We start from the raw sequence: 53,477 nt of genomic DNA, 5'->3' as shown, positions 1-53,477 counted from the left end.
GATTGCTGGATCATATGGTGGTTCTATATTTAGTTTTCTGAGGAATCACCATACTATTTTCCATAGTGGTTGTACTAATGTACATTCCCACCAAGAGTGTAAGAGGGTTCTCTTTTCTTCACACCCTCTCCAGCATTTGTTATTTGTAGACTTATTATTAATGACCTTTCTGACTAGTGTGAGTTGGTACCTCACTGCAGTTTTTATTTGCATTTCTATAATGATTAGTGATACTGAATGTCTTGTCCTGTTCCTGTTGGCCATCCCTGTGTCTTCTTTGAAAAAATGTCTATTCAGGTCTTCTGCCCAATTGTCAATTGGATTGTTTGTTTGTTTTTGTTATTTAGTTGTTTGAGCTACTTGTGTATTTTAGAAATTAAGTCCATGTCGGTCACATCATTTGCACCTACTTTCTCCCACTGTGTAGGTTGTCTTTTCATTCCATTTATGCTTTCCTTTGCTGTGCAAAAGCTTTAAGCTTGATTAGGTCCCATTTGTTTATTTCTGTTTTTATTTCTATTGCCTGGGAAGACTGACCTAATAAAACATTGCTATGATTTATATCAGAGAATGCTTTGCCCATGTTCTCATCTAAGAGTTTTATGGTAGCATGTCTTATGTTTAAGTCTTTAAGCCATTTTGAGTTTATTTTTGTGCCTGGTATGAGGGCGTGTTCCAGTTTCACTGATTTACATGCAGCTGTCAAATTTTCCCAGTACAACTTGCTGAAGAGACTGTTATTTTCCCATTTTACATTCTTTGTCAAAGATTAATTGACCTGTAAGTGTCTGGGTTTATTTCTGAGCTCTATATTCTGTTCCAATGAGCCATATGGAACAGATGGCTTTGTACAAATAACACACTGTTTTGATTACTGTGGCCCTGTAATATTGTCTGAGGTCTGGGAGAGTTACGCCTCTTGCCTTGTGGGTTTTTTGTTTTTTGATTTTTTTTTGGTTTGGTCACTGCATCCAAGGCATGTAGAAGTTCCTGGGCCAGGGATCAAGCCCACACCACAGCAGTGATCTGAGCTGCTGCAGTGACAAAGCTGGTTCGGTTAACCTGATGCAGCACAAAGGCACTCCCTCCTGCCTTGCCCCCCACACCCACCTCAGGATTGCTATGACAGTTCTGGGTCTTTTATGGTTCCATATAAATTTTCCAGTTGTTCTAATTCTGTGAAAAATGGTATGGGTAATTTGATAGGGATTGCATTAAATCTGAAGAGTGCTTTGGATAGTATGGCCATTTTAACAATATTGATTTTTCCAATCCAAGAGCATATCTTTGCATTTCTTTGAATCTTTAAATTCCTTTACTAATGCTTTATAGTTTTCAGTGTATATCTTTCACCTCCTTGGTCAGGTTTATTCCTAGGTATTTTTTTGGGGGGGGTGATTTTTTTTTTACATTCCTTTTTTGATATTTAATGGTTAGTATACAAAAATATAGCTGATTTCTGAACATTAATCTTGTATCCTGGTACTTTGCTGAATTAGTTTGTCAGATTGAGTAGTTTTTGTGTGGAATCCTTAGGGTTTCCTATATCATGTCATTTGCATATAGTTGAAGAAAACTGTTCTCACTTTCTAGTCACTTGCCTCAGTTTTGCAAGTTCCATTTCAGTATATGAAGCTTGAAATGTAAGGAAAAGTGAAGAAGAGATGTGATGGAGAAATTAAAAATAAGTTTCATTCTATTTTTTAAAGTCTTGGAACCCACTTTCATAAACCCTAAATATCCTACAATTTAAGTTGTTATTAAAATTTTAATTCAGAAGATTTCCCTAGTCCTCAGCCTTGCTTTTCCTGTGTAGACGAGAGATTCAGGATTTGGGACAAGAGATCCTAATCTTTGGGACCAAGGGAGACTCTCAAACTCTTCTTTCAGTTCTATTTTGCTTCAAGTGAAATCTGAAGTATTTAAAAATCCATCCATCTATAACAACACCCTAGGCTTTTTTCTTATCGTAAAGACTTGAGAAATTGAGTCTGACCACCAGAAACTGTGACACAGAAAAAGCCAGCTCTTTACCCTGTCCTTAAGTTTTCACATTACTAACATTGTTCTGAATTTTAACTTTTTTATCTTGCTCTTTTCAGTTATCTAACACAAGCATCTCCATGCCATTAAATTACCTTTAAACAGATAATGTTTAATGTCTACATAATATTCTATTATATGAAAATACACTTTTTTTAACATTTTCCCTTTTTTGGACATTTTGGTTTTCAATTCTTAGTTGTTATAAACCACTCTCTGAGCAAAATGTTTTCTTTCAGAGTATTTCCTGAGCAAAGATCTCCCTAGAAGGACAATCATTAGTTCCAAAAGCATAGAGCTGTTTTAAATTCTCAAAACATGGTATCAATTGACTTTCAGTAAAAGAGAGAACCTATTTCATTATACCCTTACCTGACCTGAGTCATCTTAAAATAAGGGGGAAATTTTTGATTAGGTGGAGAGAAGAAGTGATATCTAGTTTAAACTTGTATTTATTGGATCACCATGGGGTTCAATTCCCAGCCCTTTGTCTCCTCTCATCTGTGAATGTAATTGTTCACTTCTCTTTTAAGCTGTTAATGCTTTAATAATTTATACAGGCTCTTTATAAAAAGATAAATCTATCGTCTGTCATATTTATGGTAGGTGTTTTTGTCAATTTGATTTTTGCCCTCAGTGTCCATTCAGCACATGTTTATATGAATCTCCCCAAGGCACAGATCTAGTCGTCAGGAACAAAATAGACCCAGTCCCTGCCTTTAAGGATCTTGGGGTTTAAAAGGGGGAGGCAGGCGAATAAACAGTGCAGTAAAGCTTTCACATGCTCTGTTAGAAGTACAAATAGGCTAGAATGGCAGCACTAACAGAGGTGAGTGGTCAAATGAATATGTAGGGGCCAGGAATGGCTTCACAGAGGAGATGATTCTTAACCAAGCATAAAATGCTGAGTAAATTACTAAAGTGACAGGGGCAAGGTGGGAAAAAGCATTCCAGGCAGAACAGACACCTATAGGCAGGGCCAGAGAGCTGGTCAGCTAGGGTTGGGCTAGGGAGTAAAATGCCAGGCAGATCCAGAGGAAGAAGAGGCTGGAGAGACCTCAGAACCACATAATTTTTAAAAATTATATCCAACTTTTGATGTTCAGCTAAGTCAAAGTAAGCTTTGCCTTTTTCATCTCTTACATAATATTTAAGCTAAGAAAGACTTCTCACACGAAGCTTTAATGCTTCCCTTTATTTTCCTCTAGTTTCCATTTTTAATATTTTGTTTTTATTTTACTCTTTACATTTAACTATATAACCCATCTGTAATTGCCTTTGGTGTAAGTAAAGTAAGCCTCACTTGAATCTTTGTTGTTGTTGTTGGTTGCAATGTTCATCACACCAACATTATCCGTTAAGCTTCCCTTTGTGATCCTATTGTGTTAATGAGCAAAACAGGACATACCGAATATCTAATAAAATGTATTCTCGGCTGGGGGCCAATGCAAGGGGAAACAAAAGAGCTACTACTGGGCTTTGCTCTTTCACTGAGCTGTCTTAAACACTACAGGTACACCCTCAGCCATTTATAATTTTCGCTCTCAGGAGCAATACTGCTGCTTTGTATTTATAGATGGCATATTTTTTAAGGAGCCAGCCGTTTCCACAGACCGGACTCTACTCTCATGACCACTGAAGCGGAGAGCGGGTAGAGGGATATGTCATGGCTGCTGGATTTGTTTACTCTCGCAAGAAAGCAGGTGGCGTCAGGTTTCTTCCCCCTATGCCGGCTGTAAGTCCAGAGGGGTTGGCATCTCTGCATAACACAGGCCAGACCCTGGGTTGTGAGCTGAGAGCTCTGATTGGTCAGAAAGGCGAGCATAGCCTGACCACATTGGTTCTGGGCTCCCCTGTTGTTACTTCACAGCATTCTGCAGACCTGTCCACCAATCACAGGGGTCCTTACTGGGTGAAATGCTAAGGAGTGCCAGGAGCCCCTAGCAACGCTGTGGCTTTTGAAATCTGGAGAGGGGAACCGTGAGTAATCGGCCCGATAGTGCAGGATAGTACCTGCAGATGCCTCAGGAAGAGACAGCTCTCGGGATGGACGCCCCATCTGCTGAAAAACTATTAGAAAAGCAAAACAAAAAGCTCGAAAACCAGGAAGAGGAGGGACTGGAGTTTAAGGAACTGGATGGTCTGAGGGAAGCCTTGGCAAACCTCCGGGGACTGTCCGAGGAGGAGAAGGGTGAGAAGGCGATGCTTTGCTCCCGCATCCAGGAGCAATCCCAGCTCATCTGCATCCTGAAGCGGAGGTCAGACGAAGCCCTGGAGCGCTGCCAGGTCCTGGAGCTGCTCAACGCAGAACTGGAGGAGAAGAGGATGCTGGAGGCCGAGAAGCTGAAAGCCAAGAGTGAGCATGCCGAGAAGCTGGAGGAACGCTTTATGACCCTGGCAGCCAACCACGAGTTGATGATCCGCTTCAAGGATGAACACAAGAATCAGAACATCAAGCTGAGAGAGGAGAACGAGAAGCTGAGGCTGGAGAATGACCACCTCTTCAGCCAGGCTTTGAAGGACCAGGAGGTCAAAGTAGCTCAGCTCACCGCCCAGAGCGAGGCCCTGGCCAAGGAGCTGGAGACTCTGAAACAGCGGAGTGCTCAGGATGCTTGCCAGGCGCAGGCCCGAGAGAAGGAGCTGCTGAAGCTGCAGAGCCAGCAGGCCTGCGCCCACGCCAGGGAGACCGAGCAGCTGCGCAGCCAGCTGCAGAGCCTCAAGCAGCAGCACCAGCAGGCCACGGAGCAGATGGCCAAGGCCGAGCAGGCACACAGCCTACTGAACCAGGAGCTGCAGGCCAGGCTGCAGACCGTCAGTCGTGAGAAAGAGGAGCTATTGCAGTTGTCCATGGAGAGGGGCAAGGTGCTCCAGAACAAGCAAGCAGAGATACGCCAGCTTGAGGATAAGCTGGAGACAGCAGATGTGGCCAGGAGGCACGCAGTGGAGCGGTTTGAACAAGAGGCAGTGGCCGTGGACAGTAACTTGAGAGTTCGGGAGCTTCAGCGCAGGGTGGATGGGATCCAGAAGGCCTATGATGAACTCAGGCTGCAGTCTGAAGCCTTCAAAAGGCACAGCCTGGATCTCTTAAGCAAAGAGAGAGAGCTCAATGCCAAACTTCGCCATCTCTTTCCATAAGGAAGCTTCTGCTTCCTCTGGCCTCTCACTTAGACTTCAAGTATTTGTGCCTTAGCATAATGGCAAGAGTAAAGATGGTATTCCATTTATTATACTTTCAAGTACAAAAGACCCCTCAAAGAAAAGCTACTTTACTGTGATGTTGTTGCTATTGTAAGGATAACACTAATTTTAGTGCCACCACCTAGAATACACTATATTTACCAAATTTCTTTCTGTGTCTTTAAAATCTTCGTAAGTTTGCTGTCAATATCTCCACCTCCCCCATACATTTTTCATTCTCAACCTCAGATATCCTAAGTTTTTAAATTAGCAGTGCTTATGGATGTAAGTGAATCTTAAAAGTGCCTAGTTGGGATGTGCTATTGTGAGAATAAAAATAGCTTAATAAGCCCTTGTAAATAGATAAGCTTGGAGTCTCCCATAGTAGCATAGATAACCTGCAGAAAAGCGACTGATTTTGTAACTGGCCAAAGAGTTGCTCACTTTACCTGCTTTATGGCAATACCCTTTTGATTTTATTTGATTTATACTGGCTTGGAAGAGAAAGATTGAGTTCATTAAGTTCTAAACTAGGCAAACTTTATTATAATCATTCTACATGAGCAATAAGATTCAAATAAGTAAAATCAACCCATTTTAATTTTTCCAGAATGCTTAGACCACATGCCATTTTTTTGGTTTTTTTCCTTAATAAAAATTAGAATTTGAGGTGCAAAAAAGCAAATTATCAGTAGTTTCATTTAATATTGCACATATGCTAATAGAGGTCTCCAATATGGAATAACAAGTCATAGCAGACTGCATATGATATATATAGCAACACACAGCGATTGCTTTTTTTCTATGAGCATATTTTCTTGCAATTGTTTCTTTTTTAAAGAAAAACATCTAAGTGGAATGTGTATCTGTATACTTACAGCATTGTTGAGAAATACTTAAATAGTCGTTATAAAAACTTGTTTTATACAAAGTTCTTAAAGAGGTAGTTATAAAAATACACTTTATGCTTCCTTATTTCTCTGTATTTAGTTGATATAGAGGCATATGATGAATACTTCTCAAAATATATTGCAACATATTTTTTTCACCCACTTGGTGCCAAGAGTGCCCAGAGTTACCTAATGATTTGGATTTATTAAAAAATATTACTTGGTACTTTTTTAATACACAATTTTAAGCATTATCTAAGACAATTTGTAGAACCTGTTTTCTCATGGTTCTATTAAAATGGTGGTATTAAATACGGATGTCAAAGATCCACGTTGCTGGCTTGAAAGGACTACTTACTTCCTCTTACATGTTACCAAGAATCAGAATATAGGAGCTAATTTAATTATAGACCATTGAGTTCCTACTAGTTATCATTGTGCTGACGCACTTTGTTTCCCCGCCCCCCAACACCAGCACTTTGGATGTATTGTTTTGTCTAATTTTTAGGACCCCTGAAGAAAGTAATTGTGTTCATTTTTATTTAAAAGAAGAAACTGAGATTCAGTAATTTGTTCAAGGCCACTTGCTCACTAGGGAGCTGGGATTTTGATGACAATAAATGAAAGATTTATTGACTGTCTACTGAGTACCAAGCTCTAAGGGTGGGTGCTGAGAATAAGCCTAAAGAAGGATGTTTTCTGCCCTGGAGCAGCACCCACATAGTCTAGACGAGGGGCCAAAAAGCAATCACATACAGTGTAATGTGTTTTCAACCAGGGGTGTTATGAGTCACTATGGCTGAAACACACACACACCTGCTAAACGGCTGGGGGTCAGGGTTGGGATGGTAGGATTGCCAGGAATGACTAACACAGCACTTGATATATAAGCTGGTTCTTAAATAACTAGAATTTCATCAGGTGGAGAAAAGGGAGAAAGGATTGCGATAGCATCATGTAGAAAGTCACAGAGGTTTTCTAAAATGTCCAGCACATTTGGCAAAACCGTAAGTCGTTGGGAAGCGGTGCTGAGAAGCATGTCTACAGATAAAACTGTGGACAGAATAAAAGGACCCTCGAAAGCCAGCGGGCCCCATATTTTGCAGGGAGAGGCGAGAAGAGTCGGCAAGCTGGAAAACAGGAACCACAGATATGCCCCCCCCCCCTGCCACGCAGATTGGGCTGTATGGCGAAGAGCCTGGTGCGCAGGCGCAATATCATCTCCCCAACTTCTACTAGCACTGGCCTGAGGAAACTCCCACCACTAGACCCAAACGACTGGAAGGGTCGTCCCTCTTACTCAATTTTTGTGCAAGGGAGGAGGAAGAAGTGACTCCTGTGCAGAGGTCAAGGGCATCCTGGAAGCAGTCATCTGGGCAGGGAATTCTGGGGTCTGTGTACAGAGTGTGGGCTGGTAGACGATTGCCCTCTGGAACTCTGCTAGGTGGAGAAGGGTACCTCTGGAAGAGCATGGGGGTGGATAAGATGGGGGACAGGGGTGCACGGCCCCTAAAGCGTAGGCGCAAAAAAGGGTCTCAGTGGCCTAGGTCTGAGGATGGCACTGTTCAGAGGCATGCTGAGGGTTTGTGCTAGTTTGAGCCATACCGAGTTGGCACTTTGTAGTTCACAATGATTAGAAACGGGTCATTTCATAATGTTCACTCTAATACCCCTTTGAAAGATACTAGAAAGTGGTAATGAGAATAGACGGTCACAGATGGATGCCTAGAGGTTAGCTGAGGAAAAGATCGCACAACAGATTAGGAAAGTAAGAGCAATGTGCACCTATCATGTGTCCACTGCTTTTCGTGTCACTTTCATGCCAACTCTTAAAGAGAGGTTCAATTAACTATTTTATAGGTGAAAATAGTGAGACTCAGAGAGGGTGACTTGCCCAAAGCCAAGGAGCTTTGGGGTGGAAGGAGAGAATTGAAACCAAGCCCCTTGGGCAGGTCTGGCTTCATGGGTTTGCCACCTGCACAGGGACCCCACACTTGGTCCTACTGCCGCTGCCTTGAGATTCTTAATAATTGTATGGCAAAGGGCTCCATGTTTTTATTTATTTTATTTTATTTACAGCTGTACCTGCAGCATATGGAAATTCCAAGGTTAGGGGTCGAATCAGAGCTGCAGCTGCGGGCCCACACCACAGCCACAGCAATATGGGATTTGAGCCTCATCCGTGACCTAAACTGCAGCTGTGGCAACTCTGGATCCATAACCCGCTGAGTGAAGCCAGGCATCAAACCTGCATCCTTGTGGGCAGGATGCTATACAGTGATGTTTCGTCAATGTATAAATCCACGATCTCCAAATTACTGCCTTTGGGGGGAAATGTAAAAAACATAACAAAGCAGACCGATATTCCTGGTGGATTTATCTGTGACATCATCCATGAGCAGTAACCCTAAAATGAAAATCAATAGAACAGAGATTCTAAAACCAAATAATGTGTAAGTAGTGCTGTGTAGCTGATAAGTGTGATCTATTGTGTTACCTACATTGTAAGCCATTCAGTGTTCCCGTAAGGAACTTGTCTGGTTCAAAAAACAAACACACAAAGCCATGAAAGAGAACTAGGAAATGAAAAACTACAGGAAAAATGAAAAGTGACTGGTTGACGTTTTCACAATACTGTTTCACTTAGTGAAAATTAATTTGTTTCTGGTAAACAAAGTATTAAAGAATATCAATTTCTCCCCAATTCCTCTATATTGAAGTTAAACATTGTTTGAAGGAGCACCTGCTTGCTGTTCTCTCCAACCCTCCTTGACTCAGATACTCGAGGAGTGGCTGTGCCTGGGTCAAGGCAGGAGTGGTGCTGTGCTCCCCACTATGGTAAGACCAAGAAAACTGGGCATTTGAGATACCACCTCTTGGCCCATGAATAAAGGAACGAGGACCATGACCTTAACTGCTCTCTCAAAAGCTGACCATTGACTCTGCTGTCATTGGCCAAAATCAGGTCATATGCAAATACGTCAATCAAACATCTTCATGGACAGTGTTGCAACCATGACTGACTTCAATCAGGATGTGCCCTTGGTTGGGAATGAGGCGACTTTCTATGGCATATACTAGATGCAGCGACCTAACAAAGGTAGGGCTTTGCCCACGAGAATGGAGGTGGATGTTGGGTGGACCACCAGCAGTGGTCTTATCAGGTGGGAGTCTCTCTCTCAATTCTCCATCTCTTAAAAAAAGTTGCTGAGATTTTGGGAAGTGGCCAGAAATGGGCTTTTCTAATCATTTGTCCATCTCCCTAAGGACAAACTGGATGCTAGTTTCCAAACACTAACAACATCTTATTAAAGACCCTAGAGCTCTACAACTGAGTCTCCCTACTTGGCATTGTTCTTTTCAAACCTGATATTTATCCCGTTTGGAAAAAACTAATTCAAGAAAGAAGTTTTCCTTTGGAACAGACCTCCCTGATCATTCACTACATATTCAACTAACCATGGTACCCCTTCCACACCCTCCTCATTCCTCGGTTCAACAAAAGGACTTGTCTTAGCTCTTTGCCAGACCGTCCCTATTTGATACTCGAATCCACTCTTACATGCACGAGTTTCAATCTTCTCTTTCATGTTTAAGATGACCATTACATAATTGTTTGTAATAGCAAAAGATTGGAAACACTCTACATACCATCAGTAAGGAACCTATTAAATTTTGAATAAACTGTGGGATACATTGCGAATACAAGGGAGGGAAGGGACGGAGGGAGGGAAGCTCTCTGTGTATTGATACAGAAGTATCTCCAGGACATATGCAGGGAGAAAAAACAAACGGCTTGCAGAATATGTTATATGTGGGAGTTTCCGTTGTGGCGCAGCGGAAACAAATCCGACTAGGAACCATGAGGTTGCGGGTTCGATCCCTGGCCTCGCTCAGGGGGTTAAGGATCCAGCGTTGCCGTGAGCTGTGGTGTAGCTCGCAGATGAGGCTCAGATCTGGTGTTGCTGTGGCTGTGGTGTAGGCCGGCAGCAACAGTTCCGATTCGCCCCCTCGCCTGGAGCCTCCATATGCCGCAGGTGAGGCCCTAAAAAGACAAAAAAAAAAAAAGAATGTTATATGTTACCTTTGTGTAAGGGGTAGAGAATGAGAGGGGTCTAAGAATGTAAATTCTTACTTATTTATGTACTCCCAGCTATAAATAAATATTGGAAAAAATAATTACTAAGAAAAGTGTTTCTTAGTGCTATGGAGGAGTGGAGACAGGGATGGATAGGGTGAGGATTGGGAAGGAAACTTCGCGATGTTTCCATTGTGTATCATTTGCCCCTTGAATCATGTGAATACATCACCTCTTTGAAAATTTAATAAAATTAAAAACAAAAAAGAATCTTCCACATAACTGCTTCCTAGTCAGCTCTATTTCTGTGTAGATGACTCAAAAAACCTACAGATTTTTCTTGCCCCAAGAACTGAGTAGATAAGACATATTTTACACAGAGCCAAACATGGCTTGACAGAACTGGGTCAGGCCGTTCAGCTGGAAGCTGCCGCTTTCATGAATGTTCAACAATGTACAGCTGATGACAGTATCTTTTTCTGCCCTTAGGAATGCCTCCTAATGATTACTATTTCTCTCCTAAATTTAAAGATTTAAAGGTATTAACTTTTCTCATGGATATTCACATGTCCATGGGAGACTTAAATTTTAACTTTTAGGAAGGCCTATTTTCTCATATATTCAAATTTTCAGGCTTTGAGTATTGGTTTTTTGTTGTTTTGCCCTCACAGACCAAAAAATAAAATAAAATTAAAAAAAAAAATAAAGGTAGGGCAGGCCAAGCCATTCTGCTATTCATTTTTTTCCCCTCTCTTCTTTTTAGGGCCACATCTGCAGCATATGGAAGTTCCCCAGCTAGGAATTGAATCGGAGCTGCAGCTGCCGGCCTACCACCACAGCCACAGCAATGCCGGATCCTTAACCCACTCAGCAAGGCCAAGGATCAAACCCACATCCTCATGGATACTAGCCAGATTTGTTTCTACTGTGCCACAACAGGAACTCCCTTTTTGTTTGTTCTTCCAGGCCAAGCCTTTCTGATCATTAAATTTTAATTAATAATTGTCATTTAACATATCTCATTAGTGTAACAAATGTTTACTGAGAGCCTGTTATCAGCTAGGCACTGTGTTCAGTCCTGGAAACTTTATCCTCGCTGAATCAGCATCCCGGTGGGTGGGGAGAAAATGCTGAAGGTTAGGATGACATGGGAGTGCATGGCAGAGTTTAGGGAAAGGTTAGGGAAAGCTTGTCCTAGAAGTGGCATTTAAGTTAAAGCCTGCAGAATGTGTGAGAATTGTCCCAGAGAAGAGATGAGGAAAACATGAAAGTAGAGTAGCTTGGAAGCCGTTACAGCTCTTCCTGCTCTTGGCATGAAAACTGCTTTCACAATAGTCACACCATCCAGGGCTGCAGAATAAGCAGTCACGGTAGACTCTAACAAGAGACTCTGTGGCTTGATTAATCCAATTACACATCCATATTTACCTCCCGGGTTCTGGGTCAGAAATCTGAGCCTGCATAATCTGGCTCAATCCTCCCCACGCCCCATCTCCACTCAAATCCTTTCACTAGGCCCTTCAAGAAATCTAGATCTATGATGGGCAGACTAGCCAAGGTATTAGTGCAGGGAGTGAAGGGGTGTGTTGGCATCAGACTGCCTAGATTAAAATCATGTCACTTCCTGGGTGACCTTATTTATAAGATCTTACTGGGTGAAGAAGAAATCAGAGAGCTAGAACTTTCAGTAAGGGAGCATTTATCCTACATTTTTCTAGTCCCTTTATTTCAGGGTAACAAAATGGCCCCTACATGGTGAGATAAATGTGTTTTTTTACTGAAGAACCCCAGATAATAAAAGCCCAGTGAAATAATTATTCAGGCACCGATCATCATTAGATGAAACCATTAGGAGAAAAGTTAATGGAGAATTTCGCTGTCCCCATTTGAAAACATCAATCAATCTTAGCTTCACTAAAACCAGCAAAGATAGACACTACATGCTTCCCCATGTGATGCACCATACAGAGCAGTGCCTCCTAGGAAGTAGTCTGGCCAAAAATGTTGAACCTTAAGCTAACTAAGCCCTGAGAATTAACTTCTGCTTATAGGAATGATGGAGCTGGGGGCAGGGGGAAGTAAAGCAGCATTCAGAGAAAGCAAACAGACAAATATAGAATAAGTGATACTCAACAGGACAACTGATCTGGCTTCTTCAAAAAATCAAATGGACTGGTGACAAGGGGTAGAGGGATGCTGTCCTAGAGTAAAAGAGGTTTGAGAGATATAAAGAATGTATCGCATTGTTTGGATCCTCATTCCATCAAGCCATCTGTAGTTAGAAATTTTTGCGACAATTGAATATTGACTTGGGTTAAATGATACCAAGAAATGCATAACAACTGACTAGGTGCAATCAGGACATTGTGGTTACAGAAAAAGATGAACTTACACTTAAAAATGTATGCTGACATGTGTAAGGATCAAATGACATGATGTCAATGATTTTTACTTTGAAATACTTCAAAAAAAAGGGGGCAAGTGGATGAAGCAGTGTGGCAAATTTTGATAATTCTTAAATTTGGAGAAGGAGTATATAGGGATTCAGCATATTCTTTTCTGTAGCTCTGTATATGACTGCAGATTTTCGATATTTAAAAAGTTAATAGAGATCTGATGTTTGTGAAGGAGGGAGGAAGAGAAGTGGTTAGAAACTGGCAATGAGCTTAACCAAGTTCTGGTTCAGGGGTGCCCGTGGGTGAGAGAGAAGACACTTTCCCACCTGAGAAGTGGAGTCCTTTCCATCAGAACATAAAAAGCTTTGCTCCTATCCTTCCAAATCTCTAATGCCCAAGCTTCTACACCTGTGGTCCCTTTCCCCACCAAAGCAGCAAGTGTCAGCTTCAGGGTCAACAATTGTGGGGCTTGATTAGTTGGGTGGCATACCAGTGATTTCTTACTATTTTAGTTGGTTACCAATGTTGGTCATTTTAAAATAAAATAAATCCGATTCCAGCCCATAATACTATAACTCATTCATTTGCATTCAGAAATGCTTTTTTTTTAAATTGCTTCTCGGCCTTTTGGCTAAGATCAAGTGTAGAAATGCTTTTTTTGAGACGAAAGAAATGGAAATATAGCTAGTACACAGAGAATTGCATATAATCCATGCAATTATGTAGTGCTTGTAAACATAATCCTACAATACCCTAGATACTGTCAGTCTTTTGAGTCTTCAATTTTCATCCAATTGTAAAATCTTTTCATGATCTTATTTCCTACCCTTTACAGATTATACTTCATGAATGCACAAGTAAACTGTGTTAAAGTGAGCACTCCAGCCTCTGTAGCACTCTTGTTCTGCTGTATTCATTTAGCAAAACCCCAACCCTGATTTAGCTGCATTCCCCACCATCTCTACTCCAACTCTCTGCTATGGAAAATCTAATAAATGTATGTATTGGTGATGGAGTACAATTATGTCATGGTCTTTGTAAAGCATTTGATAGATTGGTACTCATCATCTATTTCAATCCCTCTTTTAATGTATTCTTTTCTTTTCTTTTTCTTTTTTCTATTTATGGCTGTGTCTACGGCATATGGAAGTTCCTGAGCCAGAGGTTGAAATGGAGCTGCTTCTGCATCCTACGCTGCAGCTCGTTGCAATTCTTAACCCACTGAATGAGGCCAGGGATTGAACCCACATCTTCATGTACACCCTGTTGGGTTCTTAACCTACTGAGCCACAACAGGCACTCCCTAATGTGTGTTTTTTTTTTTTTTTTTTTGTCTTTTTGCTATTTCTCGGGCCGCTCCCGCGGCATGTGGAGATTCCCAGGCTAGGGGTCCAATTGGAGCCATAGCCACCGGCCTACGCCAGAGCCACAGCAACGTGGGATCTGAGCCGCGTCTGCAACCTACACCACAGCTCACAGCAACGCTGGATCGTTAACCCACTGAGCAAGGCCAGGGATAGAACCCGCAACCTCATGGTTCCTAGTCGGATTCGTTAACCACTGTGCCACGACGGGAACTCCCCTAATGTGTTTTTAATGTGCTTTTCAGTATTGCAGAAATGGAAAAGCTAAAACAAAAGAAACCGCAGATCAAACCATATTTGCCAGATTTCCCTGTAGTTATATTTGGAAGCTGCAAATTAGACAGCCATCCTTTCTCCCTGCTTTGGCTCTTCTTGCTGCCAAGCACAGTCTTGGGGACATTGGGTTTTTCTGCAACAACATCCTAGTATTCATTTACTAGTTTTATTTATTTATTTGTTATTGAAGTATAGGTGATTTACGATATCATATTAGTTTCAGGTGTACAGCATAGTGATTCAATATTTTTATGGATTTTACTCCATTTAAAGTTGTTACAAAACCATAGCTATATTTCCCTGTGCTATACAGTATATCCTTGCTGCTTATCTATTTTATACATAGCAGTTTGTATCTCTTAATCCCATATCTCTCTCACGGTCCTCCTTCCCACTGCCCTCTCCCCACTGGTAACCACTAGTTTGTTTTCTATATCTGTAAGTCTGTTTCTGTTTTATTATATACACGTTTGTTTTATTTTTTAAATGCTACATATAAGTGATAACACATAGTATTTATTTTTCTCCACCTGACTTATTTCACTAAGCATAATATTCTCTAGGTCCATCCCCACTGTTGCAAATGGCAGAATTTCATTATTTTTAATGGCTATTATTTCATTATATGTATATACCACATCTTTTTTATCCATTCATCTGTTAATGGACATTTGTGTTGCTTCCATATCTTGGCTATTATAAATAGCACTGCTATGAACATTGGGGAGTATACATCCTTTCCAATTAGTGAGATTTTAGGGGGACACACCCAGATCATATGGTAATTCTGTTTTCAGGTTTGTTTTGTTTTTGTTTTTGTTTTTTTTTTTTTTTTTTGTCTTTTTGCCTTTTCTAGGGCCGCTCTCCGCAGCATATGGAGGTTCCCAGGCTAGGGGTCCAATCGGAGCTGTAGCCGCCAACCTACACCAGAGCCACAGCAATGCCAGATCCGAGCAGTGTCTGTGACCTACAGCCACAGCTCACAGCAACGCCGGATCCTTAACCCACTGAGCAAGGCCAGGGATCAAACCCACAACCTCATGTTTCCTAGTTGGATTCCTTAACCACCGCACCACCACGGGAACTCCCTGTTTTCAGTTTTTTGAGGAACCTCTACACTGTTTTCCGTAGTGGCTGCACCAATTTACATTCCCACTCACAATGTACAAGGGTTTCCTTTTCTCCACATCCTCTGCAACATTTGTTATTTGTGGAATTCTTAATGATCATCATTCTGATCGTGTGAGGTAATATATCGTGGTTTTTATTTGCATTTCTTTAATGATTAGTGGTACTGAGCGTCTTCTCTTGTGCCTCTTGGCCATCTGTATGTCTTCTTGGGGACATGCCTATTCACCTCTTTTGCCCATTTTTTAACTGTGTTGTTTGTTTTTGATATTGAGTTGTATGAGGTGTTTAAATATTTTGGATATTAGACCCTTATTTGTCATATCATTTGCAAATATTTTGGATATTAGCCCCTTTTTTGTCGTATCATTTTCAAATAGTTTTCTTTTTGTTTTGTCAATGGTTTCCTTTGCTGTGCAAAAGCTTTTAAGTTTAATTATGTCCCATTTGCTTTTGTTTGTTTGTTATGCTTTTATTTCTTTTGCCCTAGGAGACAGATCCAAAAAAATATTGCTACAATCTATGTCACTGAGTGTTCCCCCTATGTTCTCCTCTGGGAATGTTATGGTTTCTGATCTTACATAAAGGTCTTTAATCCATTTCGTTTATTTTTGACTATGGTGTTAGAGAATGTTCTAATTTCATTCTTTTTCAAGTAGCTGTCCATTCACTCACTATTTTTTTGAGATATGGTAGCCAGCCACCAAGATAGCACTTAATGATTCTTTTTCCTAGTGTTCATATCCTTCCACAGTGAGTAAAGTCTGATTGGTGTGATCAAGGGAATTCTACAGAAGTGATCGTAAGTGATTTCCAATGGTAGATCATAAAAGACATTGCTGTTGCTTCCTTGGTCTCTTGGGTGATTCATTCTGGGGGAAGCCAGTGTAGACACTCGCACAGCCTGGAGAAAGGCCCACACAGAGAAAGAACTGAGCTTCCCCCAGGACCAACTTGTCAGCCACCTTGGAAGTGGATCCTCTAGTCCCAGCTAAGCCTTCAGATGACACCAGTTCCAGCCAAATTCTTCCTGAAGACCATGAGAATTCCAGAGCTAGACTGCATAGTCAAGGTACATACAAATTTCTGACCAACAGAAACTGTGAGAGATAATGTTTATTGTTATTTTAAGCCCTAACTAGGTAAGCAAATATTTATTGTTGTTTCAAGGTCTTGAGTAGCTCGTCAGGCAGAAATAGATAATTAATACATGGGGTCAATAGTACTGGCAGCAGCAGCATTCTTGAGGCCAACATTCCAGCTTTCTATTGACAACGTTCCCAACTGGGGCAGAAATAGCTGCTCCCTGTCAGGCCTGTTTGGCCACCCTATACTGAGAGGCATTCTTGATCACCCAGCCTAATGCCCCTCCTCTAGTTCTTCCAGTTACTTTGTAAGCACCTTCTCTCCATTACATCTTTTTCTGCTTAAAATACTTGAATTGGTTTCTATTTCCTACAACTGAGTATAACCTGGTAAGAACATCCATCTCAAATCAACAGCTAGACACTACAGGTGTTCCTGTTCAAGTTAGGAATAAGACACAGAAGTTAGTTATTAAAAGCATTATTTAACATCAATTTGGAAGTGCTATTTCATTATTAGTCAGTACAATGAAGTGAGTATTGCAAAGAAGATGGCAAAATTGTCATTATGTACAATAAGGTGATATGATTGTCTACCAGGGAAATTTGAATGAATAAGCTAAAAATAAAAACTATCAAGGAAGTTCAGTGGGTGAATCAGTTAAGAATTTAACAAAAAAAATCAACAGCTTTCCTATGTAGCAATGATAACCATTTAGAAAATATAAAAGAAGAAATAATCTAGTCTAGTAGCAAAAAATGCATAAAGTAACTGGGAAAAATAAATTAATAAATTTAATGCAACTTCCACGAAAATTCCAGCTTATTTTTGAACTTGGAAAATGTTATAAAGTTATCTGGAAGAATTAATGTTCAAATATAGATGAAAAATTCTGAGAAAGTATGAAATTCTGGGAGTATGTCTTATCTGCAACTTTGGGATGATTCTGCAAAAAAGAAAAATTGTTTTTACCAACCTTTACATACAGATAAAGCACATTTGACAAAAGGACAATTGTTGAACTGTTAAGTCTGAGTATTGGGTAGTAGTGTTCAATTAGAGTATATACTGCAATATTCTTTTACATACATATTCACATATTGTATATTTGGAAATTTTTAAAATAAAAACTTGGAAAAATTAAATTATATATGAAAGACTTATTTACCTCTCTTTTCTTCCAGTATTCTGTGTTTGAAAAAAATCACATGTTATAACGAAAGGAGAAAAGAATAATTTTCAAGAAGAATCTGATCATCAGGATAATTTTAAATTCATAAATTTGGTGTATCTAAAAGATCATTTCGAATGACAGTGGTTTTACTGCAGATGGAAGCTAGAATACAGGGACTGAGACTTGAGGGCCCAGAGGAGTGGCCACTCCTTAGATAAATCCTAGGTTTGTTGTTATTTTTGCCTCTGTTACTATGACATCACTGGAAATCTGGAGTTACTCCTACTCTCGACCTCACAGAACTCTCGCGATACCAGGCCCTGGTGGAGCGGGAAATGTGGTGGGAGGGGCCGGGCCGAGATCGACCGACTTCCGGCCAGGCCGTTGTCTGGGTGGCGCGGTCGAGTCATCGTTGGGCCTCGCCGCTCCGATCTCCCGTCCCTCCCCCCCCGCCGCAGCGCGGGGGGTCGACCAGCCAAGTGGGGGCGGGAGGTGACTCCGACCTTCCCCTTCACTTCGTTCTGGCCTGCACCCCGGCAACCTGCTCTGGGTCCTTGGGACCCGCGAGGCCCGGTCTGAGGGGCCGGGGCCTACGTGGGCCCGCTGCCGGGCCCCATGAGGCATAGCCTGACCAAACTGCTGGCGGCCTCGGGCAGCGACTCCCCAACCCGCAGCGAGAGCCCGGCGCCGGCCGCGACCTTCTCGCTGCCCCCGGACCTGAGCCGGGCGGCGGCGGAGGACGAGGGGACGGCGGCGGCCGGATCTCCTGGCCGCAAACAGCCTCGCGGAAACGAGGGCGAGTCGGAGGCCGGGAGGGGGGGCCGCGGCGGCGTGGCCGTGCGCGCGCCCTCGCCCGAGGAGATGGAGGAGGAGGCGGTCGCCAGCGTCCCCGGGGACGAAACGGAGGACATGGACTTTCTGTCCGGGCTGGAACTGGCGGATCTGCTGGACCCCCGGCAGCCAGACTGGCACCTGGAGCCCGGGCTCAGCTCGCCCGGGCCTCTCTCCTCGTCCGGCGGAGGCTCGGAGAGCGGTGGCCTGTGGCGAGGGGACGACGACGACGAGGCCGCGGCCGCTGAGATGCAGCGCTTTTCTGACCTGCTGCAGAGGCTGCTAAACGGCATCGGCGGCTGCAGCAGCGGCAGTGACACTGGCGGCGGCGAAAAGAGGCGGAGAAAGTCCCCCGGAGGCGGCGGCGGCAGCAGCGGCGGCAACGACAACAACCAGGCGGCGACAAAGAGTCCCCGGAAGGCGGCGGCGGCGGCCGCTCGTCTGAATCGGCTGAAGAAGAAGGAGTACGTGATGGGGCTGGAGAGCCGAGTCCGGGGTCTGGCAGCCGAGAACCAGGAGCTGCGGGCCGAGAATCGGGAGCTGGGCAAGCGCGTCCAAGCACTGCAGGAGGAGAGTCGCTACCTACGGGCCGTCTTAGCCAACGAGACCGGACTGGCTCGCTTGCTGAGCCGGCTGAGCGGCGTGGGACTGCGGCTGACCACCTCGCTCTTCAGAGACTCGCCCGCCGGGGACCATGACTACGCGCTGCCGGTGGGAAAGCAGCAGCAGGACCTGCTGGAAGAGGACGACTCAGCCGGAGGAGTGTGTCTTCATGTGGACAAGGATAAGGTGTCGGTGGAGTTCTGCTCAGCGTGCGCCCGGAAGGCGTCGTCTTCTCTTAAAATGTAGGGTCAAGTAATCTGCTCTTTATCCGCGTTTACCCCTTTCAACTCCCTTACACCATGTAAAACACCTTAGTGGGACATCTTCACTGGACACATTTCAGAGGAGGAAAAAAAAAAAAAAGTAATATTGAATCTTTAAGTGTTTAGCTAAAAGCATGAATGTGACACTGTAACCAACTCCTAATGATAACATGTGACTATTAAATCTCTCTGACAGTTTCTTTTTTAGGTGATTTCCTTCCTGCCAGGCTCCGTTGTAGGGGTTACAGAACAGTCGTTCCCGCCTCACAACCTGGTAAGGATCCATCTCTTCACGTAACGCTCATGCTCTGCTGCTTAGTCTACTTTAATGGGCAACATCTCAATTCGTGTGTGTGTGTGTGATTTTTTTTTTTTTTCTTTTTTGGAAGGTGGGAGGGGAATCTAATTTGGGCCCTGTCCACCCTGGAAACAGACTTGTGCTGGTCAGTAATGTATTCAAGATGCTTCTTCTGGTTGAAATAGCTGTTAATGTGTCCCCTTGTTCAGACTTGCGTGTACCTAGCTCTTCTGTCCCCAGTGTGGACATGGCCTTGGATGACATCGGTTCCAACTGTACACTGAAAGCTGCTAATAGAGATACAGTTTGGAGACAGTGACACAGGTGAAGTTGAATGGAAGTTCCGAGTTGTACAAGGTGCAAATTGGAATTCCAATTTTAGAGCAACTTTTCAGAGGTTGACAATAAGTACTTGGGGCATGCACAAATGTGATAGTTATTTTGCCGGAGATAACAGAAATCTCTTGAATAATCAAGAATGCCTTTTAGTTTTCTTAGGTCTAGACATACAGTCTATTCAGATTATAGGTTTTTATATCACCATTAGAGAAATTGGAAATTAATGTGCACATCAGACTCCTGTGTTGGTTAATTGAAGGGGGAATAAGCATGGTCAATGGAATGTCTCTTTGAGGACCAGCACAGTGATTATCCTATCACTGAGTATGAATAAATTGTTGAACACCTTTATTTTTGTTGTACTAAAATTTTAGGTTAAATTTATGTATGATTAGCTATTGACGGTTATGAAATGTGAATGAAAACGTGTAAAGTGAGGTTTCACAAAGAATCTTATTTTCCATATTTTAAGTCTTTGACCTATTTAAAAATAAGTTTTGAAATTGAGTGGTTCTGGCTACCTAATGACACAATTGACACTTTTCCCAAAGTTGGGACATAGTCTTCCCTTGAAGTACTCTATTGTCCAGTTGTATGGATTGAGTCACCATGTCCTTCAGTGTAAGAGGCATTAAGAAATTCTTTGTGAAACATCACTGTTTGATAAAGTATATACGTATTTAGCATCCTTGTTTTTCTTTGTGCTAAAGTGGATACAGCTGTTGGGGCAGAAGAGACGGGACCAGCTGCTGGCCACATTTCCTGCTTTATTTTAAAAGGTAGTATAAGAAATGAGGAAAAAGAGGTAATGTCAGGGCTTCTGCTTTTATTTTAAAATGTTCATAATTAAAAAGTATTTTCCAGCAGTCCAAAGATGTAAGTTATCTTACACATAATATGTTTTATTTTGTTGTTACTTGGTTATGAAAATGGAATCTTGTTCTTGCACAACTGTAAATGTTTTCTTGCTAGATAATACAATTTGAGACCTAACTTGGTCTCTGGTTTCCAGTGCATTACAGCATATTTTGTAAAATCATCTACTGCACTTGAGCATGAACGGATAGTAGCCAAACTCACAACCTGGAGTGACGAACCTGCTTATACGTAAGTGCAGGAGCAGGCCCCTCACAATGCAGCTGCATGGGTTTTTAGTGCCTACTGAATTATATATATATATATAAAAACCAAAAGTAGTTGGAAAAATTATTTGAAATGACTAATTTGTGCTATCATTATGGAATATGTTAAATGTAGCTTTTTGAAACAGAAGCCTTGAATTGAAATTTAATTAATACTTGAACATTTTGTATATATTTCTTTGTATATAATTTTGTGCAGTACCAATGACAAAAATACGGTGTCATAATAAAACCAGGTTTGTTGATCTTTCAGTTATGGGCTCAAAGAATTTATTCATCTCTAACATGACATTGGAAAATAATGGATGAAAATAGGAAAAATGATTGTTGTTAATGCTGTGGGTCTTTAAAGGTTCTGGAAGCAGTAAGTGCGTTTTTCTAAAAATTATCCCATTCCCTTGGAGTATTTTCTTCCTAACGTCAATGATTTTCCTGCATTATTTGAAGTTTGGGGCTGGGGAGAAACAGTAGCAAAGCTTTCTGAATTGGGATGCTTTGAAATTCCAAGTCTAGATTTTTAGAATGTCATTTTATAAATGGCAGTTTTTGGAAATACTTGATTAAGAACTTTTGAAAATGGAGATTAGTATCGAATATTTTAAAAGCTGCTTTGTTAGGTTCCTTATGTTTCAACTGTCTTTTCTTAGTTTCCATTTCATTCGTTTTTTTTTTTTTCTAATTTTGGTGACTTAGTGATTTTGTCATTTTTTACATCAGCGTCATGGTCTTGTTTTTACATGGTATTGCATGTACTTAGGACCTATCAGGGGCTTTAAATGAATTTGGTCATATTTATGTGTAAGCACATTTTACTGTAAATGTTTGGGTTTCTGAATTTACAACGGATCTGTTTATTTCAGTATGTAGTAAACAATATCTTAAAGTGTCCTATTCACTACTTGTTAATTAAAAAATTATGATTAATATGAACCTGTTGTCTTACTATTTTTAGAAAATTGTGTTTTGAATGATTAGTAGTTGGATAAAGGCCATTTCTAATGTGGATGGTTTAGAAATTTTCAGGTTTGGCTCTATGTAATGGATGAAAGCAATTTAGTGTTTGGGGAGTCTTTTTTAATTTTTTAATTTTTGTCCTAATTGTGCCTCTGTGGCAAAATGATACAGAAAGAACTAGAGTAAAGTGGTAGCTTTTAATATTTGTCTTCTGGTGGTGATAGGAATTCATACATTAATTGAACTAACACATCATATTGACCTACTATTTCTATCATATTGACTTGATGTTTCTGCACTTCCTTGACCAAACCTAACTAAAAGTCCACGTTTGTTAAAATGTAGTCACACATGATATAATCCAACAAAAAGTGTTCGAAATATTTTAAATTTTTGTGCATTTTATAATCACTAAATTAATCTCTCTCTCTTCTCTTTAAACAGCTTAGCAGTGTCTGCAAAAACGAATCTTTTCCTACAACCTGTTAACTGACTGGACTGATGGTAACAAAGTAATTGTGGGAGCCATGTCGGTCAAATATTTGGCATCTGCTGAAAAAATGAATGCCATTTTCAAGTTCCCAAATTACTTCTATACTGATTTCACTTTCCAGAAATGGAGATATGAAAAGATTCTCTGGAATCCTTGAAAGACTTAATAGAAATACATGAGACTAAGTTAATTTTGGAACAAAATTATACTTTTTTGTCTTTCACGGGAGTGATAACTCAGTTCTTTGCATACCTTTTAAAAATTGTAACCTTTGAAGAGATGGTAGTATTTCATCAAGGAATATTAGATTCTTTACGTAATCAAGAGCACATTCTATGGATTTAGATTTAGTGGAGTAGAATTACATAAACAGGCCATCAGTGATCACGAGGCATATCATGAGTTTGTATTTATTTCCTGGAACATGAGAGCTAATCTTAAGTACAGACACCTTGCTGTGAGGAATATAAAAGTTAATGTAAAGAGTAGTCTTTTTAAGTAGATGCACTGATTTGTCTGTATATCTTTGAAAACATTGATTATGAGAATGTGTGGGTAGTTAATTGCAATTCAGAGTAATGCCAAGATGTTTGGATTCTGAGGTTTTTGGCTTGAGCTTTCTGTGAGGACTTCTAAAAAATATTTTGAGGCTTCTAATGAATGGTATACTAGTTTCTGTGGTTTTATATTAAAATTTCTCTAGTATGTAAGGGCTTTAGTATTCTGGATGATATGGGCTTTTTTCATGGAATATGGTTGTTTTACTTAATTGAAAACATTTTTGCAGCTCATTACAAGTGTGAAAAAACACTCAAAACTCTGGTCTTTTTATTTCATTTTTGTTGGATTATGTTAATACATTCTTTCACCTGGCCTAGACTTAGTCATTTTATCTTACTGACTCATTTGTGAATGTGCAGATGATAGAAGTGGGAAGGGGCAGTAGATAGGCTTTTATTTCTTTTCTTTACAGAATGATTCATCATAATAACTACAGTTTGATATTTACTAAATTTATCAAATCCACTCAGTTTCTTGTAATTCACTACCTCTCATGCCAGGCAGCAAAGAGCATTCCCAGTGGATTATACTTAAGTGACTGATGGATGCTCCTAAAGTGTGAGCTATTTGGGGACCATAACTATTGCTTTGCTAGAACAGAGTGGATAATTCATTGATAATAACTCATTATCTTTTAAAATATTTTATTACCTAATTCAGCATTTTGGAGGTATACTTTAAGTTCTTACTAATTTAATCAGAATTTTAAACTAAATAATCTGATGATTAATGAATAGGTTGTATTTTCATGTGTTTAGTTTGTTTTCCCCAGGCTGTCAGTAGAGTTTTGAGATATTCCCAGATGGTTAAATTTTTATATTTTACTGTACTGTTTGTGCTGTTTTTTTCTTCAGAAACCAGGTAGTTACCATCTAAGGTAGGGATTCAGAAAGGGGAGTTCTTCCATTTGAAAGTTTTGCTTAGCTGCCACAGTATTTTTCACATACTTGAATACCTTAATACTCCCTTACTTAATACTGTCTCTGCCAGTTGCTCCCATCTGTCTTATAATACCAGACTGACCTCAGACCTCTGAGCTAGACTCCAAGTGGTCATTTACATTCAGTTTTAAAGTACAGAAGAGTTAGGAGCTCCCGTCGTCGTGGCTCAGTGGTTAACGAATCCGACTAGGAACCATGAGGTTGCGGGTCCGGTCCCTGGCCTTGCTCAGTGGGTTAAGGATCCGGCGTTGCCATGAGCTGTAGTTGTAGGTCACAGACGTGGCTCGGATCCCGCGTTGCTGTGGCTCTGGCGTAGGTTGGTGGCTATGGCTCCGATTAGACCCCTAGCCTGGGAACCTCCATATGCCCTGGGTGTGGCCCAAGAAATGGCAAAAAGACAAAACAAATAAATAAATAAAAAAATGAAGTACAGAAGAGTTAAACTGGAGATAAATTTTATTCAGAAAGTAAATTACTTTATCATTAGCAACATAAATCTGTAACATTTGAGAAAACAAATTTTAAAAGATACAGGTTAATAGAAAGTTGCCTTTTTCATTGCTTTGGTTACTGATAATAGTGTTTTGGTTTTTTTTTTTTTTTGTCTTTTGTTGTTATTGTTGTTGCTATTTCTTGGGCCGCTCCCGCGGCATATGGAGGTTCCCAGGCTAGGGGTTGAATTGGAGCTGTAGCCACCGGCCTACGCCAGAGCCACAGCAACGTGGGATCGGAGTCGCGTCTGCACCCTACACCACAGCTCATGGCAACGCCGGATCGTTAACCCACTGAGCAAGGGCAGGGACCGAACCCACAACCTCATGGTTCCTAGTCGGATTCGTTAACCACTGCGCCACGACAGGAACTCCTGATAATAGTTTTTATTCTTAGTTTTTTCACCTTTCAAGATTTCTTAGAATTACTTCCCCTACTTTTTAAAAAGAAACCAGTTCACAGTGTTTAATAATTTTTTATAGTTTTATTGACCCCAAATTTGTTTTGTTGAAAATATTGCTTAATTTTTAGTTAATCTGATTTAAAAACCAAGTTACTTGGTGTTTAGAACATTTGTGTAGCTCTGTTAATATGCATGGATTTGAATTTTATTGGTGACCCAGCTTCCTTTAAACTGTGCCACCAAATTCTTTATCTTTCCTTTATAACCACTGAAGTCAATTTCTTGGACCTCTCTAGCTTCTAATGTACTGTAGTCTGGGGTTTACAGATTATTTTAAGTATAGTATAATATGAACTTTCTTTTTTAAAGTAAGTATTCTGAATAAATTGTAAAAGATTTAAGTAGTTTGTTTACTGTGATAGAACTGAAATATTAAACTGTCTTCCTGGCCAAGGCAGTGTTCTTTAGGACTTAGCTAAATTGTAATGCAGATCACAGGAGGCTCAACACACTTAGTGCCCCCTGACCAAAAATTTTGGTAGACTTGTAGCAACAGGTTTAAAATAACATGCTCTTTGGCTTATGTTGCCCATTTTTACTAATTGAGATGATTTAAGAAATACGTGGTAGAGGACAGGTTTAGAAATACTTTTTGGTTACAGAACTCATTGTACATTTTAAAAAAATCTGTTTATAGTTGGTATTATGTTAGGGAACACGTACTGTGGAATATATAAGGATAAGGAAACAATTTGTACTAAATTATCAATTTAGTTTTATCAGTGGTTTTGAATATCTAAGTTGATTATAACTTTCTCTATTTTTAAAGAGCCTAATTCAGTAATTTGGGTTTATTTTTGAAGTCAGAAATTCTAATTTTTTTTTTTTACTGTGATAAAGAATTGTGCTTTAAATTAAAGTGACAGAATGCAGGTAAAATGTGTAATTTTGGTTCAGAAAGCTTATTTTGATATTTTAGCTTATAAAATAAACCGGGTTTTTTTGGTAGAGGTTTTTTGGTTTGTTTTTGCCTTATATGTTTTTCTCCCTAGTTTAAAAGTAAAGCATATTCATTGTAGAAAACTGGGATTATCCAAAGAGGAATCAGGATGAAAAAAATTATCTGTAAATCTATAGCCCAGAGAATACACAGTAAAATATAGATCCTTTTGCTTCATGATTGGGATTAACTTTTATCAAAATAGTTTGATAGGGAATATATTTTAGGTACCTGTTGACAAATCTTGCTCTGAAAAACTGAAAGTATATTTTGTTAATTTCAGTTTAATTTTAAATCTTTGGCTGCATTGCTTTCTTTAAGGAACTCTATTCCACTCCCAAAGCTGCCTGTTTTAGGTGACAGGCTAAATCCTCCTTTCATATAATTTTAAGTAGCAAAGATTATTTAACAGATCTGTCAGTCTATTTGGAAGGAATAGTTATGATGCTTGTGAATATGATCTAGGATGAGACTTAATATTTTGTTTGGTATGACTTGGCTTGTTTCATAGGTGTTGGCTTAGGTCTGTTGTATTGGCCAGTATGCAAGATTTTAGTCACGTGTGGCTAAAAAATTTAATCAAAACATTTAGTTCAGGCCTATTAGTTACATTTCAGACTCAGTAGCCATATATGACTAGTGCTGATATATTGTAAGATATAAAATATTTTCTCATCAGAAATTTTTTTGGAGTTCCTGTCGTGGCTCAGTGGAAACAAAACTGACTAGCATCCATGAGGACACAGGTTCAATCCCTGGCCAGTGGGTAAAAGATCTGGTGTTGCCATGAGCTGTGGTGTAGGACACAGACGTGGCTCAGATCTGGCATTGCTGTGGCTGTGGTGTAGGCTAGTGGCTACAGCTCTGATTTGACTCCTAGCCTGGGAACCGCCATATGCTGTGGGTGAGGCCCTAAAAAAAAAAAAAGTTTTGTTGGACAATGCTGATTTAGATGCTGTCACATAAAATGGTTTAATGAACTGAGATGAAATGTTTTAGGAAGGGGAACAGAATAGGTCATTTCACAAATTTAAATAATCTATTTTAGGAAGTGAGGAATAGGCTAGGGTATTTCAAAGAACAAAACCAGAAACAGTAGGAGGAATATGGCTGCCATTTGAATGCCTGATGTCAGGTGCTATGTTAAGTCAACTTACATACATTATGTTATATAATACCAATCTTGAGTGAGGTTACTGATAAAACTGAGGGCCAGACTTGTTTAGTGTCATACAGCTGAAAAAAAAAAAAAAAAAAAGGTTCAAGTCTATGTGATTGCAAAGAATTAATATACCACACTGGAGAAAAGCTTTCAAAGACAGATTTGGCTTCAATCTTACAGTTGTCCAAGGATATAAAAAGATGACTTTTGAAATAGGTGTATCATTAGGACAGCTCAAGCTGAGCCTGAATAATCACGTCAAGAATGCTAGAATTGATCCCTCTCTGAGGAATGTTTTTAAACATGTTCTAAGATCCTGTGAATGAACTACCTATGGGAAACAGTGAATTGAGAAAATGAAGTAGAACATTAGTGTACTGATACTCCTCCCACACCTCCATTTTCATTCCTGTTTGGATTCTTTATGAGGTGTTCAGTGAAAATTTTTATATGGTTATTTTTTTCCTCTGTGATGACCAAACTCTGCCTAATGTAAAAGAGTAGAGCAAGCAGTGTGGGAGACAATACTGGGAAAACTAGAGAAGTTATGCTCTTGTTTAAGTGGTAGTATGGACCAGCCTTTTGATCCCAGAATTGTACCGCATGTGATAAGTTTTAAGTCTGTGTTTACTCATACTTAGACAGAGGTTATTTTTTACAATTTTATTCTTGTGTACAGACTTGTTTTAGAATCAGTGCATTTCCAGGCCAGGTTCAGGTAACTGAAGAGCCTTTATAAGTACTTTATATTGTCTAGACCCAAGGTATGCTCCAAACCCAGTCTGGAGCAAAATGGGAAATAACATCTTTCTAAAGACAGGCTTAGAAATCCTCATCCAGTAATTTAAGATGTTTCCTTTCTCAGGTAGCAGTGCTGAGTTATACCTGTAAGAAAACATTGAGACAGTTCACTAGAAAAGATAGTTTTATCAAGGGGCAAACCTGTATACAATACCTATTAATCTTGGAAGTCTTAAAATAAAACTAAGAGTGCATCTGAGGATAACTGAATTATTTTGGTTTATAGCTAGACATTTTCTGATAGACTTATTCAGACTAACATTATGCATATAATGTAGCTTTTACGCTAGTCAGGGTATTGTTGGTAGCTTTGTAGCTGACATTCATTTCAGGTCTCAACTTGATGTACTGAATGTCAGCTGAATGTTACTGAATCTCAACATCAAGTTGAGACCTGACATTACACATCCAGGAGATAATATGATAGTTTCTAGAACTGTTTTCAAATTCTTGAGCAGTATTCCTTGATTACTGTTAAGAAAAAAATCTTACCTCTTTTAAATCAAACAAGTAAGTTATTGAAGTTTTTCAGTGAGTGATAAAACAAATAATCCTACCTGGCTGCAAGGCCACCATTCACAGGTAGAGCCAAGAAAACAGGATACAGACCACCAAAAACAAGACCAACCAATCCACCTCGTATTATGGTACAGGTTTCACAATGCAAATCACCTAGAAAATAAAATAGTTCTGCAAATCGACAGGCAAGCAAACATGATTTAAAGAAGGCAAGATCCCCTTATGTGTACCTCAGATAATCTGAATTTTCAGGCAGTAAATATAGTAAATGCTTTTCTACATGGCATGTTAAAAGGTATAATGTATGAATAATCTAAAACAGCAAGGAATAACTGATAAAACCATCTTAGGAAAAACTCACTTGTTCTGACCTTGGATATAATAATCTAGGTTTGCATGGTTTCTGGTTTTCAGCACTTGTATTAATAAACCTGAGCTAACATTTTTGTCTTTAAGAAGCATTTTAGGAGTTCCTGCTGTGGCAGAGAATCAGTGGCATCTCTGGAGTGCTGGCCTGGTACAGTGGGCTAAGGATCTGGCCTTGCCATGAAGGTCACAACTGCAGCTTGGATCTGATCCCCGGCCGGGGAACTCCATATCCCACGGGGTGGACAAAAATGGGTGGGTGGGGACACACACACACACGCTTTTTTAAACTCATGGGGAATTTGTTTTAACAATTTGATTCATCTTACATTTTTACATTATATAGTGTGATTTTATTTTTATAAAATCCTATAATCATTTCCAAGTAAGTACAAGGTATTAAAATTAGAAAGCTAAGTTCACCTTTGTTTTCACTGATTCTTTTCATTTCATTGTGGACTAGGTTTCCCTGGATCATAAAAATTCTTTATACTCTGATCTTGACTGATTCAAGCAAAATATTCATCCAATTTAAATAAATTTGGAGTAGCACTTACAAGAATGTAAATGGACTGCCTCCCTCCCCACCACTACCTGTGGTAATAAATTTTTTTTAAGTGGCTGTATCCACAGCATATGGATGTTCCTGGGCCAGGGATTGAATCTGAGCCACAGCTGTAACCTGTGCAGCAGTAGCTGTGGCAATGCCAGATCCTTTAACCCAATGGGCCATGCTGGGGGTGGAACCCATGCCTCTGTAGTGACCTGAGCTGCTGCAGTCAGGTCCTTAACCCACTGTACCACAGTGGGAACTCCTGGTAATTTTTTTTTTAATTATTGAATATTTTGTAATGATTTAATTGTACTTGGAACACTCAACAAATACGGTAAACTGTCCAAAGGATATCAGCTCTCCATGTATTTTGTTTTTTGGTGGTTTTTGTTTTGTTTTGTTTTTTGGTCTTTTTGTCTTTTCTAGGGCTGCACCCAGGGCATATGAAGGTTCCCAGGCTAGGGGTCTAATCGGAGCTGTAGCCTCCGGTCTACACCACAGCCACAGCAATGCCAGCTCTGAGCCACGCCTGTGACCTATACCACAGCTCACGGCAGTGCTGGATCCTTAACCCACTGAGCAAGGGCAGGGACCAAACCCGCAACCTCATGGTTCCTAGTCGGATTTGTTAACCACTGAGCCACGATGGGAACTGCTAGATTTCCATGTATTTTGTATGTATATACATTTAGTCTTGAGAGATTTACTACACGAACAGTCTTGTTCCCATAAACATTTTTTTCCTTTGAAGAAACTTCTGTAATTTTTTCTTTAAATTAAGGCAGCATTTTTTAGAAATAAAATTTCCAAATATTTCTTACTTATTAGCACCGAGAGAATTTAGATAAAGGAACATATTTAGAATTAGTATGATTTTATTTGTTTGCATGCAAATACGAATTAATTGCTACTTCACACAGAGAGGCTAGCAAGGTTCAAAATTATCCAAGTAATGACTACATTATAGCATGTAGCTACTTGCTATTAGTATTTAAGGATTAATGTAAGGCACAAATAATGTATACCAAAGCAAACTTGCGATAGTAAAACAGAATTTACCTGTACTCAAAGGTAAGCTTATAAAACCTTGGTAAGAAACATGTGCTGTCAAAAATGGGATCACTGCCATTGGTAAGCCAGCAGCTATACGAGCCTGTGTCACATGTAAGATGCGTCGAAAATGACTATTTGCTATTAGGCCACAGAGAGCAGCATTAATTCCAATGTATGTTGATCCACTTTCAAGCAGATTCCTGAGTGAGGAAAAAAACAGTAACTTTTTGGGCTCTGTTGTATATGTAAGCTCTCCAATAATTCTGGCATATGTTATAGAATTTAACAGGATTTAAGGAATAAAAGAGTCAAACATTTATACCTTACAGCTCTATAAAACAAAGGCCTTTTAAAATTATGTTTTACATATAGAGTTTTATTCTAAAAGGCTTTAATGTGGTTGATTAAAGACACAGTGATAGATTTAGTTTTGCTAAATGTATTCTGTGATTTTGCAAAAGATATTGGAATGGAAAATTTCCCCCAACTATATAGCAAGGAAGAGCTTCTGAAGAGTCTGATTTGGATGCCTCTCTAGGCTTTCATGATACCCCATACTTAACTTCTGTACTATAAGGTGATACTGTCTTATCGCTGATTAACATGTCAGGCTTCCCCAGTAGTCTGTAAACAACGTGAAGAGAATGGATACAAAGATATATGCATCTTGGTTTCAATAGCACCTGATACATAAAAGGCATTCATTCAGTAAAGTGGAGTGTTTCCTTTTACTCTTCCTTGAAGCATTAGTCAGGATTGGCAGATTTGGAGGAAGACAAAGAGTTAAGGGATACTCTATGCTATATATTTTACAAGATTTCATTGAAATAAGAATAAATTGATGCTTTGGAATATAAGTGGTAGAACTGGGTTTTAAGCAAGGCATGTGAGTTTTAAAATGCATGTTCTATGCAACCCTCAATCTGCTGAATACTGAAAATATTCCAATTTAGATTCTTCAGCCTACCACTTAACTTTTTTACTTATCAATTTTCTCATTACTCTTAATTAGGCAAACTAGCCACACAATGCCCCCTCTAACTTACATGGTTAACATTCATCTTAAGACAGCTTTTCTAGGAATTCCCAATTGAGCTTTTTATGTTGTATAAGGTATTACATGTCACTTTGCAGTCATAATGGCATTTGACGTTCAATCACTGAGCACCTACTGCATGCAGCAGTCTTAGTGATGAAGGCACAAAAATTATCTTTTACCTTTAGTGTTTCCATAGTTTATCACTGGAGAATAAAAGACATGTAAACTTGAGATATGACAGAAGTGTACTTAAGTGGTGATGGCAATACAAAGGAGGCAGTTTAGAAACTGAGAGTACATCATTTAAATTGGGATGAGGGCCTAGAGAAACTAGGCCATACAAACAGTAACAACAGAAAACACATAACTGCAAAAAGACCTGTGTATTTTTGTGGGAGCTGAGGGAATGGGAAACTTGAGGACTTCCTCTAAAATATTTCATGTTCATAACAATACTATGAAATACATAATCTCCATTTTTAGTCACAAGAACAAATGCTCAGAGAGGTAAACAATTTGCCCATATATTATACATCAATTAATTATTAAAATACATTATATGTTGATAGTGTTAAATATAAAAAAATCACATAAATAAGTACCTAAATGTAACAAGGAGTGTAACTGGAATATGAACAGCAAAATTTGCTGTCTCCCAACCAGATTTTAATTTCATGTTGCTTAAAGTCACTTTTCTTTTTTTAGGGCCACACTTGCGGCATATGAAGTTCTCAGGCTAGGGGTTGAATTGGAGCTGCAGCTGCAGGCCTATGCCATAGCCACAGCAACATCAGATCTGAGCCATGTGCTCGAACTACACCACAGCTTGCCGCAACACTGGATCCCAGTCAAACCTGCATCCTCTTGGATGCTAGTTGGGTTTGTTATCACTGAGCCACAATGGGAATGCCAAAGTCACATTTTTTTTTTTTTTTAGTTAATAATTCAATACAAAATTGTTATTATCTAGCAGCCCGACTGCCAGTCAGTGTTCCTGAAAAGTGCCATACAATTAGTAATGTAAACTCATGACTTTTTGACAAGATACACTCACAGAATAACTAGATAGATGAACTATGATACACTCACAGAATAACTAGATAGATGAACTAAACACATGAAATAAAAGACCAGATTTAATATTTGGCAATGAAATACACATCAAATTACTATAGATTAGTAAGTGAAGTGTTTGATGTTAAGTTTCATAAACTTAAGATCTCTTCAAATTATTGGTATACTTATCTAACTGGTAATGCAAGAAATGGTTCAAATTTAGGAGAAGTAGGATAAAATATGAAGAGGCGAAAAATAGAGAATAAGGCAAAGATATATGCTGTCATCTGCCCTGTTTAGGTGCCAGTGTTTGAAAACAACTTACTACTTCCAAACTAAAGCTTACTTTGCAGTTCCAGCTTACTTCCCTACTGCTTACTCTTCGAATTGGTGAAAATCCCGGTAACACAACTGCTTAATTTTCCTCAAGGCTGTTATATCTCCTGTTTTTTGGGGGTCACTCTTTCTGCTTTTCCTACCTTGTTGGGCCTGGAAATATGGGCATAAGTCTCTTTTTTGCTTGGGAAGTTTTTTTGTTTACCTCTGGAAAGCAGTAACAGGATGTGCCAGCATGTATGTGTGGTTGGGGGGGAGTTTGGTATACAGTTTATGAAATCTCACCACGTTCTTTTTACTGCCCTTGGTTTATAGGCTCTCCCTTGTTGAGCTGGTAAGTGGCAGCAAGACAGTAAGATTATACTTCCACATGTATTCCAAATCCATCCTTTTTTTTTCTTTTTTAACCTCAGCTGCAACCACTAACTGTTCACCAGGATTGCTATGCCAGTTTTCTTACTGGTTATCTTCTTTTCTCTTCTCCCTTAAATCTGTTTTCCAAAAAAGCAGCTGAACTCTTCTTGGGAATTGTTAACTGGATCATTCCCTGTTTAAAACTCTTCCTTATAAAACCTTATCCCCACTCTCCTTGTACTTTAGTAACATTGGTTCCTCAGACAGGACAAACTCATTGCTATCCTGTGACCTAGGCATATACCATTCTTTCTTCTCTGCAGGCTGGCTCTTCATTTTGGTCTCAGATTTTCAGTTTAAATGGAACCTCAAGAGAGGCTGCCTTGCCAAAGAGGTCTAAGAACATTTTGCAGAAGTGTACTGCAGTTCACTCAGTGTTGTCTTCAAAGATCATTTTGTTTCTTATATAAATTTAATATCTTAAAGATCTTTTAGCCACAATCCTATTTGTCTGCCATTTCTGTCTAGCCATGTGTGTTACATGGTGCACTCTTAGACTGGTAAGCATGGTGATAGGAAAAACAGTTTAAAACCTAAAGTTTTGTTATTTAAATTAGTCCATAAGTGTTTACATTTGACTCTAAGCCAAATGGAAAAAAAAAGAACTATCATGTGTCCAAAAAGATTCGTCCAAAGAAATGAATTGTAGCCTCGACCTCAAGTAAAATGGTTAATCTCTCTGGGCCTTTGTTTTCTCATCAATGCAAGAAAAAAATTCAGTTTCCTTCTGACATTCTATGTTATTTATATTCAAACCAAATAAATTTGAGATGAATCAATGATGAAAATCTACCTGATAACAATGATTTAATTAAGAAGGGATCTTACCTTTCTGCTTCTGGAAGTTGGTTGGTTTTTCTGGTTATGGTATCAATTAAGTTTTCCTTGATTGTATCATCTGGTTCATGATTTTCCATCTTGAGCCTTAAATTAAAATACTATTTTTTGATGATGTATATCTATAGAAAAACAGCAAAAAGGCTTACAAAAAACCTTCTGAAGACCATAAATATTTAATTTTTTAAAAAATTAGCCACAGCTTGATTTCATAATATGAAAAATTAATGCCTAAACACTACCCTCCCCCTCAAAACCCAATTCTATGTGAATTGAAACCAGAATATGAAACACAACACATAAGGCTTGTAGGAAAAAAACACAAAATCTTTGTAACACTTAAAAATATTTTAAATTTCCCAATAGCACTAACCATAAAAGACATAAAGCTAATATTAAACTAATATTAACTAAAATGAACTTGTGTTTATCAATAGATACCACAAAGATAAACTAGTGTGGGAGCAAATGTTTGCTATGTAACTGACAAAGGAGTAGTTTGTATCCAGAATATACAAATCAATAAGAATAACAAGCAACCTAATAGAAAAACTTTTAAAAGATCTGAACAGGACTTCATAAAGAAGAAAGCCAAACCTCACTATAATCAGGGAAATAGAAATTAAATTTCAATTATTGACTGGAATGTAAGGTAACTGAAACTCACGTCCTGCTGGTGGAAGCATAAATTGTGCCCCCCAAAAAGAATTTTGGTATTATTTAATAGGTAGAAGACACATACTCAGCAACTGCACTTCTAGGTGTATTCTAGAGCAGAGGTCAGCAAACTTATTTAAAGGGCCAGAGAGTAAATATTCTAGGCTTTACAGGAAACATAATGGTTTTTGTCAAATACTTGTATTAAGTGACTCAATATAATGAATATTTTGGGGCATTCCCATTGTGGCACAGTGGAAACAAAGCCGACTAGTATCCATGAGGATGTGGGTTTGATCCCCGGCCTCCATCAGTGGGTCAGGAATCCAGCATTGCTGTGAGCTGTGGTGTAGGTAGCAGGCTTGGCTCAGATCCTGAGTTGCTGTGGTTGTGGCGTATAGGCTGGCAGCTGTAGCTCCAATTTAACTCCTAGCCTGGGAACTTCCATACGCCATAAGTGGGGCCCTGAAAAGCAAAAAAAAGAAAAAAGGTATTCTGGCTGGCTGTACAGAGGAAATAAGCTATAGGCTTTCTTCTGGACCACTGGAGGGTGGTTTATCTCTGCACTAGTTGAGGTGAATAAAGAAGTAAGGGGATGGGTGAATGAAGAATTTTAGCCTGAAGATTTAGAGTACTAAATAAGATTTCATGGTAGCAGAGCTAAGAAAAGCGAAAGTTCAGAAATAAAGGACTTTTTTTTTTTCTTTTTTTTTTTTTAGGGCTGCACCTGTGGCATATGAAGGTTCCCAGGCTAGGGGTCGAATTGAAGCTGTAGCTGCTGGCCTACACCACAGCCACAGCAACGCCAGATTTGAGCTGTGTCTGTGACCTACACCACAGCTCACAGCAACGCCAGAACCTTACCCACTGAGCAAGGCCAGGGATCGAACCTGCGTCCTGTGTCCTTATGGATGCTAGTCAGGTTCTTTTCTGCTGAACTACCACGGGAACTCCAGGACGTGGTTTTATGAAATTAAATTTTCTTGGTTCATCATTCATTTTCTGTGAGATTAATTTACACACCAACAGATATTTACTGGGTAGCCAGTAGATATATGAGAGACCAGGAAAATGTTCAGTGCACTGAAATTTCATATCCCTGCACTTATTAACGTAAGTACTACAATGTAGGCTTAGAAATTTACCTCTGTGTTTCTTGGATGCAAATTTCTTGAGGGCCTTGGTTACATGATAGGCTCTTTGCCCTACAGCAATATTAGTTAATATTAGTTTAATTATTAGGAATAATTTTGTGTTCTGGGGATGGGGGTAAGGGGCGGTGCTGGAGTGAGATATAAAAATCAAATTTAGTATATATAAAGTGTACAGTATATATGTCTGAAATGTTTGAAAGTCCAGCTTAGTGCTATCACTAGAAAGTTTTCTGTTCCATGCTCTGCATATTGTTGAGGTTCCTGGTTCTGTGAACTAGCCATTTCTAAGGCGTAGATATTAAAAGTCACCCTTATTTTTGTAAAAGTTCTGATGAAGCAGCCAGGAGCAGGCCACGGTTATTACCCCGGTTATTAATAAGTCCCTATCAAAGACAATGCCACGTTTAAATATTACAAACATTTCAAAAGGTTTTTGCACTAGCTACCTTTCATGGCTCAGGATAGCTCCTAAAATAGACAAAATTAAATTAGGTCAAGGTGACTCTCTAAATCGGCAGTAAACCTGGAATTAAATTCAAGCAGTCTTTCTCCCCCTCCTCCTAGGCTTAATTTAAAGATAAGGCCTTTTCTTTTCGGGTGGAAAGTGAAGGGACTGTGTCGGTGCCCTAGAACCGACTTCTCCCCTTCCGACTCAAGTCCTGGGATCTCATTCCCGCGCTACAGGTGAACAGCACGTCACCACGCCGAGCTTCTCTTGATATTGCGCGGTTTACTGCACCCCTTTTCCCGGAACCAGTACCTTACTTTCTCCTTCCAGCAGTCGGGGCCTCTTCTGGTCTTCCTCAGCCACGCGAAGGTTCACTCCAATCTTTGCGCAACGCGCCCGGGCGCAGCCATCTTTCTGACACGTGACGCGGTCCGGGGCGGGCACTGGGGGGCCGCGCGGCTGGTGATTGGGCTACCAGGAGGGAGGTTGCACCCAGGACCTTCCCTCGTCGGGAAGGTGCTGTGCCTCCCAGCAATGAAGTTTGGCTACCGTGCAGGGAACTTACTGCTTACAACCTACTCCCGCCTCTCGGAACAGAGCTTTCGGAAATTGAGAAATTTCCAGATTTCCCCTTTCGTTGTCTCTTTCGTTGAAAATCTACCTCTGGTAAGTTCCTTAAAACTTCCTAACCATTAGATTATGTCTCATGTATTGACACTGGCTATGTGAAAAAAAACCTGCATAGCCCTGGGCATACGAGATAGGTACCTGAGATTTCTTTGCTCCATTGATTGTCTGTTCTCCCTTAGATCTTGAACTTCTTGTGCCATGTTACGGTTTGGTTGATTGTGCCATCGAAATCCGAACACTTTAAGTGCCAGCAGGAGCATTCTCCGCCCCCCACCCCCGCCCAGTAGAATACTGTTTATAAAAAGGAGGAGTAGGTGAATGAGGCGAAAGAAAACTTTTCAGAGCGAGGGAGTCTTGTAGCTCCCTGAGGACAATTAAGAACCAAAGTCTTGAACCAAATTTCTGGAGACCCCTGCCTCAAGCCTCATCCTCTCAGGCTCTTTCCTCATCTATAAAGCAGGAGAGGAAACGCAATCATTGATTATTTTGTAAAGGTGTGAGGATCCTATAAAAGCGTTACCAAGGTTACCTGGAAGATCATTGAGCTTTATCTAAGAAGAAAGCAATAGTTAAGGTGAAGAGGGAAAACTTGATAGATGAAGTGAGCAGGAGGAGAATCCCCCCGCCCCCAACTCCTTCCCTGAGGGATTTATCAGATGTCAATCCTTCGCTTGTTGATGATCCAGAAAATGAAAACAAGTGCTTTTCCGCGGCAGAAGATCAGCGTACATCCCAATTAAAAGTTTCTAAGATAAACAAACAGTTGGGGAAAACCAGGTTTTTAGATGTTAACTCAGTGTGCATGAATAGTTTTTTCCCCAACACTCCATTTTATACTCTTATTACAATTTCTTTCTTTTTTTTTTTTTTTTTGTCTTTTTGTCTTTTGTTGTTGTTGTTGTTGTTGCTATTTCTTGGGCCGCTTCCGCGGCATATGGAAGTTCCCAGGCTAGGGGGTCGAATCGGAGCTGTAGCCACCGGCCTACGCCAGAGCCACAGCAACGCGGGATCCAAGCCGCATCTGCAACCTACACCACAGCTCACGGCAACGCCGGATCATTAACCCACTGAGCAAGGGCAGGGACCGAACCCGCAACCTCATGGTTCCTAGTCAGATTCGTTAACCACTGCGCCACGACGGGAACTCCACAATTTCATTTTTAATGGTTTGAAGCTAATTTTGAAGTTAATAAATGTGCATGCTGTACAGTATCTGCAGTATGCCATTCTGGAGCAATAAAAGCAATTTAGTACGTTGAGATTTTACAAAAAATCAGTTCTTCACCAGACGAGATGGAATGTTCATTTCATCTAAGTTCTCAAATTTACTGGCTTAAATTGTTCATAATATACCTTTTTTTAACTCAGTTTATTATATTTATAGTTGTACAACCATCATCACAACCCAGTTTTACAACATTTGCATCCCAGACCCCCAGCTCATCCTTCCCCCTTCACCCTGTCTCCTTTGGTAACCACAAGTTTTTCAAAGTCTGTCAATTTCTGTTCTGCAAAGAAATTCATTGTATCCTTTTTTTAGATTCCACATATAAGTGATAGCATATGTTTGTGTCTCACTGTCTGCCTAACTTCATTTAGCATGATAATTTCTAGGTCCATTCGGCTGCAAATGCCATCATTTCATTCCTTTTTATGGCTGAATAATATTCCATTGTGTATATGTACCACCTCTTCTTTATCCACTCCTCTGTCGACAGACATTTAAGTTGCTTCCATGTCTTAGCTATTATATATAGTGCTTAAATGAACACTGAGGTACATGTATATTTTTGAGTCATGGTTTCCTCTGGCTAGATGCTGAGGAGTGGGAATGCTGGATCAAATGTAATTCTATTTTTAGTTTTTTGAGGCATCTCCATAATGTATTCCATAGTGGTAGGAATTACATTCCCACCAAGAGTGTAATAGGTTCCCTTTTCTCCACACCCTCTCCAGCATTTATTGTTTGTAGGCTTTTTTTTTTTTTTTTTTTTTTTTTTTGTCTTTTTGCCATTTTTTGGGCTGCTCCTGCAGCATATGGAGGTTCCCAGGCTAGGGTTCTAATCAGAGCTGTAGCCTCCGGCCTACGCCAGAGCTACAGCAACGCAGGATCTGAGCCGCTTCTGCAACCTGCACCATAGCTCACAGCAATGCCGGATCTTTTTAACCCACTGAGCGAGGCCAGGGACCGAACCCGCAACCTTATGGTTCCTAGTCGGATTCGCCAACCACTGAGCCACCATGGGAACTCCCCTGTTTGTAGACTTTTTGATGATGGCCATTCTGGCTGGTGTAAGCTGGTACCTCATAGTAGTTTTAATTTGCATTTCTCTAATAACTAGTGATGTTGAGTATCCTTTCATGTGTTTTTTGGCCATCTGTATGTCTTTGGAGGACTGTCTGTTAAGATCTTCTGTCCATTCTTTGTCTTTTATTTATTTATTTTTTTTGGTATTGAGCTGCAGGTGTTTTTTATATATTTTGGAGATTAATCCCTTGTCAGTCACTTCATTTGCAAATATTTCCTCCCATTCTTTGGGCTCTCTTTTTGTTTTTGCTTAGGATTTCTTTTTCTGTGCGAAAGCTTTTCAGTTTAATCGGGTCCTATTTGTTTATTTCATAATACACATTTATTATCCTTTAAAATCTGTGGAATCTGTAATGCATGGCCACATCACTCTTTCTTGTAACTGGTCATTTGTTTCTTTTTCTTTCTTTCTTTTTTTTTTTTTTTGCTATTTCTTGGGTCGCTTCCGCGGCATGTGGAGGTTCCCAGGCTAGGGGTCGAATCGGAGCTGTAGCCACCGGCCTACACCAGAGCCACAGCAACGCGGGATCCGAGCCGCGTCTGCAACCTACACCACAGCTCACGGCAACACCGGATCGTTAACCCACTGAGCAAGGGCAGGGACCGAACCCGCAACCTCATGCTTCCTAGTCGGATGCGTTAACCACTGCACCATGACGGGAACTCCATTTGTTTCTTTTTTATGTCTGATCAGTCTGCCTAATGCTTAAATTTTTTTTGATCTTCTCAACTAGTTTTTTATTTATTTGGGTTTTTTTTTTTTCTTCTGTTTTCAATTTGATTGTAGTTTGCTTTGATCTGCATTTTTACTTTCTTTTTTTTTCCTTTTTTTTTTTTTTTTGTCTTTTTTAGGGTTGCACTGGTGGCATATGGAGGTTCTCAGGCTAGGGGTCAAATCAGAGCTGTAGCTGCTGGCCTAGGCCACAGCCATAGCAATTCGGGATCTGAGCTGCATCTTCGACCTACACCACAGCCCACAGCAATGCCAGATTCTTAACCCACTGAGTGAGGCCAGGGATGGAACCTGCATCCTCATGGATGCTACTCAGGTTTGTTAACCACTGAGCCACGATGGGAACTCCTATATTTTTCCTTTCTTATTCCTACCTGGGATTTAACTTCTTCCTCTTTTTCTAGTGTCTTAAGGAGGAATCTGATAGTCAGTGGTGTGAGATGTTTTTCTCTCTATATACTCTCCATATGGGGGCGTTTAGTGCTATGAATTTCCCTCCAAGTACTTTAACTATATCCCATGGATTTTGAAATATTGTTTATTTCAAAGTACTTTTAAAATACTTTTTTTTGTTAAGTTCAAAATACTTTATAAATTCTTTTTTCTTTGCCCTGTGGTTTATTTAGAATTGTTTTAATTTCCTAATAGTTAAAATTTTCCACATGCTTTTCTGTTATTGATTTCTAATTCTTTTTCTTTGTGGTCAGAGAATATAGTTTGTATGATTTGAATCCTTTTAAATTTATTGATATTCATAGCCCAGATTCTGGGCCATCTAGGAAATATTTCATGAGTGATTGAAAAGAATGTATAGGGAGTTCCCGTCGTGGTGCAGTGGTTAACGAATCCGACTAGGAAGCATGAGGTTGCGGGTTCGATCCCTGCCCTTGCTCAGTGGGTTAACGATCCGGCATTGCCGTGAGCTGTGGTGTAGGTTGCCAACGCGGCTCGGATCCCATGTTGCTGTGGCTCTGGCCTAGGCCGGTGGCTACAGCTCCGATTGGACCCCTAGCCTGGGAATCTCCATATGCCGCGGAAGCGGCCCAAGAAATAGCAAAAAGACAAAAAAAAAAAAAAAAAGAAAAGAAAAGAATGTATAGGAGTTCCTGTTGTGGCGCAGCAGAAACAAATCCAACTAGTAACCATGAGGTTTCCGGTTCCATCCTTGGGCTCACTCAGTGGGTTAAGGATCTCATGTTGCCGTGAGCTGTGGTGTAGGTCGCAGACATGGCTCAGATCCTGTGTTGTTGTGACTGTGGTGTAGGCTGGCAGCTATAGCTCTGATTCAACCCCTAGCCTGGGAACCTCCATGTGCTGAGGGTGAGGCTCTAAAAAAGCAAAAAAAAAAAAAAAAAAAAAGAAAAGAAAAGAATGTATATGCTGCTGCTATTGTGTCACGTGTCTGTCAATTAGCATAAGCTGATTGATAGCATAACACTTCTCTATCTTTTCTGAATTTCTACCAACTTGTCCTATCAATTATTGAGGGAAGGTTATTGAAATCTCTATTATGGGAGTTGTCTCATTTCTCCTTTCAGTTCTGTCAGCTCTTGCTTCAGTATTTTGAAGCTTCATTATTATATGAATAAACACTTAAGATGAGTTGATCCATGTATATCATTATGGAATAACCTTCTTAGGTTTTTTGTTTGTTTGTTTGTTTTTTTGGGGGGCCGCACCTGTGGTGTACAGAGGTTCCCAGGCTGGGGATCGAAATGGAGCTGCAGCTGCCGGCCTATACCACAGCCAGAGCAGTGCAGGTTCTGAGCTGCATCTGTTACCTACACCACAGCTCGTGGAAACCCCAGATCCTTAACTCATTGAGTGAGGCCAGGGATCAAACCTGAATCCTCATGAATACTAGTAGGGCTCCTTACCACTGAGCCATAATGGGAACTTCCTAAAATAACCTTCTTATTCATTGGTAATATGTTTTGCTTTGCAAATACTAAAATATTAAACAGTTTACTTTGTTTAATATTAATATACCGACTCCAATAACTTCGTTTAGTGTTAACATGACATAGCTTTCCCCATTGTTTTATTTTTAACCTGTTTGTGTCTCTATATTTAATGTAGACTTCTTATAGGCAGTATGTAATTGGATTTTTAAAAACTTTAGATCCGTAGTTTCTGACTTTTAATGAAGGAGGTATTTAAACTGTTGGAGTTCCCATTGTGGCTCAGTGGAAATCAATCTGACCAGCATCCATGAGGACACAGGTTATATCCCTGGCCTTGCTCAGAGGGTTAAGGATCCTCTAAGATTAGAATAGTTTTTATTCTATTTTATTCCTTTTTTTGGCCTACTAACTGTAATTCTTTTAAAGAAATTCTAATGATGGCTTTAACATGTACAGTGTACATCTCTATTAGTTTCCTCAGGGCTCGCTAATAAAACACCACAAACTAAATGGCTTAAAACAACAAATTTATTTGCTCACGTTTTGGAGGCTAGAAGTCTGAAATCACTGTATTGGCAGGGTTGGTTCCTGTTGGAAGGACAGTCTGTTCCATGCTTCTCTCTTAGCTTCGGGTGGTTGCTGGCAATGCCTGGTGTCTCTTTACCTGTGGATGCTTCACTCCAGTCTCTACTTGTGTTTTCATAGACATTTCCCCCTGTGTCTTTGTTACTTCACATGGCCATTTTCCCTCTGTGTGTGCCTGTGTAGCCAAAGTTCTGTTCTAAGGACACCTTTGGTTAAGGGCTCACCCCAGTACAATGTACCTCATTTTAACTTACATCTGCAAAGATCCCATTTCCAAATAATGATAGAGTCACAGATACTGGGGATTAAAACTTGAAAATATATTTCGGTGGGGCACAGTTTAACCCACAACAACTCTTTAACTTGGCCCAGTCCATCTTCAGGTCATGTTATACCACTTTACGCATGGTCTGAGAATTACAACAGCATACTTTCATTTCTTCCGTCTTCGTCCTCTTGTTGTCATACATTTCCTTCTGCATATGTTATAAACCATACACCACAGTTATCATTTTTGATGTTTGTCTTTGAAAGAATGTTTTAAAAAAAGAAAATTTATGCTCATCCACATATTTGCCATCTCTTATGTAGTTCATTCTTTTTATAGATTCATATTCCATCTGGTATTATTCTACCCAGAGTATTCTCTGTGACATTTCTTAGAAAACAAAACTTCTGGTGGTGAATTCTTTCACATTTTGCAAATCTAAAAAGTAGCCCTAGTTTTTAAAATTTTGGTAAAAACACATAATATTAAATTTAACCAATTTAAACATGTTAACCACCTTTAAGTGTCTAGTTTAGTAGTGTTAAGTATATTCACATTGTTATTGTTATGCACCAGATCTGTAGACCTTTGTCATCCTGCAACACTGCAGTGCTATCTATACCCACTAAACACTACTCTTCTCCATTCCTCTCAGCCCTTGGTAACACCTTTCTATTCTCTGCTTCTATGATTTGACTATTTTATATATTTCATATGAATGAAATCATATTTGTCTTTTTGTGACTGGCTTATTTTATTTAGGACAATGTCCTGGAGGTTTATCCGTTTTGTAGTGTGTGACAGGACTTCCTTCTTTTTTAAGGCTGTCATGCTATTACAGTATATGTATTTATGTATTTTCTTTATCCATTCATCTGTTGATATTTGGGTTGCTTCCACCACTTGGCTATTGTGAATAATGCTGTGATGAATATGAGTGTGTAAATTTCTATTCAAGATCTGCTTTGAAGTCTATAGGATTATATACCTACAAATGGGATTGCTGGATTGTGGAATTTCTACTTTTATTTTTTTGAGGAACCTCCATACTGTTTTCCATAATGTTTGTATCATTTAACATTCCTACCAACAATACACAAGGGTTCTGACTTCTGTACAGCATTAAAAATAATTCTTTTTTTCTGCATCCATGACATACAGAAGTTCTCAGGCCAGGAACTGAACCTGCACTGCAGCAATGACCTGAGCCACAGCAGTGGTAACACCAGATCCTTAACCCACTGAGCCACTAGGGAACTCCAAGGGTTCCAACTGCTCCACATCCTTGCTAGCACTTGTTATTTTATGTTCTTTTTATAGTAATGATCCTGATGGGTATGAGGGGATACTTCAAAGTGATTTTGATGTATGTGTTCCCTAGTGATGTTGAACATCTTTTTATGTGCTTATTGGCCATTCGTGTATATATTTATATAAATCTGTTTAATTCTTTTGCATATATTTTATTTGAATTTTGGGTGTTTTTTTTTTGAGTTGTAGAAGTTCCTTATATATTCTGGGTATTAACCCCTGATCAGATACATGACTTGCAACTATTTTCTCCCACTCCATAGGTTGTTTTTTCGTTCTGTTAATTGTCCTTTGACGTGCAAAAGTCTTTAAGTTTGATGTTCTCCTGTGTGTTTATTTTTTATTTTCTTGCCTGCGCTTTTGGTGTCATAGTCAAGAAATCATTTCTAAATCCACTGTCCTCAAGTTTTTCCTCTTTCTTCTTTTAGGAATTTTTGAGTATGGAGTATAGAAAAGGTCCAACTTCATTGTTTATCTAGTTTTCCAAACGCCGTATGTTGAAGATACTATTCTTTTCCCGTTGTATAGTTTTGGTACCCTTGTAAAAAATCATTTGGCCATATCTACAGTGATTTATTTCTTGACTATCTCTTATGTTCTGTTAGTTGATGTATCTGTCTTTATGCTGGTACCATATTGTCATATTATATTGATCCAGCACTTCCACTTCTCGGTGTTTATATGAAGGGAATGAAAACTGTAACCCCAAAAGGTATATGTACCTCCATGTTCATGGCAGCATTTTATAATAGCCAAGACATGGGCTCAACCTAAGCCTCCACTGAGGGATGAATGGGATATTAGTCCCATATGCAATGAAATATTATTCAGCCATAACAGGAAAGAGATCTTACCATTTAACAGGGATGGATCTTGAGGGGATTATGCTAAATGAAATAAGCCAGAAAGAGAAAGACTGCATGTCTCATGTGTGGAATCTAAAAACCACCACAACAAAGCTGAACTCATAGATACGAAGAACAGATTGGTACTGACAGAGGTACCAATTTGGGGATTTGGGGTGGACACAATAGATGAAGGGCGTTATAAAATAAAAAATGTAATGTATAGCCTGGTGGCTATAGTTAATAATACTGTATTGTATATTTGAAAGTTGTTTAGAGAGTAAATCTTGGTAGTTCTTATCCCAAGAAAAAAATTGTAAATATATGGGGTGATGGGTGTTCACTAGAATTACTGTGGTAATCATTTTGAAATATATACGTATATTAAATCATTATGTTGTACACCTGAAACAAATGTTATATGTCAATTATGTATTTTTTTAAAAGTTTTTTTTTATTAAAGTTGATTTACAGTGTCTCAGGTGTACAGCAAAGTGATTCAATTATATACATTCTTTTTCAGATTCTTTTCCATTATAGGTTATCACAAGATATTGATGTAGAGGAGGTCCTTGTTGTTGATCTATCTTATAGAGAGTAGTGTGTATCTGTTAATCCCAAATTCCTAATTTTTCCCTACCTCTCTTCCCCCTTTGGTAACCATAAATTTGTTTTCTATGGCTGTGAATCTGTTTGTTTTGTAAATAAGTTCACTTGTATCATGTTTTTTGAATTCCATATATAAGTAATATCATGACATTTACCTTTCTCTTTCTGCCTTACTTCACTTATTATGCTAATCTAATGATAATGATAATGACAATTATTATTATTATTATTTTTTAGGTTCACACTTGTGGCATATGGAAGTTCCCACACTAGGGGTCAAATCAGCACTGTAGTTTGCCAAATATGCCATGGCCACAGCAATGTCAGATCCGAGCCATATCTGCAGCTTATGCCGCAGCTTGCGGCAATGCCAGATCCTTAACCCACTGATTGAGACCAGGGATCGAACCCATATCCTCATGGGTACTGGTTGGGTTCTTAACCATTATAGGTTATCCCACTGAGCCACAACAGGAACTCTACCAATTATTTCTTAATGGAGAAAACAAACCAAAATATAAATACTTTACAAATGATTAAAACCTTGTCTTCTGTATTAAAAAAAAACCTAAACAAGTAACAATTTTTTTGTGTGAACAAGAGAAAATGAAGAATGTTAAATTATTACTACAGTCATCTGTGGTGGACTTGACATTATTTATTTGCTTGTGTGACTCCTATAGAGGGGTGGAGCATCAGAAGGGTAAGTAAGAGTAAGTAAGCCTTGCTATTTGATAATGCTCAGCAAGGGCATGTAGGAGGGCCTGCAGTGGGCTGCCTCTCCTGACACTGATATAAAATAGTTCAAATGCAATAAGAGGGATTTTGTTTATACTAAGCAAAGTGAATATATTTGGACTGAAATTTGAGGGATTTTATTTATTTTAAGTTTTATTGGAGTATAGTTAATTTACAAGGCTGTGATAATTTCTGCTCTGTGAGAGATTTTAGTTATACCTAAAATATTAAAGAAATATTTAAATTAAATGTGAGTTAATATAGTATGTAGAACTATATTTGTGTGATATGTATGTGAATAATAAATTTGTAAAAAGAGTACCTTTCTTGGTTTCCACATATTTGTGGATTTTTCCTATTTTTCTTCTACTATATTTTTCCCTATTTTTCTTCTACTCTTTATTTCATTTCATTATAGCCAGAGAAGATGCTTTGTATGATTTCAGTCTTCCTAAATATGTAAAGACTTGTTTTGTGGTCTGACATATTATCTGTCTTGAGAATGTTCCATACTTTGATTCTCTTCTCCTTTGCCTTTGTGTATATCACACAGATATTTCCTTTGTGATTACCATTGCAAAAACATGAAACATCTTAAAGCTCGGATCCTATGTTGCTGTGGCTGTGGTGTAGCTCCGATTCGATCTCTAGCCTGATATGTCATTGGTATGGTCCTAAAAAGCAAAAAAAAAAAAAAACCCCAAAAAAACCTTACTGCTAAAAAATGCTAACTTATCTGAGCCTTCAGTGAGTTATAATCTTTTTCTGGTGGAGGGTTGGAAATATTGCAAGAATTACAAAAATGTGACACAAAGATGTGAAGAGAGCAAATACTACTGAAAACATGGGAAAAATGGCTCCAATGAACTTGCTTGACACAAAGTGACTACAGCTTGTTAAATTTGTAAAAAATATAGTATCTGCAAAGCACAGTAAAACCAAGCTCAATAGAATGAGGTTTGCTTCTATATGTTATTGATGATAGGATTACCTCTTTCATATTGTGTATTTATTGACATAAATTTATGACAGTTTTTGTGCTTTTGTTTCTTAAATTTTATATTAGATTATAAAGTGATTTACACACCTACATTATCATACTGTAGTACTCTATTTTTGCCTAAATATTTGCCTTTACCTTTTATATTTTTGTATGGTTTTGTGTTGTTGTTTATAGTCCTTCAACTTGAAGGATTCTCTTCAGCATTTTGTAGGACAGGTAAAATGGTAATGAACTCCCTCAACTTTTGTTTTTTGCAGGAAATTCTTAATTTCTCCTTTGTTTTTGAAGAGCAGTTTTCCAACATACAGTATTCTTGGTTGGCATTTTTTTTTTTTTCAGTGCTTTAAACAAATCCCTGCTGCCTCCCAGCCTACAAGGTTTCCACTAAGAAATCTGCCAACAGTCTAATAGTATCTGCTTTGTATATAGCAAGTTTCTTTTCTCTAGCTGCGTTGGAGATTCTTTGCCTGTGACTTTTGACAATTAGATTATAATGTCTTTTGGTTTGCCGATATCCCCATACATGGAGGGCAAGGAGAGACTAAACACTGAGGCAGACCCACTTCATATTGGTAGGTGGCAGTTTTAATAAGCAGGAGAATTTGCATGCAAAGCTTGTCTTGGGTGGCTGCACGACAAATAGATCTCCACACCACCTGCCTCCCAAAATCTTAAAAGTTTACAGAGAGGTCTTAACGGAGTTCAGTCATCTATCCTGTCTGGATGGTCTCACAACATATTGTTTTCTCAAGGCTGTGTCCTTGAAGAGGTTTCCCACTCTGGGAATGATAGGCACAATATTCATGCTAAGGACAGGGGAGAGGGTGAGAAGCCTTTGTTTGCCCTGGCCCACCTTTTAGGTAAACCAGTGGTCATGTGTTCTAGATTGCCTCTTCCCCCAGTACCTCTCTCGTAGATACCTTACCTAACTGGAGTTGCTTGAACTTCTTGAATGTGTATGTCTGTTTCTCTCCTCGGATTTGGGAAGATTTTGGCCGTTATTTCTTCAGATAGATTCTCTACACTTTTCTTTCTTCTTTTGCTGGAATTCACCTGATGCATGTTTTGTGACACTTGATGATGACCTAAAAGTGCCTTAGGCTTTCTTTATTTTTCTTCATCCCTTTTTTCTTTTTGCTTCTCTGCAACAGTAATTTTGAAAGTTTTAAGTACCTTGATTTTTTTCCTTCTGACTGCTCAACTCTGTGGTTGGGTCCCTTTATTGAAATTTTCAATGCAGGTATTATATTCTTAGGTTCTAGAATTCCTGTTTGATTCCTCTTCATAGTTTCCATCTTTTAGTTGATAGTCTCATTTCATTCATGCATAGTTTTTCTGATTTTATTTAGTTGTCTGTGTTCTCTTTCTTTTTTTTTGCCGTTTCTTGGGCCACTCCCGCAGCATATGGGAGGTTCCCAGGCTAGGGGTCTAATCAGAGCTATAGCCACTGGCCTACACCATAGCCACAGCAACGCGGGATCCGAGCCGCGTCTGTGACCTACACCACAGCTCACGGCAACGCCGGATCATTAACCCACTGAGCAAGGGCAGGGATCTAACCTGCAACCTCATGGTTCCTAGTCGGATTCGTTAACCACTGCGCCACGACGGGAACTCCCTGTGTTCTCTTTTAATTCATTGAGTGTCCTTTTTACAGTAATTTTGAATTTTGGGGGTAGTTACTATATTTCTGTTTCATTAGGGTTTCTGGAGATTTGATTTGTTCCTTTAAATGTGTGCTGTTTTTCTTGTTTCTTTGTATGGCTTTTTATTTTTTGTTTGAATTTGGCATTTGAAGAATCAGCCATTACTTCTAGATTTTTGTCTGCTTTTGTATAGAGAGAACTTTTTCCACTCAGCCTGGCTAGAGATTCTGGAGATCATTCAGATATTTTCTGGGGTGCATCCTCTCTGTGCTTTAAGAGCTGTTTCAGTTTCTTCTTGAGAGTCCCTGCTGGTGTGTCTCTGATACTGTGGCCTCTTTGGTGCTGTAGTGAGCTACGGTATTAGAGTGCTGCCTACTGTCTCTGTTGTAATGAAAAATGATTCACATTGATGGTTTTGTTCTCAGATATCCCTGGTTTGGCCCTTTCATTCCTGTTAGTAGTTGGATTCAAGTAGGGCAGAATATGGTCCCTGAGGAAGCCTCCCTAAAAGTCAGAGTGGTGGATATGGTTCTTCTACTCCTTTCTCTTACCAGGGAGAATATGAGAATTGGGGTTTTCCTCCTAATGGTACCACACTGTACAGACAGTATGGGTGTTGGCAAGAAAAAGGACCATGACTTTTCCTGATGACTTTGAGGTATTTGGCTTAATGTTCACCTGGGGTGCAGGTTCCTTTTTAACTGGTTTCTAGATTTCTCACAAAGGTATTTGGTTTGTGTGTTAAATGCACATGTTTGTGGGAAAAGGAGGGTCTGTGGCTTCCTGTTCTGCCATCTTGCTGTTGTCTACTATTTAGCTACAGTTTTTGAAAAATACTTCTGTTATGTATAGAATTCTAGGTTGGTTCCTATTTTTTTTTTTTTATGGCTGTGCCTGTGGCATATGGAAGTTCCCAGGCTAGGGGTCTAATCAGATCTGCAGCTGCCAGCCTATGCCACCTCCACAGCAGTGCGGGATCTGAGTTGAGTCTGTAACCTACACCACAGCTCATGACAATGCTGGAACCCTGACCCACTGAGCAAGGCCAGGGATCAAATCTGCATCCTCATGGATTCTAGTTGGATTTGTTTCTTCTGGCCACAGTGGGAAACCCCTGGTGTTTTTATTTTATTTTGCTTTTTAAGGCCACACTGAGGCATATGGAGGTTCCCAGGCTAGGGGTTGAATTGGAGCTACAGCTCCTGGACTATACCACAGCCACAGCAATGCAGGATCCGAGCAGCGTCTATGACCTACACCAAAGCTCACAGCAACGCCAGATCCTTAACCCACTGAGTGAGGCCAGGGATTGAACCTGCGTCCTCATGGTTGCTAGTCAGAATCGTTTCTGCTGCGCCATGCACCACGTGAACGCCCCTGATTTTTTTTTTTTTTTTTAATGTTAGTATTTTAAAGATTTTGCTCTGCGGTTTTCTGGCTAGCATTATTACCAGTGAGAGATCTGCTCTCACTATTTCTCTAGGTATTTCTCTGGCTTCTATTAATATTTTCTCTTTATTACTGACTTCAAGCAATTTGATTGTGATGTGGTGTAGGAGTAGTTTTTCTTATATTTATTTTGCTTGGAGTTCACTGAGTTTCTTGAGTCTTCGGTTTAAAAAAATTTCAGCTTTTTTGAGGTATAATTAACATATACAGGAATTCCCGTCATGGCTCAGTGATTAATGAATCTGACTAGGAACCATGAGGTTGTGGGTTCGAACCCTGCCCTTGCTCAGTGGGTTAAGGATCTGGCGTTGCCATGAGCTGTGTAGGTCGCAGACGCGGCTCGGATCCCATGTTGCTGTGGCTCTGGCGTAGATTGGTGGCTACAGCTCCGACTGGACCCCTAGCCTGGGAACCTCCATATCCCGCGGGAGCAGCCCAAGAAATGGCAAAAAGACAAAGCAAAACAAAACAAAAACCAAAAGAAAACAAAACCGAAAAAAACATATACAATTGTGAGATATTTAAAGTGTGTATCACAGTGATTTGATATAGGTGCATATAGATGGTGAAAGGATTCCCCCCATCCATTTCATGAAAACATCCATCAGTTTACATATTTATCTTTGTGTGTGAGAGAGCACTTAAGGTTTAGTCTCTTGGCACATTTCATCTATACGGTACAGTGTTAACTATGATCGCTGTGTTTTACATTTTTATAACTGCAAGTTTGTGCCCTTTTACAGCCCTCTCTCTGTTTCTCCCATCCCAGCCCCAGTGGCAGTTCAGTTTTTGCCTCTTCTCTCTGCGCTGGGTTGGAGTGTATAGTCAAAGGGGATGGAGTGCGTTTGAGACCATTAACAACTTATTTGTTTACTGTAGTCTTGTGAGACTGCTGAGTACAAGCACCATTGGTTATCAGAGCCAGGCAATCTGGATCACATCTCTCATGTGGCAGCTGCTAAAGCTGGTGTGTCAGATGGGTGTACAAGGTCCTTTTGAAACCGCACACCTCAGACTGGGACTCGAACCCATCCAAAACTCAGATGGGGACTTGCACCCACTATCTTTTAAATGAAATTGCACACCTGGTCTCAGGACTTAATGAAGTTCTTTATGTCTTGGCACAGAGAAAATTCAGTGAGAGGCAAAGCGATAGGTAAGAAGTAGATTTATTGAGAGAGGTACACACCCCATAGACAGGATATGGGCCATCTCTGAAGGCAAGGCCCTGAAATATGGGGTGGTTAGTTTTTATGGGCTGGGTAGTTTCATAGGCTAATCAGTGGGAGGATTATTCCAAGTGTTTCAGGGACGGGGCAGAGATTCCAGGAATTGGACCATTGCCCACTTTTTGATCTTTTATGGTCAGCCTTGGAACTGTCCTGGCACTTGTGGATGGGTCATTTAGCATGCTAATATGTTACAATGAGTGTATGCTGAGGCTCAAGGTCTACTGGAAGTTGCATCTCCTACTCTCTTGGGCCTAATCAGATCTAACCAGTTTTTGTCCTATTTTCAAGGGCTGTGTCATTCTTTTAAAGGTTGTGCCCTTCCCCTTTTCCCCCGTCTCACTGGGGTATAGCCATTTTAAGAACTGCTTTTTTGTTTGATTTGCTGTAATCCTGTGGAACGAGTGAATGGAAGCCCATTAGTTATCGGGGCCAGGAGATGTGGGGACCCACCCCTTTAGCAGCAGCTGCAAAAACTAGGGCACAGATGTGTATATTAGCTCCTTCCAGGGAGATACTGGTGACTTGGAACAGCCTCAAGACAGAAGGCAGGGGTGTGTCTGCTGGCTTCCCTGGTCTCTGGGGAGGACTGCAGTTCTTTTTTTTTTTTTTTTTTTCGGTCTTTTTCTAGGGCTGCACCCAAGGCATATGGAGGTTCCCATGCTAGGGGTCGAATTGGAGCTGCAGCTGCCAGCCTGAGCCACAGCCATGCCAGATCCAAGCCGCATCTGCGACCCACACCACAGCTCACAGCAATGCTGGATGCCTAACCCACTGAGCGAGGCCAGGGATCGAACCTGAAACCTCATGGTTCCTAGTTGGATTCGTTAACCACTGAGCCACAACAGGAACTCCTGCAGTTAGTTCTAAATGCATGTTAAGTTACAATTCTGACCCTCAGGCAGCATCTTTTAAAGGGTGCAAAAACAGACCCATTCAGGGAAAACTGAGAGATGGGCATTTTTTGCCTGCTCCTCTGCACTGAGCCCTGGAGATAGGTACAGCCAAAGCTCCTACAGATGAGTCTCAAGAATGGCCAGCCTGTTGCCTTTCAGGGCTAAGTGTTTTGGGGGCCACCCCTTAGGTGGAAATCAAACGTTGGGGTACTAGGTATTGGGTTCAAACCCTTCCGTCCTCAGGGAAAAACTGGGAGTTTCAGGATTCCTCCTGATAATGTGTTGCTGTGTTGGGAGTGCAGTTTTATGGCAATTTTTTTTTTTTTTAACCTTTCTTACCCATTTTGGTGTGGATATTTTTTAAAATTTAATTTTCTTTTCACTTTGATGAACATCTTTATTCTCAAATGTTTATCTAGTTTTTATTTTTTTCTTTTTTGGGTGCCGTCCAAAAAGTTCCTGGGCCGGGGATCAGATCTGAGCCACAGCTCTGACCTAGCTGTAGCAATGCTGATCCTTTAATGCCGTGTGCTGGGCCAGGGATCGCACCTGTGTCCTGGTGCTGCAGAGATACTGCTAATCCTGTTTTGCCACAGCAGGAACTCTGGTGTGGATTATTTTCTTGTTTCCCTGATGTGTAGGAGTTGCTCAGCTAGTTTCTGGATTTCTTTCAGAGGAAATTGCTTTGCGTGTAGTCATAGATTCAGTGTGTCTGTGGGAGGAGATGAGTTTGGGGGCTTCCTATGTCACCACCTTAGAATGGAAATCTTTGTGTGGTTTTATAGATGACATCAAATTTGGAAATTTTTCAGCCATTAATATTTCAAAATTTTTTTCTTCTGCTACATCTAATCTTGGGGAGGTTTTGGGAAGTCTCGTTACTTTCATGAAGCTGGTGGGATTCAGGACTACCAAGATTTAATTGTTCATGCTTATTAATGTTAGTGTTACCATAGAGATAAAATAATTAAGGTAGGGGAATATGGGCTATATACA

The 53,477-nt window shown here is 39.8% G+C and overlaps 3 protein-coding genes and 1 long non-coding RNA gene across 15 annotated transcripts; 2 read left to right on the top strand and 2 right to left on the bottom strand.

Moving 5' to 3' along the window:
- Positions 1,485 to 6,747, top strand: CCDC89 (coiled-coil domain containing 89). The gene has a single exon (XM_003129723.4). It carries the CDS (start codon positions 4,063 to 4,065, stop codon positions 5,176 to 5,178), a length of 1,116 nt encoding a protein of 371 aa, XP_003129771.1. The 5' UTR covers positions 1,485 to 4,062; the 3' UTR covers positions 5,179 to 6,747.
- CREBZF (CREB/ATF bZIP transcription factor) lies at positions 17,915 to 23,412 on the top strand. 7 transcript variants are annotated; one of them, XM_013979210.2, is made up of 5 exons: positions 17,915 to 19,288; positions 19,506 to 19,583; positions 20,657 to 20,725; positions 21,342 to 21,452; positions 22,487 to 23,412. In XM_013979210.2, exons 1-2 carry the CDS (start codon positions 18,228 to 18,230, stop codon positions 19,519 to 19,521), a joined length of 1,077 nt encoding a protein of 358 aa, XP_013834664.1. In that variant the 5' UTR covers positions 17,915 to 18,227; the 3' UTR covers positions 19,522 to 19,583; positions 20,657 to 20,725; positions 21,342 to 21,452; positions 22,487 to 23,412. The 7 variants fall into 7 exon arrangements, with proteins under 7 accessions (XP_013834664.1, XP_005667254.1, XP_013834663.1 ...); XM_005667197.3 differs by lacking the exon at positions 21,342 to 21,452; XM_013979209.2 differs by having other exon boundaries at positions 21,342 to 23,355.
- Positions 27,160 to 36,788, bottom strand: TMEM126A (transmembrane protein 126A). Of its 6 annotated transcripts, none has more exons than XM_013979208.2 (6): positions 36,640 to 36,755; positions 35,871 to 35,930; positions 34,060 to 34,155; positions 30,393 to 30,586; positions 28,453 to 28,567; positions 27,160 to 27,979 (listed from the first exon to the last, which is right to left on the bottom strand). In XM_013979208.2, the coding sequence occupies exons 3-6, from the start codon at positions 34,146 to 34,148 to the stop codon at positions 27,787 to 27,789; spliced, it is 591 nt and encodes a 196-aa protein (XP_013834662.1). In that variant the 5' UTR covers positions 34,149 to 34,155; positions 35,871 to 35,930; positions 36,640 to 36,755; the 3' UTR covers positions 27,160 to 27,786.
- Positions 28,080 to 28,442, bottom strand: LOC110262216. The gene is made up of 2 exons (XR_002346970.1): positions 28,290 to 28,442; positions 28,080 to 28,211 (listed from the first exon to the last, which is right to left on the bottom strand). It is a non-coding gene; the product is annotated as an uncharacterized LOC110262216 (long non-coding RNA).

The sequence above is a fragment of the Sus scrofa genome, chromosome 9, assembly GCF_000003025.6.
Source record: "Sus scrofa isolate TJ Tabasco breed Duroc chromosome 9, Sscrofa11.1, whole genome shotgun sequence".
NCBI classification, from domain to species: Eukaryota; Metazoa; Chordata; class Mammalia; order Artiodactyla; family Suidae; genus Sus; species Sus scrofa.
Note: the sequence above shows the minus strand (reverse complement) of the source record. Positions and strands in the feature narration are given on the sequence as shown.

Coding starts and splice junctions, on each gene's coding strand:
- CCDC89 (XM_003129723.4), top strand. CDS start 4,063: ATGCCTCAGGAAGAGACAGCTCTCGGGATGGACGCCCCATCTGCTGAA.
- CREBZF (XM_005667197.3), top strand. CDS start 18,228: ATGAGGCATAGCCTGACCAAACTGCTGGCGGCCTCGGGCAGCGACTCC.
- TMEM126A (XM_005667190.3), bottom strand. CDS start 34,148: ATGGAAAATCATGAACCAGATGATACAATCAAGGAAAACTTAATTGAT. Junction 30,587..34,059: donor CAACTTCCAGAAGCAGAAAG/GTAAGATCCCTT, acceptor TTCCTCACTCAG/GAATCTGCTTGAAAGTGGAT. Junction 28,568..30,392: donor AAGCTTACCTTTGAGTACAG/GTAAATTCTGTT, acceptor TTTATTTTCTAG/GTGATTTGCATTGTGAAACC.